Genomic DNA, 58967 nt, shown 5'->3' on the forward strand with positions numbered 1-58967 from the left:
AGGGAGAAGAAGTGAGTCTTTAGTTTGTTTAAAAACCCCTAGAGTCTGGGCCGACCTCATATGGAGGGGCAGAGTGTTCCAGAGCCTTGGACCAGCTGCTGCGAAGGCTCGGTGCCCTCGGGTTTTGAGCCTGGTCTGGGGCACTACCAGCAGTCGCTGGTCAGCAGACCTTAAGGCTCTGGCTGGGGTGTAGCGCTGGCGGAGTTCAGCTATATAGGCCGCCGGAGCCAGCCCATTTAGTGCTTTAAAAACAGATAAAATGAGTTTAAAATCATTTCGGAACCGAATTGGAAGCCAGTGCAGTGAGGCCAGAATTGGGGTAGTGTGGTCACGCTTTTTGTGGCCAGTAAGAAGACGTGCAGCGGCGTTCTGCACTAGCTGCAGGCGTCTAATTGAGGCCTGGTCCATACCCACATACAGACCGTTGCAGTAATCCAACCTTGTGGTTACAAAGGCGTTGATAACCCTTTCCAAGTCTTTAAAAGATAAAAACGACTTGGTCTTAGCCAATAGTCGTATTTAAAAAAAAAAAAGCAGGTTTTAACTACGCTGCTGACCTGTTTATCAAATTTAAAAGTGCTATCGAAGGTCACTCCAAGGTTCTTGGGAGGATGTTTTTTTTGAGGGGAGCCGAGAGTATCAACTGGGGAGGCTGGAGGTTGGGGTCCAAAAAAGATGACCTCAGTCTTACTCTCGTTTAGGTTGAGGACATTTTGGCTCAGCCAGGATTTGACCTCTGTCAAGCAGTCCATCAATATCTGTAAAGAGTTTGCATTGGAATTGAGAGGCAGATAGATTTGTACATCATCTGCATAACAATGGAAGGGGACATTGTGTTTTGTAAGGATTGAACCCAGGGGCAGTATGTAAAGTAGAAAAAGGATGAAGAACACAGTCCAGCACAGTTCCACCCATAAACTCTTCAATAAAATGTACACATTTCCCACAATGTCCACAAAAACTGTGCACTTTGAGCATGGATAAAGATAGCTGTTGTGTTAGGGCTGATGTATTGCATTACCTTTTACAATTGCATTGTCAGTGTACCTTATACACTTGACATACTGTATAGATTAGAAAGCCACATATGTCGATGCTACTGTATATTTCACATTATTCCCTTATCCCGGTAGCGTGGTACTTCTCTTGAAACCTTCGGTGTTTGTTTAAATCAATGTGCTCTATCATTACTTAGTGATTATGATTATATGACATTGTGCTGATCATGTCTAGTAAACCATGTCATTATGCTGTTAGACGGCTGAGCATTTCCTACTTCCTTTTCTTTCTGTTTCAAAGCTGAAGAGGATAGTTAACCCTGCAGAAAAACAAAAGGTCAAAGCACAGTGAACAGGTTTATCATGCAGAATGTTTTGTTCCAGACATGAAAAACGAAATCATATTATTAAACTACTTCAACTAAAGCGCCTAGCCTGCATTTTATCTCGCAACGGAGAGATGTGTGTGTACAAATTGCCCTGACACTGAAACCCAGTGTCAACGAGAGGTCAACAACACATATCTTAAAGTGTGTAGCTCATTGAATGAGCCTTTTTCCATTTGTGTTCAGTTAACTGTTCATAAACCAGTCCTAAATTACACTTTGGGACAAGTTTTTATGAACATATATATAATTTGAACTCGTAATAAAGCAACCAATGTGTCTCTAAACAACCACAGATGCATTTCTGCACCGCCGTGTGAATATGATTATGTGTCTGTAGCCTGCAGTTGTGGTGGAGGAGGGGGGGTGGTGGTGGTTGGAATCAGTGACATTCTTCAAGGCCAGTGTAAGATTAAAGAGCGGGGCTGCCGTGCCTCTGATCATATATTCACAAAAGATACCCTGTGAAGAACACATCTTTAAAGAGAGGCTCGGTGAGAATAAGAGCACTACTTGTGAATATTTGTGGCAGCCCATTATACATTTCACATATGCTCTATTACTGAGTAAGGAGATTACACCCCAGAGAGTTTTTTTTTTAGTTACCCTTCTCATTTTCAGTTTTTTGGTTTGTTGGCACAGTCCTGTAAGCAGCTGCCCCCGGTGGCACGTGTTTGTCCTCTGTGATGTTTTATGTGTGGAAACGTCATGGATCGAGGTTTGGATTTAGCCGGAAGAGCTGTGTTTTCTCCCTTTTTTGTTTTGATCATACAGAATCACTGCAACATTATAGCATTATGGCATTGAACTCAAAGAGCACTGATAAAGAGAAAAACAGCCTTGGGCATAATGTGCAACCGGGAGCATTTATGCAGAAATGAAAAATGTCAATAGTGCTTCCTTCCATAATATCGCCTATTTTACTGGCACACAACACTGGCCTGTGACTCGTGGACATAAATTCAGCGTGCACAGTACAGTAAAGCGAATAATGATTAATATAACTTTCATCTCGGGTTTGCTTCACTTGGTATAGCCTTGGGCCCTTTAATAGTCATGGCACAGGGGGAAGTAATAGCTTGCTTTTCTGCATGTCCTTCAAATGAAATGTTTCTCATTGGTAGATATATTTTACATATATATTCATAAAAACAGCTCCTGGAGAGGCGCAGAAACTGGCTGAGCTGCTGAGGCTATTAATCTAATAATCAAGTGTTTCAGGTTGCTCTTAATTCAATTGTCCCTCTTAACATTTCCCTGCTATGTCAATCAATGCGCCTGCCTTTAAAGCAACAGAGGAGTTATCCATTCCTGCGCCATTAAAACATCAATGTCTCATTTCTGCTAAATGGCAGAGGAAATAATTGGCATATGTGCATGCATATTAATTAACTGATAATGAGACGATAAGGCCCCCCTATCTGCAGATGTGGAAACACGAATCAATTGGCAGTGAAATGGGCTAAAAATGTGCTTCTTTTATCCCACGACTGAAATTAAAAACCTATTTAGTACCACGTTTTTCCAACAAAGTGCTTTTCATTTATCTTCTCCAGCACATTATTCAATCACACTTTCCATTTGTATAATGGTAATATTTTCATGTAATTTCCCTCTGCCTCTGAGATGATTATTTTTGATATGGCTTTGTGAAATGGCTATTCCATTCCAGCTCCATTCACTGACTGGTAATACATTTACAACCTATATTTCAGATTAAATGTCTTCAGCAAATGGAGCCGCCTCAGATGTCTCACAGCGGCGTGTAAAGACCACTTCTGCTCCCTGGTGGCGGCACAGGGAACTGCAGCAGTGCTCGCCCATGCACTCTGGCGGCACAAACCATAAAATACTTGTACCATTTTTTTTAAACCCAACTCTTGGCAGCATCTCCTATTTTTCTGTGTAAAGCACTCACTATCTGTGACTCTGTGTCTGAGCTGCAAGGTACCCACAGCTGAAGCATAAGCTGACTATCTTAAAGGGATGCTGTTTTAGCCTGCAGCACAATTGGAAGCGTTTGAAAGAGTGTGTTGTAACTATCAGCTCTGACCAGAGGTGTGTGAGCGCATCAGAGGATGAACATATATAACGGCTGTGGAAACAAACAAAGGAAAGAAAACACCCTAGAGGGCCGTAAAAAGATCTAAACAGAGGCTTGAAAAGAATATAAAGGCAACACAGGTACAGAACACAGTATTGGAATGGGTGTATTCAACACAAAAACATTTTCTCGAGTATGAACATAGCTATAATTCTTCCGGTGTGTGTTTTAGTTTGTGTTGCTGGCCCAGTTGACACACAGGTTGATGGACAGTAGTGCAGCGTCGCCTCCTCCTCCTGCTGACAGGCCCTCCTTCACCCCGGACAGGACAATCTGTACACACAGCGACACACACACACACAGACCATCTCAGTCACCACACAGCCCATTTGTCATGTCAGATAGCCTCAGAGAGACATGGCGGTCAAGTTACAGAGGTGATTGTATCAAAGTGACCCCAATGCGATGGTCATAAATTGCTCTCTTTATGGCACGGTACCGTAATCTCATTCCTTTGAAAGAATTGCAAACAATGAAAGGTCAAAGTCGGCTGATAAGTAAAATGAGGAGACATTTTAATGTGAATTCTATATAAAGGAAGGAGACAACCTTTTTTATTTCTTACTTTGAGTAGAGTTAAGGATGAGTTGTAAAGATAGCAATCAGCTTGCATCGTCCATTTCTTCACCCTTGTCCTCGTCTGTATTCCCATTTGTTTCCGTTGTGGCTTCTTCTTTGGTGGAAGTGGAAGTCTTTGGCCTCTCCTCTGGCTTTTCAGAAGGGTCCACCACTGTAGTGCCCCCCCGGCTCATGTTGCAACCCATGGTTTGGCAAGAAAAAACGACTACAGTGTGCTGAGTAGTCGTGTAGTGTTGAAGAAACAGTCGAAACCTTAAGACCTGTGTGAGTGTTGTGGGCTAAGGTGCCTTTGTTCTCTATGGCAACCTCAAGACTTCCTGTTGAGTTTGACTGTTATTCAGAGAGCCTTTGTCCACACCGCCCTTTTTGTTATTACCTCCCAGGCAACATTGGTTGAGAATTAACTCAGTAGCGTGCCGAAGCATGGTTACAGATAAACACTGGAAGGGTTTGTGTGTCGATCACGGCCACGGTTACCAACAATGGATCTGCTGGGAGTTTCTGCTTTAAATCAGTCAGAGGAATTTATTAATTCTGCAGATTCTTATTTTCAGGTCTAATGGGTCTCTGGATACACACACTGTACATCATTAGTTTGGTAAACACACAGCTTTGTATCAAGGTGGAATGGGAGAAATAAAGCTGAAAATGATATTTAATTAGCAGATTATACTATATAAATGATCTGCTTCTCATTAGCTTTCCTAGCAGAGTGAGGCCATGACACTGAGTATATAAACCAGAGAATAGAGATTAAAGTGGGCATTTAACAGAATCCAGTCTATGCTTGATATGCCTGTGACAATTTAAGAATACATGTTAGTATTAATTCAACAAAACTGATAAAGAAACATACAAAACATATTGTAAAATGTATTGTTTATTGGTAAATGCATTTTGGTTAGACCGACTTCTTTTGAAAATGCTTGAAAAGACAACAGATTAAGCAGAAAAGAATGTCTGATAGTTATGGTTAGACAGCTGTAAATATATATATATATATATGCGACAAATCATCATTGTTGAATAAAACTGAAAAAACCCATGAAAGAAATGTAAAGTGACATACAAGAGTATAATTCTTCATCTAATATAAAATCTAGCCCGTTACAATCAAGTCCTCAGTAAGGACATAGGGCTGCACAATAATTCACATTTTATCAAAATTGGACTAAGTAGAAAGTGCAATATTTGGAAAAGACAAAACATGTGAAAATATCTATCCCGTCCTACAAACGACATACTTCTATTGACATGATAACAAATCCCTTTGGTATGAATCCTCTTTAAAAAATGACACCATGATCAATGTATTTCTTAATGATAAGGCTTCCATGATAATTTCCTCTAATTATTGCATGTCACATTGCAATGTTATGAGTCTGCGCTAACGTATAGCTCACTTGGTAGAGCGGGTAGCCTTTATTCTGGAGTTAGGGTTAGACAGACACACACCTATGTGAAGGACCTGAGTTTGAATACAGCCTGAAACCCTCTGTCTCCCCCTTTCAACAATGTCACTTTTATAAAAACACTGTTGGCACAACATTTTGTTTTCAAATCCTGTAGCCCTACCATAGACACGAGTAGTGCTTTACATTATGCCCGTCCCCATTTGATGGGAAAGAAAAGTTAGTCCCACAGTTTTAACTACAGTTCTCATACAGACTCCAAGGAAAGTAACCTGAGCACTTTGGAGACTACTCTTCAGCAAATTCAAAAACCTCCACCAGGGGGCAGCGCAGGACGACAGCAGTCTTTTACTTTAGGCATTAAACGGAGGGATTACGTGCATTCTTAAAGGACAGAAAGTGTACGAAATAGTGCAATAAGAGCAAAAGGACATAATTTTCATCATCACACAGACACGACAAACAAAAAAATCCAGCACCAGTCACTTTTACACTGCTATGGATAATTTTGCACATCTTTTTCATACTTGAAGTAAACGGTTATTTTGTTTTTTGTGTTTTTTTTGTAAATGATTGAGTTTTCTTGAATTTTAATGTGTGAGTTTTTTTATACCTCGGGACTGTGGGAAACAGTATTTCGATCTTTCTGTGTGTACAAACATATTTTAAGATTGACAATAAAGTTGACTTTGACTTAATTTTAGCACGGACAAGACTTTAAATTGACAGATTTTTGCCTAAAGGAATTTTTTTGTTTATATCTGTGAAGTTGCTCTAGCTGCCACAGTTATACCAGCTCAGAGTGAGACTTAGTGCAGGTCAAGCTGTGAAACTGATGGTTGGTCCCGGTCTCTTTGAGCCTCGCGATCATTCACCATACTCCTGAGTCGCCTCTGCATGAATGACTCGGCAACACGAAGCCTCTGAGCTGGAGGACCATCTTCATCCTCCCCTTCTTCTCGGTCTCCAGGGGTCTCTGAGTTGAAGATGAGGAGGCTGCTGGAGACCTGCTGGCTTTGACGAGATGCTCTCCCTACTCTCCCCTGCATGGGGTAAGGAGACAGAGGGGGGGTGTCTCTCTGTGAGAGTGACACAGAGTGTGTTAAATAGAGCAATAATTATTGATCTGTGCAATATGGACTATTATTATTATATTATATGCAACCGGCAATTAATCAACTGTGTAATACTCAATACAATAATACTATACTTTTTTATTATATACATTTTAACATATTTTATTATATATGTATTCTTCCAAAAGGTGCAGATTTGTTATGAACTTCTCTATGATTTATTATTTATTTTTGATTTAATTGTATTAAATTTATTTTATAAAGTGGAGCAACAAAATCCAATACCCCCTGGGGATAAATTATAAATATTCTGATCAGCTCGTTTTCAGACAGGTTTTTATATAAATGGATCAGGACAAAAAGAGAGAGAAACTTTCAGAGTCTCTATACACAGAGGGGACACATGTTGATGTAGAAGAGACATGAAGAAGTGGATTTTGCATAATAGGTGACCTTTAACAAAATGTTGTCAAATTCAGAGACATGAAATGGTCACTTACTCCAGAGGCTGGGTCAAACTGGTCGGCACAGTCGTACATCTTCCCGGTGTAGATTTTTTCGTAAAAGCGGATCAGATTGACCCTCTCCTCCTGAGCGGGGGGGTAATGTGACGATGGGGAGTCAGGGGTCGGGAAACCGTGAGCAGGGTCTCCATTATCTGTAGTAAATCAGATAAATGCTCACTTTTCAATTGGGAATTACAGTACATTGTCTTAAAACATTGATATGATGGAGAGTTCATACTGTGAGTTTCTGTGGTGAGATGATGAATGTTATACAATAGTGCTATAATGAAGCTCTGAAGCTGCATCATTCTTGATTTAATAGTAGAGTGTTTCATTCAGATTTAAAAGGATGTGTCCATGATTGCAAATTGAAAGCATGATGTAATCTAATCGTAGTGTATATTGTTTTACAACACAATGTATCATCATTTCCTTTTTCAACATTACCATTTAATCTCCGTAAAATAGCTAAATTGTATTACTTCTGCATGCATATGTATGTTTCCTACAAAAGGTGTCTTACTGTTGTTTCCGTTGAGAAGTGTTTCCGTGTCTTGTCCGGAAATCAGCACACTTTTGCAGACCTGACAGCAGAAAATGTCTTCATGAGTTCCCAACTATTGAACATTAGTCACACATCTTATGTTTGAATAATCATTTGTTAAGCAGCTGCCTGAGATGACAGTGGTTTCAATTCTATGCATATGCACTTTTCTTATTTTTGGGTAAAGATGAATAATAAACAATAAACAAACTTACACTTCTGCTTGTAAGTGGTTGAGACTTGTAGCAATGAATTATGTGTTTGAAGGATATCTCCATATTGGTGATCTGTAAAAAGCGATACATTAAGATAGTCATTGGTTCAACCCGATATCACGGCAAGACGTGAACATGTGACGATTTACCATGCTGGGAGACGTGAAGATGTCACGATTTCGTCCCTTCAAACGTGACAGTTACACGGTATTGTTAACCCATGTTAACCAGTGGAGAAATAACCGCGAATTCCAAGCAAATGCTACCCCGACGTAATGATTTATTTTTGAATAGTCACACTCGATTACGCCGATTTTCTTGTTGCCCCAGCTGGTCGACACCTCTTTTAGCAGAAACAAAGGCTACATTAATGTATTAAATCGATGTTAATCGTTATCGATGCATGTGGATGTGGAATTAACGGACGTGACGTTGTGCGATTGAGTTGCCAGGCAACAGCTTCGGTTCATGTTAATTTACAAACTCTTCAACTACAACCTTAGTTATATTTAAAAACATGTTAGAAGGCCTCACGAAATACTTTAATGCAAATTAAAATGTAAATGTAAAGGAATGTGTGTATAACAAAATACATCGGTCATAAACGAAACCGGAAACAGACGTAGGCAAGATCCTCAGCTCGATGATTGGATGGTTTAGCCATAATGCATGCTGGGATTTGGTGTTTATGTGATGTGAAATCTGAAAACGTTTTTTAAAAATAAAATAATACTTTATTCCGAGTGTGCTTGCTTTTCTCTTTGAAAGTCATCACATAACGGCATTGTAATACACGGTTCGGCTGCATTAAATATTACATATCTGCCGTAGTTCTCTATTTATAGAGCCCTGCTGAGAAGACTTCTAGACAAACAGGAAAAACTGCCGCCAAAACTGAAAACGTGACGTGGATCATAAATATATAAGCAATTAAACAACATCTTACATTTCTTTTCACACAATACATCTCCTTGCAGTATCAACACTAATTCGGCTGACTTTTATATTTGATCCAATTGTTAGATAGGCTATATTTACACCATAACGATGGAGAGCTGATAGGAAGGGACACCTGGTGGTTAAGGCACGTTGTTGAATTGTATTATTTTATTGTTACGTCTCACAACGTCACGTCCGTTAATTGGTAATTTTATTAGTTTTAGTCTTTACGTCTTATGAAATAATCAGGGCTGTGCTCCCCTCCCGGCACTCTATCCAGCCGTCTTAGTCCTTACGGTCGCCCTCGCCAATGACGTCAGCCCAAAAAAAATAACACAACAAAAAACAACACATAAAAAAGCAAAAAAAAAAACAAAAATTGGCCGTGCAACACTGCTCCTTCCCTCCGACTCGGTCTTCCGTTGTCGAGAGACGAGATGGTCGCGGTAAAAGCAAGGAATGGACGTGGATACCAGTAGCTTCCTACCCAGTACTGGCTCTTCTTGCTCTAACGCCCAGTTTCGCCGGCTCTACCCAAAAGAGGCGTCCCACCGACCACAGAGGGAAATCCCTATTCCCTCGTTTTCAAGTCAGTAGGCCCTCCCTCGAGCCTCAACTTGGCGAGAGGGAAGCCGCAGCTTTTCCTCAACCCACCAAGCCCGTGGATCTAATCGCCTACGGTGTACCGCGAAGGGATGCCCTCCACAAAGGTCCGTGTCAGGTCGACCCTTCTCTGGTTCCCCATCTGGATCCTTGGTCTTACCTCCCTAATATAGAGAAGCCCGACCGTTACCCTCGCGGCACCCTATGGGGGCTCAGTCTCGACCAACTACACCGCGTCCCTTTTATTCAAACCCCGAGCCTTGACGGATGGAGGCCGCGGCTGGTGCCTATTCGCCCTCTTCTACCTACCTACCTGTCTGCCCCTTTTTACACGTCGCAATGTGTCCTTTTCCTCGGTTGTCTCGCGTACTCACGTATCACCGTATCACAACATCGCTATCAGCAACCGTATAGAATGTACGCAATTTTTCATGATTCAATATTATATTACTTTGTTATACCGATTTTTTCAACAGTAGTAAAAGTCATTTTGTCTAGCTTTTTGATGTTTAGTTTAGATGTTTAGTTTTAGCGACATCGTCAGACATCTAATCCCGTCGGGCGCCATAATATAATGTCAATAATTTTCCTACCGTATAACATTATATTTCATACGCTATTATACGTGTATTCCGTGGTATAACCCGTGTATCAACTACAATGAAATTGTTCGTCGCTTTCAAATATGTGTTAGATGTTTTTATGTTCTTATGTATGAACCTTCGCATTGTTCCCAAATCGTTGGGTCCATATTTACTGTGTCAATACTTGCTGTATATATATATAAACTACATCACCGGTCAATATTTTAATGTGTCAATAATTTACCCTATATATAATAACCGGTCGGATATCCGTGTATAACGTGTTTCAAACCAAACATAAATCCGTCGTCCCACAATATCATAACACAACACCACACACATCCTCCTAGATGATCCCCGTCAACGACCAACATTTCAGACTGGCCGACGTCTTCCTTCCTGCGACCGGCCAAAGTTTCTCCCAAAGTAGGGAGGTATCAAGAGAATTTCGAAAAAAGAATAAGTTTTCTTCTGAGGTTGGGATTTCATGACGGAAATTTACAAATTTAATTCGGGTGTAATCAAACGANTGCTCAGCGTGGAACAAAGCTTCTCAAGACGCTTCCCCATCAACATGTATACCTGAGCCAGAAAAACACAGTTCATCATCACTACAGGCACTAAAGCAGCTCAGATCAGGGCTGCATGATATATCGTATGTAAAAACAACAGCACTTCTTTTATTTGGAAGTACGTTTGTTCAAAAAAGATGACGTAAACAGGTTTTAAAGTCATGCCGAACACATGTGGCAACCGCCGAAGCACGAGTTCCTGCATCCTCTGATATTTAGTTGGAATGGAAATAATGCATTTACATATTTTTGTTTAGATTCTACTGTACATAGGCTACTTATTTTAATACAATTTTTTTTTTTTTTTCAGCAGGTCACCATTGAAAAAGAGGTCAATGATCTCAATGGGTTTTCACCTGAATAAATAAAGGTTTTGAATTGAATTGACAACAATGTGTTTATTTATTGCTTAAGTGCAGCCCTAGTACAGATGTAGTCTGTCGCTATTTGCTTGCTTCACTATAAAAGTTTCCATTCTTCCTTTCTATAAATGATTGCTGCTTGTTGGAGATATTTATCGTTTGTATATAGAACATTTACCATTATTCATTGTCATTATTTTAGATAATTTAAGTAGATTTTATGCTTTGGTTTTGAAAGCAGCTTCAGTGACCAGGTGCTTTATTTATATGTATTGGTAGAGAAGTGGTTGGGCTCTGGAGAGGCATGTTTTTTCCAGGGAAAGAGAAGACATAAAGCCATTGTTGACTCCGGGACAATGTCGTGTTGTGGGATGTTTGCTTACCTTGCGAGCGAACAGGTGGAGGGATTTACTTCTCGGCGGCCTATTTTCAGCTGATAGGTCATTGCTGGAAGAAGCTTCAGCTCCGAAACTGAACTCCACTGACATGTCTCCAGGTGGGTTTCTGTCAGGTTGAAAGTCTGTCTGGTTTTGACCTTCAATTCTTGCAGGAGGCATCACCTGTTGAGTGGATAGAAACATAATTCATAATCATATCACCAGCATCACCTTGGAAGAACCCCGAGTATTAAATCTTGACAAACTCCTGGTGCCAGGTAGAGAGTTTGTGTGTGTTGTTGCCAACCTGTTGGCAGGTGGGCAGATGGCCCTCATTGGCTCGGATGGCTTTCCACAGCGGGGAGTCTGTGGTCCAGGCCAAACTCTCCAGAACTCTCTCTTCTGATTGGGCGAGGTGTGTGACCACATCGCGGGGAAGACACCTCTCAGCCCGCAGAACCAGCTCGATCACCTGTCAGAACACAGGGAAACCAAAATGTGTTTTAAAGGCGATTTTCTCGTATTACAATGTTCTCTTTTCCAGTTGGAGTTAGACAAAAAAAGTCCTAGAAAGACAAGTTAAACTTAACTACAGTATGTGCATTTAAAAAAAGAGGAATAGTTTCGGCGAAAACTAAAAGGTACCATGGGGTCCGATTAGAATGTTCCAAAGGGGAGTTCGTATAGCATGAAACACATTTCAGATGTATCTCACACTGCACTGTAACTTTAATTCATTTATCTTTTGTTATTCATGTTTTATTATCTTTGCTTTTAAATGAGTTTTTAAATGCCATTTTATAATATGTTTCATAATGCTCTTAATGTATTTCATTTTTGTAAAGCACTTTGAATTGCCTTGTGTTGAAAGGTGCTATATAAATAAACTTGCCTTGCCTTAGAACACAGGTAGGTGGTAGCGATCTCACGCAGACACAATATATAACATTTTCTCGTCGTTATATGCAATTTTTAGTTTGTGGTTTATTTAAGTATTTGTACCATTCAATACCAACTCTCCATTTTCTTTCTTCTATGCCCCCATATAGAATTCTCTGAGCGTCTAATGACTGCCACCCAGTGTTCAATATAATACTGCACGATATATCTAAAAACAATAAACATGAAGGGCTCATACATGGGGGATGAAGGTATTCTCAAAGTTAAGAGGTGGTGTTCAAACTTAAACCAGATGAGAAACTAGAAAATAATATAAAAATCTTGGTGACTGAAACTCAGAGAACTCAGAGTTCCCATGAGGCAGAAATGTAAACATATTTTCTGCTGTAGAGCTTGTCTATGAAATACAATTGACCTCCATACAAGCCAATACAAATCATAACACATTTACTTAGTCCTTCACTTCTTATTTATTATGAAGTTATTTAATTGCATGCAAACATGTACGCATAGTCAGGAAAACTCCCACTGTGAGCAGCACGAAGCTTGGAAACACACCTTGATGAAGTGGTAAGGAGCCAGTGTGAGGACCTGAAGGAGCAGAGGGAACTCGTATGGTAGACTGTTTGAGAATAAGGTAATCTCCAGACAACAGGCCACCAGGCAGCGCTGAAACAGATCCAGCTCCAGGAAGACCTGAGACACCTTGGTTGCTGATTGGCTACTGATTGGCTAATGGTTACACAAGACAAAACATCGTTATGACATCATAAAGTTGCCAAAATCTGATCAGCTCATTTTCAGACAGGTTTTTATATAAATGGATCAGGACAAAAAGAGAGAGAATCTTTTTTCCTGAAACTTTCAGAATCTCTCACATGTTGATGTAGAAGAGACATGAAGAAGAGGATTTTGCATAATAGGTGACCTTTAAATGCCATAAACATGTAGTATAACTCTTTGCATGCAGTTCCTCTTGTGGCCACATGAAGGCGCTGCACTCACCGGGCCGTTCTCGATGCGCAGCCTCTTCTCCTGACTGAGGATGTTCTCCAGGATCCTGTAATACCATATCGCTGCCGCACAGCAGGACTTTGCTGCTACATCTGTGAACAACACCACCAGATCATATCCGACAATTGGCAACAATAGTGACTTCATTAACTTGTATTATTAATATATAAAGTAAGAAATACAGCTTACAAATATGTAGTGTAAAAATTACAAGGATGGCTTCTAAAATGTAGTGGAGTAGAAATCCATAGTAGCATAAGGTGAATACACTTAGGTAATATATATATATACTTTATATGTACCTTTCACAACTGTTTAAAATACTAGATGAGCAGACAGTGCTGTGCCAAAACAGAAATGGTTGCTTCTGATAGAAACCGTCAATATTAAATGTGGTCGGCTTTGTCTCAACTATGCATCGTTGCCATTTCCCAACATACAATTCTGGCCTAAGAAACCAGTAGTATTGTCAAAGCCATAATAATTTTTCCTTCAGAAATATTGACTATAGGTGAAACACGTTCCTTTACATCAGGATGAGAGCTTACATTATACATGTATTCCTAACATTCAGCATACTATCTTATTATTTTAGGATCCTTTAATATGTGGGATTACGGTTGTTCTCGCCTCCTGCCGTGTCCCTGTGGTGTTGCAGAAATGTTTGCAGCATGAATCTCAGTCTGGTTTCAATCGCGTCGGTTGGATCTCTGCAGCAGGCCCTGAACCAGAAAACCAGAGCAGTTAGAGAGGCACGGTCCATTACACTTACATTTCATTATCTGAGCGTGGTTAAATAAAGAGAGTTGTTTGTTGGAAAACATCTAAAAAATAAATAAAAGGCCACAGAAAGTATTTAAAAGCCCCATACCTTACTGCAATTGCAAATAATGTAAAGAGTGTAATTAACTAAACATACAGTTTGAACATGATTAAACAGTCCTTTGTCTCAATGCAAACCTGCAGGCTTATAAACCATTACATGAACGTCCCACAATACCTGCACCTCCCCCTTAAGATAGATGATATCCACGTGTTGTCTTAATGCCAAAGACTATTCACATTTCTATCATTTCGTGCACATGTTAATAAATGTTCCAACTCTCCTGTGGTCTTCGGGTCAAATCTGACCGATTTACTACTTTCATCAATCATAACTTTTTTGTTTTACATTCGATTGCATTAAGGCTTTATGATATCCTTCACAGTAGACATTTGAACATATACAATTGCTGATCAACACTTTCATTGAATTTTGGATTATTTAGTCAACTTTGTAACACCCATGGTGTTCCCGGTCAAAAATGACCGCCACAAACAAAAGGAATTAGTAACCATCCGGATCAGATAGAACACACACACACACACACACTCTAGTGCTAGACTCCTGGTACTAGGATGGGTTAAATGCAGAGGCCACATTTCACTGTGTGTGCTGTGTGCTCTGCATGTGTGACCATCAAAGAGGGTTTCATCCCTCCCAATTACTGCAGTTTTTCATGTATACCAGTAGTCTGATACAATATCAGTTTGAAAGGGTGTTAAATGAAATTTGGTGATGATTAATGGTTTTAATAAGTCTCTCCTGATTGAAAAAGAGTGGATATTGCAGTAATTCTACAGAGGCAGCATCCTCACTATTTATTTATCACTACAATAAACTGTATTTTATTTCACTGTACATTTGTTTATCTTATTATATTTACGTGAGTATAGACTCCTGTATTTACTTGGTCACTTACAACCTTCTTTGCAACGATTAGCTGATTGTAAACAAATGTTGACATGTACAGTATACAGTTTGCTTCATCTGCATTACTTGAAAATTGGTCTTGCAACATAATCTTGCACTATATTACATGTTGTCCTTAGGTATGTTTGTGTTTGAATTTTATTTGATTAATTAAAAATAATGTTTTCTTGGCAATTTCCTAATTATTCTCTAACTCTATAAATAAGACTAATATGTGTGTGTGGTGTATATATATATATATATACACAGTGATGTCAGCATTGTTGTGGTTACTACAGTATGTCACATGCAACGGGATGTTAAAAGGACTTTGTGTCGTTGTTGTCCTCAGAATATATGCCAGAGAACTGGGACGTAACATTCTCATTACCATAACTACACTGTAGCTGCTGCCTGCTGTATAACAATAAAGCCTTTGAGTCTTGAATCTTTTGAATTCTCTGGTTTATTGTAAATATCAGTCATAGTTTTGTTAAAATGTCTCTCTGTATACTAACGGCAGGTTACGTTGTTATTCAGGGGTTTTATAAAAAACTAAAAGTCTAACCTGAACTCAGCGGTCAGTTGTTCACTCGGGCCAAACATCGATCGCCCCTGGTTACCATGGGGACCGTTGTCCATGGTGACCTTTACTCACACAGGATGAGTCAGAGCAGGAATCTAAACAAGGACATTAAAAACACCAGATTAGGAAACATACAAACTATCAACGAAGTACAATCTGGTTGAGCTCCTCAGGTTTGTCAACCACTAAATAAATAGAATTTGTAATAATATTAAACGGTAAATAATTAGGGCCATGTAGGCATTAGAGAAGCCAAGTTTATTATATAGCACAGGTTAACAACAAGGCAATTTAAAGTGCTTTATAAAAAAACATTAGAGGCATTTTAAACTAAGAGCTTTGATAATGTAAATAAAATCAAGCTTTAATAGAATAAGGGAAAATAATGAGAAGAGGAAGACTTCAATGTTGAGAAAAAAAGACAACATGAGGAGAATTACCAAAACACTTTTGAGAATAAATCAAACCTAAATTCTCAATATGCAAAATAAAAAAACTAATGGAATTCCCTTGACTTGTCCTATAAGGCTCTTTCTTCCATGTCTCATATTTTCTTAGTTTCCTAGCTTTTTCAGTCTGATTCTACTTTTAAAAGAAGCTACACAAAAAGAAAACAAGTTTACCATAACGCACCAAAAACACAAAGAAACATAGACATGGTGTCGGTGAAGTAGCTCTTTCTAAAGCTCCGCCTACAAGTGACTCTTAATTTCACACATGGGACACAAACAAACAAACCTTGAAATGTTTGTTCCCTCCTTTACTAAGTCAGTGGCCCAGCAAATAGTTATATCACGGGACTCCCTGTGAACAACTTTTACAATGTTAACACGTGTACAAATAATATTTAAAAGATGTCAGAAGTGTGTCGGTGGGTGTTTTTTTTAAAACTTTGACCAGAGCTGTTGCTTCCTGCTTCCAGTGTGCATGCTTAGCTTATCCACTGCCCTGCGTTATATTTATCATACAGCAATGAGAGTGTTATTATTACTCTTATCATCAACAGATGTGATGAGTCACATGTTGCTGCATCTCAGATGGGAAAGCTTCCCAAACATGGGAGTACTGCTCCGTCCTTGCAAGGTACCTTAATGTGAAATTAAAATGTATTATAAATTGTGATTATGGCGTGTTGAAAATGTAACAGGAACATTTCAGACAGCTTAAGATCATTGTACTCTGAACTGATTGTTATGTTCTCAGTCAGCTTTTGTCATAGGCTCAGTTATGTGAAAACTGATCTCCATCACCCCCCCCCCCTGGACTGTTGGTACTTTTACTTTGAGTTTAATAAGAAAAGGCCTTCTCCTACTGTACCTCCCACATTCCACATTGAGTGTGTTCCCTCCTCTGTCTGTCTCAATGGAGGCTCTGTTTCACTCCCACGTGTGCCGTTTATCATTCAGGATCACAGACCTCCCACAGACACATGTGTGCAGCGGCGTTTTTATATGTACAGAACTATTGGGGAACGAACAACATTTGCCCTGTACATTCATACAGGGCAAAAGGGCCTCATGTTGCGCCACATTTTCAAGAGACTCACATCAGAGTTTTCGATGGGGTTTTGTTTATTTTGTTGGCAGCTCATCCCTTAAAACAGAAGTCAAATTGCTTATACTGTAATAAGGGGAAATAAAAAGGGTATATTTCAAGCGTGTTATGTCAATAAGTTAATGGTTATTAATTGACAGAATATATTTGAAAAGTGGGATTTGTACATATATATTTAAAAACAATATAAGAGCACACGTTTCAGGTGGCCGCCATATTCCATTATACTTTAAGAATTTGCTTCGGGCCAATTCAAAATCAACCACGGGCCACATTTGGCCCCTGGGCCGTAGTTTGGACACCCCTGCTGTAGACACTCATCAGAAGAACCCAGTCTGAAGCAGCAATGTAGAGACGATTAAACATGATCTTAAAGTAAACTATCATTTTACACCGGGTGTGTTTGTGTGTGAGAGAGAGAGAATGTGGAAGCAGGGATCGAGAGATTGCACAATACTGAGCTATGATCAGGGTCAGGAAAGTTACTCTTGTATACTAATACTAATCTGAGTTTCAAAATATATAAAGTAATGTAATCTGATCATTTCTCGTCATTTTTGGATTGCCTCAATATGAAATGCAACGCAAATAAAAAAAAAAGAGAAAATGAATAACAATAAGATGTTTTTTTACTTAAGTTTATTATGTAAGAACGATGTAGCCTGTGTTATATAGGTATGTAGACATGGCCAAAACATTAGAAACGTTATCAGCAAAATGTGTGATATCATCCTCATTTGAGAAAGAGAAAAACCCCAACATCTGAACATTCAAATGATTTTTGTGTTTTATCATTTAGGGTCAAGTAAGGTGACATTGTTTTACTGTTGCACTCAAGTCAGGCTTTGTGAGACACCACAATAATCCTCATTGTAGACTTGTTTAAAAAATCTGCTTCTTCACCAAAGTTTCACGTGTTTCCAACAGATTCGTCTTGAGGCCTCACGCACTTTCTCTGAATGAGCATTAACATCTTCACAGAGCTGCAGGTTAATGGACTAAAAAAGCTTTCACCCAATTCACTTTAAAATCAGAAGCAACAATAACTGCAATTTCTCAAATCAGCAGAGTAAACTACATGTAATTCTGTCACGTTATCCCTTTAACCGGTCAAATAACACGTGTTTTTACATGTTTCTAGTGTCAGCTCTACTTGTTTGAATCACAGACTGTAGCATTCTTGAGAGCCTCCAAATGAAAATGCCTCGGTTCTTAAACACATTATTTGTTTCCCTCCTTTATCAATAGATGAGTTAATTTTCCATTACAAATAGACTGCCAGTGCCAAGAGTCAAAGGAAACATGTTTCCTACAGAAAACTGGACTGATGCAACCTCTCCTTGTCATACATACATCATCTTCCTCAAACTTTCTTTTGTGTGATATGAAGCTTGTCTATGCATTACATGGAAATAAAGTGTCCATAAAATACAGCTGACACTAGGATTTGTGTTCTCTGTTTTAGAAATACACTTACAGCGAGAAAGCACAAGCAAGTGGTTTACACCTATTTCCTGTTTTGTTCACTGACAGAAGTTTCATCATAAACAGGCCTGAGTTTCACTTTCCATCACGTGATAGGCATTTAAATGTTGCCGTAGTTGAACTGAACACATTTTGTATTATTATAACAACAGGCTACATTAGAGCCTTTCAAAAGAGTCAATCATTAACCTCCAGTCAGTCGGTGCTGCAGCAGTTAGTTATTATCACTTATGCAGAAGTAGAGGGTGAATGTTAACAGCTGACTTTTCATGCAACACGTCATTCAATTTGAACTTTTGACTGAAGTACAATACAACGAGGATCAAAGTCACTTACCAGTCTCGGTCACTCTGGGTTTTATGGTTTAAAATCCAGTTTGGGTCCTGTGCTCTGAGCTCTGTGTGTGTTTTAAGTGTGTGTCCGGCTGCAGCAGTGCTCACGTGCTACTCACAGTGAGGAAGTTCACATTATTTAGACAAGCCCCGACATGTCTCTGGTGTTGCTCTGAAGTGTGAACAGCTGTAGGAACAACAGGAGCGCCACCAAGAGGAAGAAGAACACAGGAAAATCCAAGAGGAAAACATGTCAACTCTTTGCTGTAATAAAGATGGGATCTGTTCATGCACTCATGTCCGGGCAAAACACATTTTAGGCTTGTTTTGTTTGTGAAAAGAATCTTGGAAACGTTCCGATGGATCTTTCTTATCACACCAGTAGATGATGGATGATTCAACTTTATAAAATGTGCAACCAATTACATATTTATAGATAGATTTTGGATTAGGTGTTTTGTGATTGTTGCATTACTTCTCTACTGAATGCTGTATTACAACAGATACAGTTAGAACTAGGATAACACATAACCTTGTTTGCTACTCGCACTCTGAAAATTGATGTGTCAGCAACTTTTTCCTGAGTTATAAATCATTTTGTGCAAAAAGCTATCTTTTACTCAAAAAAGAACAACGGAACATACAAAGTAAGGTTTTAGTTACCTTCAATTTAAGCAAGAACAGATTATTTTTCATCACTAGTGAATTTTATGCATTTAAAAGCTTTAAGAAGTGCTTTTATTATAAGTTAAGTAGAACATACTTTTCCGTCCTCTCCCACCGAGTCTGCTGAGTGCAGTGTGGAAAAGGAACAAATCAGAAGTGAATAAATGAACACACGTGAGGAGAGTTCCTGATGTCTTGAAAAAGGCCCCCAGACAAAGCAACAGGCACACTTAATTGATAGTCAGAAGAATATGTTTAATAAAAATAATTAAACCTCAATTTCCTCTATAGAACTTCATAGAAAGTAATCCAATAAATTACAAATGAATTTAAGACGTGTTTTCCTGCACTACATAAAGAATTATTTTGAATACACAGACCAAAACTTGCAAATATTACAACTGTCCAATGAAAGAAAAAAAAAAGACAAAAACTGACCAGAGTGACATTTAGGATATTATCAAGCTTGAAAGCAAAATACAAAACCAACGATGCTAGTTTTGCCATCTCAGTGATTACATGGAACAGAAATACCCCCCCCCTGTACAGCAGTAGTGTGTTCTGTCATTCCTCTTGCATATTGGTCATTTTGTTACTCGTGTTTAACGCAGATTCTACACCCCCTCTTGAGCACTAGCAGTGCTTCGGGAGTCCTTGTACAGTACGACCTAAAAATAAAATAAAACAAGCGAAAAATAAGCAGTCCAATCTTATGTCTACCACTTTTACCCCCCCCCCNCCCCCCCACCCCCAATATGTGTCCTAACAATCCGCTAACCCATCGCTGTGGGGCAACAAAAAGAAAATGTATCACCTACAGCAGAATAGCAATGGCTGGGTGTTTGCATAAGGGCACTACGAGTTAAAGAAAGCAGAGGTGCAGATTTACAAACTGACAGTGGCGTGTTTAAGATCTTTGCTCAGACATAGAAAAATACTGTACTGTTAGTAATAATATTAAAAAAAAGCAAATTGCATTGCAAGCAAAAACCCATGACTAGGTCTATATATATATTTATATATAACAGGCATACAAGGAAATCACTTGAAAGCAACATTAGAAATTAATACAAGTCTTGAGTCGAGGGGCAGCTCGTGGTTTCACCCACTACAGAACGATGCTACAGCAATACTGAAGAGCTAAACAGACTGAGTTAGTCAGAGGGGCTCTGTTGTACCCAGGCAGAACAAAAGCCTCACTTCAGAAATGTTTTTGAAACGTGTGTCTAACAGTCCGCTGTGTAACAGCAGTCCTAGAGCAAGCGGAGAATTTACAAAAAGGTACTTCGGCTTTGAGTGAACTCCAGTGTTTATGTGTATCCTGGTTGAACGTGTGCAGGGACGACGATAGACGAAACAAGCGTGGAGCACAGAGGTGTTTGTCAGACGGGAGGTGAATGCGAGCGTGAGGTACAGGATAAGGGCACTTCTACATCTAGCTGAAGCTCCATTCATCAGCAGAACACAATCCGAGACAAAGTGACAAATACATGAAGAAGCTGCAAACTCCCAGCAACACAAGCTGCTTTTACCGAGCCCTTCCTGAAGCGGACCCGTCTGGCACTAAAGGATAATACTCAATCTTAGCGGGGGACTTTAACTGTTTTGTGCTTGTGCCTTGTATGTTTCCAAAGTACACAGAATCAAAAGGTCTGTCCTCCAAATTTCTAAGGTTAGAAGGTCAACGTGTTTTACTGGTCATAGCTTTGCAGTTTCCCGCTTAATACACAGCGTTCAGACTGGAAGTGACGGAAGCAGGAGATACCGGGTGAGGGGTGAAACCACGGGAAAACACAGTGGAAGCTCTGAGTAAAAAAACACAGCCTCTGACAAACACGTTCCAGCAGAAACAAGGACATCATGTTCTGTACATGGACAGCAATAACACACACCCATGCACAGTTGCACAGTGAAGCCAGACCATTTTAACAGTTGAGGTAAGATGCAGCCAAATGCCGGGGTGGTAGTAATAACATCCTGAATTCTTTCAAAAGAAACTAAAGGAGGACCTCAGAGGGTCAGAGGGCAGTTTTTGGCACACAGTAAAAAGGTTGTTTTCTGTCCCACAGCTTTATTAGACTGACACTAAGTCATTATTAACATGTGTGAGCGTGTTCACCTGCTGTCAGAAGCTAAAGTGCGCCTTGGGACATGTTTCTCAAATTAAATGTGAAAACTGAAATCTCAATTACGATCCATTTTGACAGATTTAAGCGGATTGAAAACATAATACTTCCATAGATTTCAAGTGAAGCGCAAAGAGTGAGCTCCAGGTAACTGTTTCCAAAAAGGATGTGGACTAATACAGAAATGAAGTCGACGTGATATGACAGGTGAGTTGTGCACTGGGTGGAACATGGCAGACAGAATCTACAGCTTCAGTGACATTCATTAGCTGCCCAAGTTATTGCTGACATATCCAACGTATGATCTGCAAAGCATAAGTGTCAACGAACCTGTAAAAGTACCGACTATTTACAAGAAAAGTGTTTGTCAAGTCTCGTTCCCCCGGCCCCAAACAATCCAAATATATTAATAGTACAGCTCAACGAGCATGTTGATGTAGTTTCACTTTTTTAATAAAATTAAATCCTGACATAATTACAATAATGCCGTTTTTTTGTTGCAATTGTACATACGGGTGGTACAGGTTCACAGAGTTCAGAAATCTACTAAAGTCTGACATGCAAAATGTCTCAAAACAAGACTGTACCTTGTGAACAAACACTGACATTTTATTTCAGTTCTTTTTAAGTCAGTTTTACGTTTTTTTTTTTTAAAGGTTTTTGTGGTCTTTTTTTACACAACGTTTTTGTTAGTTCTTGTATTTACATGTAAAGAAATCGCAACATAAGTGCTGGAAAATCCATATATATGTGAATATATGTGTACATTTCTAGGCGATACATAAATAAATTTATAATTATATTCATAGGATCAGTCCTAATCACTGGAGTCTGAATCATCCGATGAAGAGGAGCTCCCAGACTCCGAGGAAGATGACTCAGCTTTCCTCGAACCGTCAGGACCACTGTTCTCCTTCTGTTCTGCTGAGTCATCTTCTTCTTCGTCATCCTCGTCTAATGCCTCGTCATCCTCCTCTGCGTCCCTCTGTGCCGCTAGCCGAGCGATCTCCTGCGAAGAGCCTGCAGGAGGAAGGGGGGGGCCAGAGTTAGAGCTCTGCGGCTGTGTGGGGGGGTTAAGGCCTGGAGTGAGAAGCATCCCTGGGTAAAGCATACTGGAGAGTAACAAGGGGTTGAGAGACAGTGAAGAGGCAGCTGAAGCACTTAGTGGGGCGGAGGAAGAGGAGCTGGAAGTGGAGGAAGGAGTGGAGTTTGAGCCCTCTGTCCTTTCTCCTCTGGGCTCTGAGGCTTTGGAGGCAGACGGTTCTCCTGCTGCACCGCTTCCCTTTGTCTTCTCCTCCAAGCCTCCTGCGCCCTCCTGAGCCGGCTTCCCCAGCAGGCTGCTCATGCCAATCAGGTTAGGCAATCCGGCCATACCAGAGAGCATCATGGGAAACATGGCGGCTAGGTTACTGGCGGCCAGGTTGCTGGCGTCGGTCGGCAGCCCCATGAGGCCGGCGGTGAGCTGCAGGCTCTGGAGGCTCTGCAGGTTCTGCTGGAAGGCCTGCAGGCTGCTGAGGTCCAGCCCAGAGAGCAGCCCGTTGGCCAGCAGGGGGTTCAGGCCCATGGCAGCGGGGTTTGGGGCTGAAGCTGAAGCTGCTGCTGCTGCTGCTGCTGCCTTAGCCAGAGGGTTCTTGGGTCGACGTCCACGCCGGCTCACCTCCTCAGGAACGATGGGTCCCGTCAGGATCCTGTCAAACATGCTCTCTGGGAGGTAACCCTGGAGACAATGTGGAGGGAATACATGCAGGGTGAGCAGAGATACACAGCACAGCTAGAGGTGATACTTCATTGCAAATCACAGTACATGAAAAGATGCATACACTGTACATTGCTAATCTTCTAGATGCATCTAGCTCAAACTAAAGCAGTCCGATACGACAGCCCTGCAACCCATCCTACATTCATCACAGCTGTTGTAGAGTACAGGATAACAGGGTTAAAACACTTTGCTGACACATCGTAGTCCAGTGAGAGTTTGGATGAATTTGTTAGCGAGTGACTCACCGACTGTTTGACGACATCAGCCCATTCAGGAGGGACTCCGTACTCAGGGTTCTCCTGAAGGAACCGGCACAGATCCTTCAGAGGAGGAGCAAACGCTCCACCGACCTACAGAATGAAAGATTACAGAAACATGAACAAATGTACAACAGGCAAGACACACACACACACACACACACACACACACACACACACACACACACACACACACACACACACACACACACACACACACACACCTTGCGTGCGTTCCTCCTGTTGATGATCTGGACCCTCTCCTCTCCGGTCAGGCTGTTCACATCGATCTTGTTTGGGTTCCTGCAGCGGTGCCTCTTCTGTTTGGGCCGACCGTCCTGGAAGTGGAACTGCATTTGCATCTTATTCACCCCCTGCACATGAGACATGGAGACATGAGACATGGAGACATGGAGATATTGAGACATGGAGACATGGAGACATGGAGACATTGAGACATGGAGACATGAGACATTGAGACATGGAGACATGGAGACATTGAGACAAATGTCTGACTGAATTCACCTTTCTGCACAAGCCAACTATGAGTGTACTTGTTTTTAAACGGTTGGAAACCACATATATGTGAAAGCCATGTTCTGAACAGCATATTTGTTCCTCTAAATCCATAAAAAAGTGTTTTCCTTGTGTTTTTGTTACATTGTGTATTGAATAGATACTCTATAGATATACATATTTCTACTGTTGATATGTATACATTTACAGTTTATCTCCTATTATGTGCTATGCCTTGGTAACAGGCCGCTGTAAAAACTATTTCAATAAAGTGAATCTAATCTAAAAGGTCTACAGAGCCAGCTCACAGGGACACGTTATGTAACATGAGTAATGAACTCACAGGGATGTAGGCTCCTGTGTCGGCCACAAAGCCAGGGTGCTCCATCAGCCACTGTTCCAGGTCTTTCCTCCGGGGGGCGTCCTCCCCTGCCAGGCGGGTGCCATCTTTGAGGTTGATGACGGGCACCCGGCTGTCAGTGTCTGCGGGCGCCTGACTGGAGCTCTGGCTGTAGCCCGGCACCGGGGCCACAGCCATGGCCACCTGACCAATACCCCCCCACCCTGGAGGCACCTGGAGAAACAAGAGCACAACACAGTGTTTGTAAAGCACACACAAACAATACCAGTGTTAAACCATAAGCAACCAGTGAACCAAAGCAAGCATAAACTGATGTTTGGATTTTAGTAGTAACGGTTAGACTCGTTGAATTTTATGGATATTTAGTTAGCGATATGTGTTTTGTAGCTTGTAAATGTTTACGTATAATACATTCACTCTTTCCAATTCTAGCTGTATTAATATTATATATTTTTAATTGTTTCTTTACAGTCTCTGTGCCCCACTTCTCAAGCTTAGATCAAACACATCTCCTTTCTTTTGATTGTTCTTGTATTTTTTTTAACAGTTTGAGAAGTAAATTGAAAACGCTCCAGACCATTATTTTGTTGAGCGTTGTGGTGCCGTACAAGCTGCTAAGACGGGCGGCTTACCTGATCAGGAACAGCAGGGGCTCTGTTCCTGTTCATGAAGAGCAGGTCCATCCCCTCCACGTTCTTCCTCCTCCCCCTCCGCCTCTTCACCACCGGCTGGCCGTCCGGTGCTCCGTTCAGCCTCATCTGAGCAGGGAGACCTGGAGGAACTGCAGGAGAAGAAGCGTGTTAGCTGTGGGCCACTTTGAAGTCATGAAGCTTCGAGGTGTAATTGGAAATCGTAGACACACATTCAGAATTCAATCAACAGCTTTTTAAGACAATAACCTCAACTGTACGGTATTTTTGCATGAAACAGTCAGATGGTTCATTTCAGACTAAAAAATTACCTTTGTAAATATTTGTGTAAACAAATCCAGTAGGCCTACAGAAGATGGCTTATGTCCTTGCAGTCTTCACTCACTAAAAACATACTCTGCTGCCATCTAGTGGTGTTACAAGGAAGGTGAAGGAAGACATGCCTCGACACAGTCTTATTGTATTTTGAATAAACCCACCGCTCTGGAAGCTGCACTGAGGCTTGGTGATGTCGGCCAGGCCGGTGTCCGAGGCGCTCTGCAGCTCCTGAAGCCGGGCCAGGTACTGCTGCTGCTGGGCCTGGGGCCCCTCCTCCGACTCCAGGGGCCGCTTCAGAGGTAGACCTTGTTTCTGGAAGGTCAACTTTAGACCTCCCTCCTGCTGAACACACAGACAAGAAAATGTGTTGGATACGTCTAGGAAGATTTATAGTGACTGGGAAAACAAGGTGAGCGAGATACAAGGAGGGATTCTAGCTTATTATTAATATCTTTCTTAAACTTGGACTGTTGACGGAGTTCTCTGCCTGTATGTCCAGTCATTTAAGGGTCCTTGTATCAAACTCAATAGTTATGTTACATTTCCATGTATGTGATTAATCATGTGATTGATAAGAATTTCTTACAAAAAAGCAAATGTTTGTCAGGTATTTTCTTGTTAGTAGTGTTGACACACGCAGGGCAGTGGGTAAAGTCTATTCGTAGTTTGTACTGTAGTGGGAAGCCATGCCAGACTGATAGCTGCTGTCAGCATTTACAGGTTTTCAAGGTAACAAGCAGCAGGGTCTGAGGGTCTGTGTAAAATGTGGGATAAAAAGACCCTGATCAAAAAGCAGCACACAAGCAAGGAGTAAGTGGAAGCATGTCAGGCCTGCAGAGTTAACAGCCACGTTGCCTGGAAGCATATTAGAGCACACCCACAGCCACGGCCTCCGTTTCAATGAGATTATAAGCAAGACTCCTCCAGTCTAAAGAGGCTTCAAGCTCAACCCTTGTTATATTCTCATGACTGACTGATTTGTGCTCATGTAATCACAGCCCCAGAGCCCAATTCAAATTGAGTGTGTGGGAAAAGAAAGGAAAGCTGCCATTAAATTAATCTCTCATCCTGCCAGGCAGTAAAAACCACTAATCATACCCAAAGGAAAGAAGGAAGAAAAACCCAGAGAAACATGCTGAACGCGGCAGCTAGCGCCGGTCATGGCAGCGCTGGGGTCCTACGGTTAGGCGAAGCGGAGGGAGGTGGAGAGGAAGGGCGAAATCAACATACATCGTTGAGTTTTACTGAGAACTCCTTGTTTTCTGCAACATGCTTGGTCACCTTTGACCCCTGTGGAGACGCGGAGGGGTCCTCGCACAGACTGTTGGCATTGTCCAGCAGCTTGGTGGTGTAGAAGGAGGCCACGGCACCGGGCTCGTACACCCGACGCGTTCCCGGCCACTTGCCCTTCAGCACCGCCTGGCAGATGCTGTCCAGGCGGTTGATGATCACACGATCCTAAATAAACAACATTAGCACGTTAACAGTCAGTTCTGATTTCCCTCCTCACCACGGTAAACACTTCCATTGTTTCTCATTGAACTTAATACGTTTAAAAGCTTCTCTTGAGAACTGGACTCAAACTCCCACTGTACATTTTACATTTATATTCAATTTAATATTGAATAATCCATTTCTTGCACAATAATATCCTGCATTATATTTGTTACTGGAAATATGTCCACATGAATATATATCTTTTTTTTTACTTTTCAATGCTATTTTATTTCTATTTCAGAAATATTTCGGAACTGTTTATTTCTAGTGTCTTGATTTCTCTTATGTACATAGTTTTTTTTTTGTGCTGCTGCAACGCAAACAATTCCCATCCATCTATCTATCCATCTATCTATCCATCTATCTATCCATCTATCCATCCATCTATCCTACATCCATCTATCTATCTATCTATCCATCCATCTACCCATCTATCTATCTATCTATCTATCTATCTATCTATCTATCTATCTATCTATCCATCTATCTATCTATCCATCCATCTATCTATCTATCTATCCATCTATATATCTATCCATCCATCTATCTATCTATCCATCTATCCATCTATATATCTATCTATCTATCTATCTATCTATCTATCTATCTATCTATCTATCCATCCATCTATCCATCCATCTATCTATCCATCTATCCATCCATCTATCTATCCATCTATCCATCCATCTATCTATCTATCTATCTATCTATCCATCCATCTATCTATCTATCTATCTATCTATCTATCTATCTATCTATCCATCTATCCATCCATCTAACCTATCTACCCATCTATCTATCCATCTATCCATCCATCTATCTATCCATCTATCCATCCATCTAACCTATCTACCCATCTATCTACCCATCTATCTATCTATCTATCCATCTATCTACCCATCCATCTGTCTATCTATCTATCTATCTATCTACCTATCCATCCATCCATCTATCTATCCATCTATCTATCTATCTATCTATCTATCTATATATCTATCCATCCATCTATCTACCTACCTATCTACGTATCTACCTACCTATCTACGTATCTACCTACGTATCTACCTACCTATCTACGTATCTATCTAGCTATCTATCTATCTATCTATCTATCTATCTATCTATCTATCTATCTATCTATCTATCTATCCATCCATCCATCTATCTATCTACCCATCTATCCATCTCTCTATCTAATACTTGATCTGATGCTTTGTTGGCCATGCAGTGTTGTTATTTATAGTAACTGGATTGCAGGTGTTCACCTTTGGCCAGTAGGATGCAGCGAGCATGTACCCTCCTCCCTGGAAGGGATGTGAGGAGTTGTTGGTGATGCCGTTCTCAGCCGTGTGAGGTTCCTGAGTTTCATCCTGCGCCATGCTCAGAGACGCCACGCTGTCCTCGTCAAAGCCCTTCACCATTGCTGCTGCAGGCACTGAGCACACAGGACACAGAGACAGATGTTAGGAACACACCGGAAGCTTTTAAGCACGCATGATGTGCAGTTAGTATTATTTCAAACTGCCCTCAATGAAAGCAGGACGGCAGAAACAAACCATGAGTAAGATAGTCTGTTTCATTTGAAAGGTCTAGCGGATTCATTTAGTCATTTAGTGAAATATCGATTTTCTCCAAACCAAATAGAAATAGTTGAGTTTTTTTAGTTTACTAACCTTTCTTCTTCCCTTCCTCTCCCTCACTGTCGCTGCCATTGGAAGAAGACGAGGAGGAGGACGATGATGACGAGGAGCCAGAGGAGCAAGACGACGAAGAGGACGAGGAGCTGGACCCGGAATGTGACGAGGAAGAAGAGGAGGATGAAGAGGTGGAAGAGGAGCGCGACGAAGAGCTGGAGGAGGAGCCGCCTGAGTCGGACTCGGAGCCCCTCTTGGCCTCCCTGCGGCGCCTCTTGGCCTTCTTGGGTTTCCTCTCGGAGGAGTTGGGGGTGAGGGGCTTGGTGCGCGCTGCAACCATCTGCATCTCGCCACCGATCATCTCAAACAGCGGCTTCTCCTCCAGACCCGTGGGAGTCGCTGGTGCTCGAGTTGGGCTCCATCTCTCCGCCTGCTTCTCCCTGCCCTCCTCCCTGCCCTCCTCCCTGCCCTCCTCCCCCTCTGAGGCCGGCTCCACTTTGGGTACGACCCCACCGAGCTCTGCGTCTGTGTGGGTCGGAGGAGGCAGCGGAGAGCCCGTCAACATGGAGCTGCTGGGCGGGCACTGAGGCAGCAGGAGAGGGGTGGGCGTGTGTGAATGCTGCTGAGCGGGCTTTGTTTGGCTGTAGTTGCGCTGTGCCGCCATGAAGCTGAGCTCGGGGTCCCTCAGGATGTGGTAATCTGTGCGGCTGACTCCGTGCTTGGCGGCCCCGATGAGCAGGTCTCGGTCGTGGGTTCCTGCCTCCCACCAGACGGGCAGGTCGGAGCTCATCTGGCACAACAGCAGGCGCTCGTAGAACAGCTCGTGGCGAAGGACTTGTTCCCTGACCTGGCGAAGCAGCTCCACCCTGTAAAGCGTTCGAGACGCTCGCTCCTCTGTGATGGGCTGGATGTTCAGGGACGGCTCCACCGCAGCGTCTGGAACAAGAGGCGGAGAAGCAGGTGTGAGTGTGTGAGAGGAAATGAAGGCTGCTCTACAGGTACAACCCACCGACCTGTTTGAGTTTAAACATCACACTGTTTGTCTTCCAGCAAATGATTAACCTTATCAGCCCCTCTGCTTGAGTGCTGCTGAGCCAGCTTGTTAATAAGATGCTGCCGACCCCTCTCCAGAATTAAATCATTTACAGCCGGCGTGTGGGTCAGTATAAGTCACTCAGGGCATGTAGGTAGAAATACATAATATACCCTAATATGGCATTTCCACAGCCACCATATGTTCAATACAGACACATAAGGCAATGTCATTACTTATCCAATGTTCAAAATAGGTAAATCATTTGTTTTTAAAGCATTATTTCATAGATACAGTGGGGCTGCAAAAAATAACAATAAGGGCTGCAACAACATTAATAATTCACTTTTAAATACATTATTTTTTATGATCCATTAAGCCATTCGTCACTTCAGTTTCCTACAGGTGATGTCTTTAAATGTCTTGCTTTGTATTAGTCTAAAACCCACAGATATTCAGTTTGGTATGATATAAGAGGGAAACTTAATTAATCTTTTAGCAAAATAGTTGACAATTATTTGTTGTCAATCGACAAATTGACAGGTCAACTAATTGTTGCACCTCTAGCTCACGGTAACTGACCTTCTGTAGGGAGTGTAAAAACTAAATGTGGATGTGATGGTCCACATGTCCAGACTTCTTATCTTAAGCTGTGCAAAAAGACTAACAGTTTGTCTGTGTGTGAATAATCAAAAGGACCCCTCACCTCCCTCTTTGGGTGGCAGGCGACACACCCTCCGGCACATGGCGGCAAAAGCACACAGGTATTTCTGCAGGCTCTCGTCGGTCTTCTTGTGCAGCCGAGCCATGGCTCTGAACTTGTTCCAGTCAAACCGGCCGAGGCTCGGGTCGAAAACGACTCCAAAAGTAGAGACCACACGGTAGAAGTCAGCCTCTTCTCGCCTCGTCCATCTGGGGAGAAAAACACGTACCCGGTGATGACACCTTTCCTACAAAATGAAGTCATATCTCAATGACACATCGTCCCACAGAGGGTGAGCTTGTGCTGTTTCTGTTGACTTAATTGCGGCGGCTATATTCCCATTGAATACGGCCGCTCTGAGGCTAAACTTCGCTCATCGATGTGACGCGTGTAAATAATAAAGTCTGGACTGAACTCAACGTTTTAAGGATATTTAATATTGCAAACCAAAACAATAAACAAACAGAATCATACGGTCAACAAAAGTGATCAGAGCTAAGCTCACCCCCATTGTGATGCTGCTCAACCTCTACATACACCAGGTGCCCTTAACCATTAACCACACCCATGTGACCATCACCGGAAACAACCCATTACAAGTGCGTGTGGTGTTGAAGGTAATAGAACTATAAACACAGGCTACCACAGCATTTTGGCTCCTACACTGACCTTTGTTGCCGTTCAATCTTAGCGACCATCTTGGGGTTGAGGGTGTCGTTGAGTGTGGGGGGCAGCGGGCAGAGGGGAGCGGACAGCATCATGGAGGAGGGAGACGGAGTCTGCGTCTGGTGGATCTGGAGGATCTGCCGGCTCTTGGTGAAGCGCTGAGAGGCCGTGATCAGCCGCCTCAGCCTGGCAGTCAGCACTGAGGGGGAAGGCCAGTAGGAAGTCTGACTTCCAGTCAATGGAACTGCATCTGATCAGAGAAATAGAAAGTATAATTCACTTTTAAATCCCCCAAATTCAAATCATTTTATTTTACAATTGTCATTCAAGTCTTTCCAGGACATTAGTAGGACTTACATGTAACATCTTCATCGGTAATATTACGTTTGATATCACATAAACACGAGACTACCACGACCTAAGAATGTAACAACACTGAAATAACACTGCATTATATACTTTCACAATTTAATAATGTTAATACTGGCTGCTAGTTCACTTTTTTTACATTTTCACTAACTCTAACTCGGCAACTAATTTCTATACCTTGCATCTGTACTTATTTTATTAAAATGTTATTCTACTGAGTTTATTTGCCTTGTATCTGCACCGCCCCTATGGTGGAACAATGTAAATGTACCTGCTATTGTACAAATAAAGGATTTCAGATTCTGACCTTAAAATAAGACTTTTAAATTTGCCGCTGCCTTTATTAAAATAATCAATTTATATCTTACACTGCAGTGTCATTTTTGTTCTAGTATGTTATACAAGTCTTATTATACTTTAGCTTTTTTTTATTTATTTATTTTTTTTATTTTTTATTTTTTTAAATTGAATTGTAATTTAGAAATGATTTTTTTGCACTATGTCCGAATACTTTAAATATTTGTATTGTAAAGCACGTGGAGCACTTAGCACTTGAATTGCTTCGTTGTAGAAACGTGCTATATAAATAAACTTACCTAACTTTACATTTCACAACTTTCCCCCGCTTGTGGAAAGCCTGTTTTTATTTTCATCACAGCAAAAATAATCCACTGTGGATTACAAGCATCTAATACTCACCTCCGGCATTGTCAACGACAACGAGATCTCCAGGAGAAGAGGCGTCATCCTGCGTCAGAGGACAGAGTGTGATTATTACAGAGCACACACGCAAGCAAGGAACATAAGGTTAACAAACTGATGGCTTTTACAATTAATCAAATCCAAGCTCAAATACACAGCGGTCAAAGTTCTCTTTATCAGAGGACCAGCATGCAGCTGTGGGTCACGTGGCCTTACCTCCATGTCGTCCTTCAGCAGGGCGGGGGCAGGCTTGTACTCTGGGTCATCCACATCCCTACACACACACACACACACACACACACACACACAGTCATTTTTACAGCTGACACACTCTTTTAATAAATATCTAAAGTTATGCACATTAAAGACAAGTCCACATAATGTTTGTACGAACCCGTCCATGAAGTCGTTGCCTCTCTGTTCGGCAGCGATGGCCTTCTCATCTGGACGTCCCACACGCTCTAGGTAACACAGAGTGGGGTCCGCACGCAGAGTGTTGTACTTCTCATAACCTGGGAGAGCACAGGAGGAAAAGCAAATAACAGGGTTAGCTAAGGATAATTCATGGAAACCCTCAGATAGGGAGCACACACAAGCTGCATGACATCCTGCTATCAATGGAAAATAGACCTAAACACTGTAAAAACTAAATGACCAGTTCAAATGTTTTACTCACAACACAAATACTACGTGTTGTAAACATTGTGACTGTTTTAAAGCAACTTTCTTATATTTTTTAGGGTTAGGGTTTCCTGTTTAATGCACATGTTTCTTATTTGGATAATCCTAAATATTTAAATAAAACAACTAATGCTGTCAAAATGATCGCGTTAACGGTGGTGATTAATTTTTTGAATTAATTGCGTTAAAATATTTAACGCATTTAACACATGTGTAGAATGGCCCGCCCCATACATCCCACCAGTGGCAGCGCTGGGGTAGGCTACAGCCATACCAAGAAATGGTTTAGCCCCACCTTAGCCCCACCATGAAAAATGATGTTAAAGTAAGCAAAATAAAGTCCGCCAACTCGCGCCCAGTAAATTGCACAGACAGCAGTTAGTAAGATTGATTTCAGTAGCCACTTGTCTGGAAATACCGAAGACTAGAAACGGTTTTGAAAACTTTTGTCACGTAGTGATCGTCTTCTCAATAGAACATCTTTGATAATGTCTTCTGGCCACGGAGAATACTTTTGCTGTAGTACATCTCTCTATACATCGATACAACATTACGTGCTGATAGAAATCAACACGTAATGAAATAAGACCCCATGGTTTGATGATTGATAGGTGTGTGGGCTGTCTTTCATTTTGACACACAGAACAATGTTATAATAAACATACATACTAATACTGTATGTTAAATGGATATATCCACCTTCTTTCATTTATCTTTCCATTCCCACAACAATATACATAAAGAAATGGCATATTTTGGACATAGTCGAATGGTGATTAATCATGATTAATTCATTTTTAAGCTGTGATTAATCTGATTAAAAATGTTACTCGTTTGACAGCCCTAAAAACAACACATAGTAAGAGCTGAGGTTTCTCACCATGCTTATAGACACCCAGCAGCAGACACTTGTCAGCGATGGCGTCCCACCACAAGGCCGGCAGCTCTGAGTGGTCAGGGTCTGGCACCCAGATCTTTATATCACTACAGAGGAGGAGGAGGAGGAGGAGGAGGAGGAGGAGGAGGAGGAGGAGGAGATTTAAAGAGTCATCATTTGGTGGAATCCAATGATCGTCTTTTTGTTATGTTTCCATTTGCTTTAATAATTTGGTATTAATACACACATGTTTAAGTGTTCGTGAGGCCAAACACAATACTCTCCATGAAGGGGTTTTCTTGTGAAACACCAAAAGGCAGCTTCCTTTAACTTTCTATGGGGGTTTCTTATTTAAAAGCAGCTTGATCAACCATTTTAAACAGTGCTGTAGAATAGAAGAACTTCCTGCCTTTCACCAGCAGGTGGAGCTCTACAACCTTCTTATTCATGTGGTTTCATCAGATGATTCTTCCTTCAACAGGTTGATACCATATGCTAATGGCCACACTCCACTCAAGGAGAGAAATCTATGAGGCAGTTAATTCACCTCGGTTCGGAAACCCTGCCGGGTGCGTAGTGTTGGATTACATCTGCTAAATCAATCTGACCTAAAGCATGTAATCAGCTGTTATATCATTTGAGCTGATCTGGGACCAGGCAAAGTGTTAGTTACCATCTATTGCATTATGTTTTTCAAGAGTGTTAAGCAGTTTGAAGAAAAAAAGCTAACGATGAGAACAGTGAGTGTGTGTAGAGTGATGTCCGCTCACCTGGAGTCCACGCCGTCTAAAACCCTCTGGGCCTGGCTTCCTATCACCTCCTGTTTCAGGTAGTAGAGCATTCTGACCCTGAGCAGCACCCTGCACACAGAAAACCCAGTGGTCACAACAAAGCAGGCACAAACGCTGAGCGAGCAGAACACACACACACACACACACACACACACACACACACACACACACACACACACACACACACACACACACACACACACACACACACACACACACACACACACACACACACACACACACACACACACACACACACACATTCATGTCGTTTCACATAAACTACAGCATTCTTGCAAATAAGGATGTCTGAGTTTAGGATTTTCTTTGTGTGTACAGCTTTGAATCCTTAGAGCTGGCAGATAAACTCATATGTAATTAATGTGGTGTATTGTATTTTAACTGAGGATGATGTATAGACCACACAGAGAGTGGGCGGCTCCACAGAAAGGCTCCGAGGACCCCGATTGAACAGACAGCCGTCTCTCTCCAGTCGTCATGTGGTCGTGCTCTGGCAGCAGATGAAGGTTGGGAAGTGGAGGCTGACAAGGTAGTGAGAGGCTGACTCACCGGGGAGACATTAGCTCTGTGATGCATGATCACACATCGCAGACGGCAGGCTTTGAAAGGAAGACACAGTGAAGTGGTGGGAGCTGTGGTGTGCCAGGCCGTAACGTCTTTTGCTTAATGTACAAAGCCTGCCGTGTAATCATTTTGTCTAAGCGCAGAATGATTTTTCAATTCCGTCCTGTAATGCTGGCTGTTGGCAAAATGTGGAGGTTTTCAGGATTCCTGGCATTTGAGCGAGACTCTCTGTTGGGCATTGATACAACTGTGGAGTTATTATCTGTCCTACAATTACTCTTAACAGAATGGTTACATCTCAGAGGAGATACAGTATTCTCCGATCGTGCCAAATGAGTCGGGAAATTCAGGAAAATTGGCACATCTAGCTTTCCTGAATCAAAGCCCCTACCACACCGCAATTACAAATTGTTAATCAAGCCAGAGTAGATAAGGACAATTATAAATGTTCCCCATTAGTAACACACCAGTGGAGCAGCACAACTGTCTAGCACCTGTTGCCAAAACTCTGATATCTCAAAAGGTGAATATATAATTAAGAATAATATGATCTAGAAGACTGAAAAACAACTCTCTTTCCAGACAGTTTTGTGTTGTGGTTTATTCTCTACATACGATCCACAAAATGCATCAGACAGGTGACCAACTTATGTATGCAGTCTATGAGGTCAGAACTAAGAAAATCCTCTCTCAAGACAAACAAACGTTCCCTTCAAACACACATGTACTCAAACCTGCTGTCGTTTTGTGGAAAAAACAAAGAAATCATAATATTTTTTGCAGCACTTTGACTGTCATTCACACCAGGTCATAGATTCCCATCTACCTCACACCTTCTGTAATATTGACCCTGCTCAGACACAGACTGTGTGTGTGTGTGTGTGTGTGTGTGTGTGTGTGTGTGTGTGTGTGTGTGTGTGTGTGTGTGTGTGTGTGTGTGTGTGTGCCAGAGTGATGGATGTCTGTGGTGACCAGTCTGGACTTGTAGCTCTGGTAAATCAAAGTGTTGAACTTCCTCCTTTCTCCTCCTCCACCCTTCAGTGTGGAGCCGCCCAGGAGCAGCTGCTGCTTCCTCTGCCTGTCAGCGCAGCCCTTCATCACTCTGATCCCAGTCTGTGTTCCTGACTGTGTGTGTGTGTGTGTGTGTGTGTGTGTGTGTGTGTGTGTGTGTGTGTGTGTGTGTGTGTGTGTGTGTCTGTCTGTCTTAATGCATGACATGATGTGTGGCATGAAAATAATCCCTCATAGTCTGTTCACAGGAAACCAGCGTAACAGCGAGTCGCTGAGTCACAGACTTGAATCCAAATCAAAGCACATGAGATCTTAATGAGCCTCATCCAAACTGTCCTGCAATCCAAAACCAGCAGACTTAGGGACAGTTTTATCCAACAGGCTGTAAGACTGTTAAACTCCTGAGCTCTGTGAAGTGTCATCGTTCACACAATGTATGTTCATAGTTACTGCTCCTCTGACATCGGTTAATAGTCCTTATTTGTATATATTATTACAGTATAACATAATTAATTGACTAGACTTAGTTTTACATTTTGTACTTTTTTACATGTTGATATATTCCTTTATCCAGCAACTTATTTAAATTATTTCACTATTTTATTGCAGGTTTTATTGTTTTAAATATTTTTTTTATTGAGTCAGGCAAAATGAGTTTACATTTATACAGTCAATATATATATTTTTTTTCCTTTCTCCCCCCCTCCCGGTCCTAGCTAGTAAATTAAATAAATAACTAAATAAAGAGATACATGTATAGGTAAAAGTAAAGTAATGTAGAAGACCATATTAAAAGAAAATTAGGTTTTATTGTTTGAGGAGCACGAGGCCCAAAATGTCCAATGCCAAAAAGCACTGAAGCTATTTTGTGTGTCACGAATAAAGCTTTTCAGTCTTTGAATGTCAAAAGCACATTTTCACATCTTAAATACACTAACACGTGCAGGATGTGTGATATTTACACAGTACCAAACTACACACACTGATTGAAGAACAAGACAATTATAATACGATGATTAGATTTTCTGACACGCTTGTCTTTGAAAACTTCTGGAAACGATCTGCTTCATTGCATTCCCACTAGTTCCTAAAGGGTCCCTTCCTGTGTAGGAGTCTTTACATTTACGGTTCTGTTAAGGAGGCTAGTGACCCCCCCCCCCCCCGTCACCAGCCACATTCCAGCTCCTCAAAGTAAAAAAAACACACAAGTCAGCAAACCCTGCTGACTGTGTCCCAGTTTGCCTGGCGTGTCACATATCAGACAATCCCTGGATTCAGCACAACTAGGCAGGGGAACAATGGAGAACTTTCTATGGACGCCGCAGCGTTCTGCGGACACAAGCCCCCCTTTTAAAAAAGGACTAGGCTTTATATCTCAGCGGCCTATGTTTTGATAGCAGCCATCTTTTTTCCCCTGTAAATAAGAGAGATCTATGACGGCCATTAGCGCAGCTGAAGTGTCATTAAGCATCGCATCAGTCAGCTGGTCGCGATGGGATGCACGTCCGTTAATGAATCAGCCGACTGTCGGCTCCGATAGACCTTTTAGGGCCTCATAATTACTGTGGCTTGGAGGTGCCACAGTTAACATTTGAGCCATGTACAAAAAATGTTTCAAAAAATAAAAGCCTGAAGTGTTTGAAGATACAAATTGTATCTTCAAACACTTCAGGCTTTTATTCTAGCAAAATGAAACGGACACAATATGTGGTGGAAGAGAATAATGACCCGTTGCCAGTTGCTATAATAGCATAAAGGTTTAAAAACAGACACAGAGACACACACTCCCACAAGAGATAAATCAAACCAACCATAGACTATTAGTCACCATGTGCACTGTGAGCAGGTTAAATGCAGTTAGATATCATATTTAAAGTGTGTCTCTGACATAAGAACACTATTTTATAAAGTCAAGAGTATTTATATTTCGTAAAGAATAGAATATTGTATATTTTGGTTGTTGTCATATACAGTTGGCACAATCTAATTTGGTGTCATACTTATTAAACAAGGAACACGTCATCTGAGTTTTCTAATTGTAACTGTATTGTAATGTTATATTTGAACTGTACTATGTTTATTTGATTGACCTGTATTTAAATATGTTTTATAATTGTTTGTGTGATAGAGGTGATGCAATGTGTTTAGTGTTTGCTGATTGTTATGTACCTGCCTGAGGACTGCAGATTAGCTATTAGCTCAAATAGCTTGTAGCTAATCTCTTTTCGGAGATGAATGTATTTGTATGCATGGTCCTCTTTGAAATAAATACATAATATAATATGATATGAAAATACATTAACTTCAAAAAGAGACTGAATTATTTATGTCAGATTAGCTATTACAGTTTTTGATCTGAAGTCCCTGAAGAGGTACACACATACTTCATACCTTGTTCAAGGAATAAACCAGCAATTCTTTCAGTCCAACTGTAATATTAGAAGTCATTTCAACCAAAACAAAATGTGGTGAAGTATTTGTCTTGTACAATGTAAGGTGAGGAAAGCCGTACTTGTTGCAGTGGTGTTTGAGGTGTTTCTTGTAGCCGTCGTCCTGCAGCATGTGCTCTGGGTTGTGTTTCCTGAGCCACTCGGCTTTGTGGATGTCAAAAGCACTGGACTGGATCTTCATCTTCTTCCCCTTCCTGCCCCGCGGGACTGGAGCAGACAGACCTAGTGGAACAAGAAGGAGGCATTTCCTTAATCCCACTTAGTATAATCTCTCTATGTTCCACTATCTTTTGTGATGGTTGGGAAGGCTTCACTCCGTTCTCCTTTCACTCTATCACTCACAACCTCAGAGCACATTAAAACAACAGTGAACATTCATGAACACACCTCCGCCCTTTAAGCCCCTGTCACACTGTCCCGAAATTGACACCCGATGGACACACGAATATGGAATTGTGAATTTCGCACGAAGGTGGCCCCGAACCACACGTAGGCAACATTTACATTACATTTAAGACATACAACTGCAACGAAAGTATTATGATACTGTACTGATATTTTCCAACTTTGTTCTTTACTTTCTCCGTCTTTATATGTAGAAGATATTAAGTTTTCTCCGTCATGTTGTTTCCATAGCAACAACAACTTCCTCGCCTTCAAAATAATATATTATATCCTTTTCAGTTTCACAGAACACAAATTGGGTTATTTACATAATATGTTTACATGATTTTGTTGTGCAATAAAACAACCAGATGGACACACGATAAAGGAAATGTTCAAATTCAGCTCTGATCGTAACAACATCGGGCCATTCGTCAGGGCATCTTAATGCCATCTTTGATACCAAAGATGTTGCCACCGCTCCCGAAGTTGCTGCCGGAGCCTGAGAAACTCCACCGGCGGTCATACGATGGCTTAAGATGCCCTCACGAATGGCCCGATGTTGTTACGATCAGAGCCGAATTTTTACATTTCCTTAATCGTGTGTCCATCAGGTGCCAATTTCGGGACAGTGTGACAGGGGCTTTAATATTAGACCTTGTGTGTTATCATTGACAGCAGCAGAATAATTAAGCAATATTTTCTTATTTAAGGTTATGCCATAAACTTTAATTAGCTTTTTTTAAACTCCACCAATTATTTTACTTACTTACTTTACTTACTAAAATGTAAAAGTTAAACATTGTACAGCTCTTTGGGAGTACTACTACTACTACTACTACTACTACTACTACTACTAATACTACATTTCTGACTGTGCTTGTGGGTGGTGTAGGTGTCAGATATCAGATATTATTTTTCTGTTTTAAGTCCAACAAATTTAGTCCAATGCTAAATCAGGACAGCAATTCCAGTCTCAAGTTAATTTTAAATGCAACTTTAGTGAGCCATTAGCATAAGCCGGTAGCTCAAGTAACCATCTTTGAGGTTAAAAGCAAGAAGAACTTTCAGTAGTGAACTTAAATAAATTATATCTTTGAAGACACTTTACTAAAAAAACAAAATGACATAATATTTTTCACTGACATCTGTTTGAAGTTGAATTCAAAATCCCTGTTCTCATAATATCTAAAAGTTTAAAAAAAAACGTACATTGTAAACATTCTCCTCTTGTCATCATCATTTTAATGTCTGCCCTCCCACACATTCATTGTCAGTTCTCTGCTAAGTCAAGTAACTTTCCAACTTGAACATAGAGCAGCAAAAGCAGTCTCCACCCACCCACTGCAAAAACGGAAGTAAGTGCTTGAGCCTCTTCACATTCAGGCTAGTGGGGAGAATAAATTGTCTGTGCTTCTGATGTTGAGCGTTATCAAGGAGCATCCGTGGTGGAGTCAAACACTTGACAAGTGCATTAGCAATTAAAGTGGTTTGCTTTTTGAATGTTTAGAATAAAAGTCCTATTATTCAAGATAGATTATTTGAGGATTACAATGGCTGACTCCTTTGTCTCGCAAAACTACGATATTAAAATCTCAAAAGCAATGGTACGTTTGTTCTTCAGGTGAGAAAGAGAATATAGGCCTTAAGAGTTTGAGCAAAACAATCTTAAGCACACACACAAACACACACCCTCACACATATACGCACAATAAATAATGTGCTCCTCACAAACAACTTTGTACTTTTGCAGATGGTAATTTGATTTGTAACTGCTGACTGTCTGATCATTGTAGCTATATTACAAGTTTAAAATTATATCTGTTTTAAAATTCACTGCTTGACTCGTCACAGCTGCTAATGGCTTTTTAATGTCCAGTGTTAGGCAAGTTACTTTCAAAATATAATATATTACAAGCTTTTTATTTTAAAGTGATACATTTCTTTACAATGTGTGGTAGTGCTTCACTGAGTCCAAAAATACCATGGAACTGTTGACATTCTCAAACGAAGGAGGGTAATGTTACTTAATGGCGGGTTATCAAAGAGCAGAAACAAAAAAAACAGTGGTGGGCAACATGAATCCATATCACATTGTTTCTGTTAAAAAATCACTGGAATTAAGTTGAGGCCAAAGATATTATTTATATGAAAACAATATTAGACAACACCATGTTATCATTCTAACCACCAATGTATGAAAGATTTGCATAACCCCTATTTTATTAGCTTTTTCCAATATTTATTTGACAATATTTTTTCACTATTGGGAGCAACATGAAAATGATTGCCCTATATAGTGTTTGGATGAATGTAAGAATTTCCGTTGCGGCTCAGAATCAGGCCACGAGTGTGCTCTTACTGATTTTATTTCCTGGTGTGATGACAGTTTTCTGGATTGAAATGTCTCTAAAACCCAGGAATTGATCATTGATTTTAGAAGTCACAAGGATGTTCCTAAGGAGTGCATCATACACAATGACAATGTAGAAATGGTCACATCATACAAATACTTGGGACCATTTTCGATGACCACCTCAAATTTGATGTGAATACTGAGTGTATTGTGAAGCGGGGTCAACAGAGAATGCACCTTCTTCGCAAACTGAACTCTTTCTCTGTCAGGCCTTTCATTATTTGTCGTTTTTACCAAGCATTCATTGAGAGCCTTATTTGTTTTTCTTTTATCTGCTGGTTCCATAGCCTTACACTGAAAGACAGGAACAGCCTGAACAGCATTGTTAAAACCTGCTCCAAGATCATCGGCGTGAAGCAGAGAGACTTAAATTCCTTCTGTAACCAACAGATTCTGCGGAAAGCAGAGAGCATTCTGAACTCTCCAGGTCATGTACTTTCACATGAATTTCGTCTGTTGCCATCAGGGCGTAGNCGACTCCACTGACTATTTGCTGAGCAATGGCTAAACTTTCTTGTCTTCTCTTGGAGTCTTGCAGAGACTGAGTGTTCTTCTCATTTATCCACTTCTTAAGGGTTTTTGTTTTGCATAACTCCATCTGAATATAGAGGTACTTTGCTGATGGATCCTCTATAGACCTAAGAAAAGAGAGAGAAACATGATAATATTGCTCTCTTTTGATAAAGTCACTTCTTCTCTTTATGTTTTGCTTATGTTTATGCTTTATGAGCCATGTGCAGGTAGTCGTGGCCCAGCCTTGAATCAAAGATATGCTTTGCATGCTGTCTATAGCCTGATCCAGGTTAGTGTATTGGACTTACTGGGAAGAGCTGCCAGCTGAGTTTCCAGCTGTAATGTGACCTTGGTATCTTGAATCCTCCATCCAAAATGTGTAGTATCTGACGATGTTACAGTGGAGAAGCTTTGACAATGTCCCCACCTCTCGAAGAGCTTTCCTGATCCAAAAGAGAACAACAATGGAATCAGTAATCAAAGTATTTGCATAAATACTACATAATGCGCAGTTGATCTGTACTACTGCATACTTACTCGTTACTGCGGACAATCTTTACAGCAAAACCCTGTTTCAGCAGTTTGTCTCTTGCTGCGTAAACACAACCGTAGGCCCCTTTTCCAAGACTCTCAGTGACATCAAATTCTGAAGTAAACCTGTCAAGATCAACAGTTTTGTTAAGGCAAAAGGGTTATTGATTGTACAACAATTGTTGGGAGAGATATTTAAGAGGGTTATTTTCATACCTTGAAAGGGTGGATGTCTGATTTTCAGTATTTCCTATGATCTTGTCTTTGACAGGATGCTTAGAGGACAAAAGAATAACATACATTTGGTACAGTCAACATTTGGTACCCTGCTCTCATTGTTGTATACTCTTTAATAATAACACTGTTATTATTTTTGCCCTCTACACATATAGAGTAAGCAGCTTTCACAGTTTTTCACCGATTCTGACAGAGGTGGGAGAAGTACTATGATCTTGTACCTAAGTAAAAGTAAGTACTCTGTTACAAGTAAAAGTCCTGCATTCAAAATGTTACTCAAGTAAAAGTACTAAAGTATTAGCATGAACATATACTTAAAGTACCTAAAGTAAAAGTACTCATTGTGCAGATTGGCCCATTTCAGAATAGTATATATTATATGTTTTAATTATAATCATTGCTGCATTCTGATTCTGATGATTCTGATGATTCTGATTAGTGTTATCAAAGCTGGTAAAAGCAAGTTTTAATGACTTTGTATACTGCAGGGTAGCTTGTGAATTTACTCCAGATGTAACTAAAGTCTTATTTAAGTGTGGTTTAAATTTCACATTATAAATTCAAATATGTAAAGTAACTAAAGGTAATAAATAAATGTAGTGCAGTAAAAGTACACTTTTACCTCTTGTCATGATTTTAGTTTTGTGTGTTTAGTTTCCGGTCTTATTTTGAATTTCTGTTCTCCCTTTGCCTTGTCTTCCTTCCTGTGTCTGATTCTCTCATTGTGTTCACCTGTTGCCCTTGTGTTTCTGCCTCCCCTGCCCAGCTTTGTCTTGTCCTGTGATTACCCTTCTGTGTATTTAGTCTTGTTTTCCCCTTTGCTCCATGTTCGGTCGTTGTCTTCCTTGCACCTCCATGTTTGTCCCTGTCGGTTTTTGTCTGGATGCTTCCTCGTGCTACTGGTTTATGGATTTTACGTTTTTTCTTGTTTGTTCATTGTCAGCAGCTTTTGTTAAATAAAGCTAGCTTTTTGTTATACTTTGCACCTCTTCTCCTCATTCTGCGTTTGGGTCCTGATAACCCTCAACCCTGACACCTCTCGATGTAGTGGGGTAGAAGTACAAAGAAACAAGCGGGAAAACCTTTGGAACTCAGTATCACTTTCCAAATGTGTTATAAAATACTGCAGAGTATACATCACCCATTTTACACAAGGATGAATCAAACCCTCTCAGGCTTATGCTGCCATAGTTTTGAGGGGAGGTGTGCACCCTTGTAAATTCGGTATGGTCCTCTATTCTCAGCTGTTAAGGCCGTCTGGGATGTACTTGGAAATACACTCTGATATATTGAACATAGATGTAGCTCTAACTCCAGCTAAACAGTGTTAAAAAATTCAACAAAATAAATAATAACAACAAAATATATATGTTTTGGATGAAAACCATGTACTGATGCAAGGCCATGTGCATGCATGTGTTCCAGCATTAGTTTTGTAATGTATGGCTGTTTAACTTGTTATATCTGTCTTGTAAGATAATAAAAATCTAATCAAAAAAGATTGTGGTATAAAGAACATACCTGATCCTTGGAAGAGTTTGATGAATCAGTGAATATTCCAGAGCCACTTGTACCCGTGGACATGCTTTGTGACGATGCAATAGACTCTCTAAGGAACATAATGCGAGGCATTGTTACAGATTTCCAGCGTTAAGCTATACAATCTGTTTCAATAATAGGATAAATAAGTGCCTTACAGTGAATTTGACAAACTGTTTGGTGTATCACTTTCAGGCTCTAAGGGCATCTATACAAAAAAAAAAGATAATTGTTAGAATGTAGCATGTTCCAAATCAAATAATGTACCTCTTGGAGCCCTTTTCAATATCATGTTTATTATTTAATGTCACCACGCGTCAGATGCCGGGAAAACAGACCTGAGCTCGGGAAGGGTTTGTTGAATCTTCGAATGTTATTGAGGGACTTATACTTGTTGACGTTCTTTGTGATGATGCCTCATACGAACCCCTAGGGGAATACAAGGACAGACATGAGTAAAGCCTTCTTGGTATTTCACTCCATTTTCTGCTTTCATACCAATGGCAATAATGCAAAATTCATACAGGGGAGCAGCGAAGTGCCTCTTGCAGCAATAACTAAATGTTTCTGCGGGTGTGAGGCTATTTATTTCTGTCACTATGTGTCACTAATAGATATAGAAAAGGAGGATGAAACCATATTTAATAGTCACACGTACTGTACATGCACACAGCACACAAAGTGAAATGTCACCTCTGCATTTAACCCATCTAAGAACTAGGATTGTGGAGCGCCCAGGGAGCAATAGGGAGTGGGGGGGAAGTCCGGTGTCTTGCTCAAGGGGACCACAGCATGGCCCAGGAGGGGAACTGGGACCCTCTCTATAGTCCAAGCCCCTACTGACTGAGCCACTGCCGCACAAATAATTCCGATGTGAACTGAAAATGAATCCCCCATTTTGATTTAGATCAACACATTAGGGTTTGCTGCCTGAACATTCCAGCCACACTAGCCCGCAAAAAGTTAAACTATCCCCAACTTTTGTGTGGCCGCACATTGCCGCACATTGCCGCACATTGCCGCAAATAAAAAAAAGCTGAGGTTGTAGCGGCACGCGCAGCTTTACGCATGAACGCTTGCCGCAGTCAGCACTTTGCCACTCCCAGGTGTGAATTCAGAGTAAGTGCTTTACAGGGGAGTTGATGGCGTTGACAACACAGGCGGTTCACCACCTTCAGACACTGTTGATCTGACGGACAGCTAAAATGAAAGAGAGGGTGTTTGACATAACATTAGACATTATCAGAAGAAAAGAGGCTATACAATATATTAAATCCATCAAACAGAAACAATGAAATGCCTTGCTTGTGTGTTTAATGTAAAGGGCTGACTTGTATATGGTCTCTGAGAGCATTAGGCTGCTTTCACAGCACCAGCGGTAAAAAGTCTCTTCACTGATGTTGCCGTTGCGTTTCTATGGAAAGGGCAGTGCCGCCCACACCAGGAGGAAGAGCTCCCCTCGGCATCGGGCACCACCCGTAAATTGTTTTGAGCGATGCGCTCAAAGTTAAAATGATTTCAACTATAACCTCATTTACTGCTAACCTTTTGACACACAACCAACCTGATGACAGCCGTATAAAATAAACTTAACTAACAGTTTTCACTGCAAAGATCTGTGCCCAACTTCGCAGTGAGCAAAGACAAAATGGTGTACCATGTAAATGCAGCTTTAGGGAAATAAAACCACTACTTTTCTGCTTAACTACCCTTAGCTGCCAATTAAGTACACCTTGCTATCACCGTTGTATTAAACTATTTTATTGTGGAGTGGACCTATTAAACTTCAATTGAGGATTTTTGAGGATTTAAAGAAGGGCACAATATAAAATACCTTGCTGTCCCAGTCTGACTGCTCTTGAAGGGCAAACCAGGCAAGTTTAGCTGCATTTTGTTTGGCTTCCTTGGCAATCCTTCCCTCAGCCACAGGATACTCCTTGTGTTCGATTATTAATCTGTAGGAAAATCTGTGTTTTTTTTTAAAAGGAGGAGTTTAGTTCATAATTTTAACATTTGAATGTTGTTTAGAACAGGAAATCAATGAAGAGTTAGCATAGAGTGACTTTAGTGTCTATTCAGGTTACAGAGGTTCAGGTTCATACTCACTGACGCTCATGGGCTGGTCCCCATCTTCTGTCTTCGATGAATGTATGGCAGCGGTTTTTTTTCCGGCAGTAGTTGTCAATTAATCCAATGAAATTTTGTTGAGTTGGTGTAGGGTTGTAATTGACATCTGCAGTCTTGAGAACACAAATGCTATGTCACAACCTAAAGCACATTTCAAGCCATATGTATTTTACCTTTAATAATAGGGGCTTGTTAAGAAAACAGGACAATAAAATCTTACTGTTGCAACTCATACCTGATGTACGCCCCCTGACAAGTCTCTCAGGGCATTTTTAGCAGCATTATACTTGGCTTCCTTTTTCGTCTTCCCCACACCCTCAGGATAGACTTTACCATTCAGGACTACCCTCTGGGTGAATCTGGAGAGCAATTGTCATAATTCTGTTATTCAGGCAGATTTGAAATAATGTTGGTGGGGTTGGGGTGCATTAAATCAGTTGATTTTGCACACTATAATAGTAAGCCTCTAGTAACCATCCATATTGTAAATTGTTATGAACTTACTCTACTCCTTTAAGCCCCATACAAAATATGTGCTACTGCTTTAAAATGATCTCAATTGAATTGGCTACTATCAGGAGGAAAATTACTTCAGGGACATACAGTAAGTTACAAATATATGTTTAAAAAACACATTATGTATACTGTATACATCCTTATGATTTGTTTATTGTTCTTGTAGAGCAGTGGTTCTCAAAGTGGGGGGCGCAGAGGCATGACAGGGGGGGCGCGAGATACCAGGAGGAAAAATGGTTATAAAAAAAAAAAAACATAAAAAAAAAAAGAAGAGATTTTTTTAAAAATTATTGATTCGAAAATAATATTATACAGTACTATTACGTCTGGGTCTCTGTGTTTCATTAATGAAACACAGAGACCCAGACGTAATAGTACTGTATAATATTATTTTCGAATCAATAATTTTTAAAAAAATCTCTTCTTTTTTTTTTTATGTTTTTTTTTTNTCTCCGCCCATCACTCTCCTCCTCTGCTGCTGAAAGCCTGATTCATGCATTCATCACATCAACACTCGACTACTGCAATGGCATCCTCTACGGCAGTGGTTCTCTGGACCCGATTCGAGTGGGTCGCAGATGTGTGAGTGAAAAAAAAAAGAAATAGGAAAAAAAAAGTTTCCTTTTTTTTTTTTTTTGGGACAAAAAGTCAAACTTTTATTTTGAAGGCCCGATTTTCTAACGCTGTGCATGCAGTAGGCGTTGGACTGAAAGTACTGCACCACACCCCTTCCCCCCACTTCACAGACCTGGCTGGCACCGGCACCAACCACACCCTTCCCGCCCCAACCCTCAGCAGACCCTGCTGCACCACCAGCACCCCTTCGCCACCTCACAGACCTGCTGCACCACACACCTTCCCCCCTCACTCACGACCTGCTGCAGCACCACACCCCTTCCCCCTACCTCACAGACCTGCTGCACCACCACACACCCTTCCCCCTACCTCACAGACCTGCTGCACCACCCACACCCCTTCCCCACCTGCACAGACCTGCGCGACCCACCACACCCCTTCCCGCTGCCTCACGAGCCTGCTGCACCACCACAACCCTTCCCCAACCTCACGAGACTGCTGCACCACCACACGCGCTTCCCCCCACCTCACAGAACTGCTGCAGCCACCACACACCCTTCCCCCTACCTCACAGACCTGGCTGCACCCACCACACCTTCCTTAGCTGCTCCCGTCGAGCTCATAGAAGCAAACCCCTCCTATCCATCCCCACCCGCACCAATCACCGGACCTGGGGGGACAGAGCCTTCTCCGTCGCTGCCCCCTCCCTCTGGAACTCACTCCCACAACCCATCAGAGACTGCACCGACCTCACCACCTTCAAAAAACTCACAAAAACTCACCTCTTCAATCTGGCTTTTCATGTGTGATTGTTTTTGTATTATTTGACTTTAACTTTAAATATATTATTTGTTGTTCCTTTCTTCTCTTTTCTTTTCTCTTCACTATTATCTGTAAAGCGTCTTTGAGCACCTGTAAAAGCGCTAACAAATTAAATCTATTATTATTATTATTATTATTATTATATGTAAAAAAGCAGGAAATAAAAAAAGGAACTCACCTTGTACTAAACCCGCAAGAAAAAAAGCATTTGAGCTCCATACTGTTTCAGAAATAATCCTTGAAGTGGTTTGGAACATGATATGGCATTTAATCACGGCAGCATTTAGTTGAGTATCTCCAGGCAGAGAGGAGACCTCACTTCTTGCCTTGCCGTGCTCAAAAGGGGGCGGGGCCAGCAGCTACTGACCATGAATCAGCAATTCTCTAACAGGGCTGAAACAGAGGGATATGAGGGATATCTAAAATGCATGATCTGTTTGGTATTTTGAGCAAAACACATCATAGACGTGTTTTTTATATATTCGTATATATCCGAGACCCATAATATATGCTTAAAAATAGTATGATAAGAGATAGTTAAACAAAATTAACATTTGAACATTCTGATCTAAACTATTTCCATCTTTTAAAAAAACACAGATTCTTCTACAGATTAATAATAGACAACAAGGAGTACCCTGTGGCTGAGGGTAGGAGTGCCAAAGAAGCCCGACAAAATGCAGCTCGACTTACCTGGTCTGCTCTTAAAGAACAGACAGATTGGGACAGCAAGGTATTTTATATTTATGTACTTCAATCACCATGAAATATACACTCAATTGCCAGTTTATTAGGTTCACACAGATACAATGAATGAATCCTAACACAGTTATAGTAAGGTACACCTACTAAACTGGCACTCAAGGGTAGTTTATTCCTGGTGCTTTAGTCAGCCGCTGTACAACTTTTATTTTGAAAAAACCTTTGCATAAAACAATCAAGAAAGAATTTTTTTTTTCTGCTAGAGGAAATACATTTTATTTATTTTTTTTCAAGGCAATGGCCTTTTTCCCCCAAGATGATGTTTAACACACCTTTTCCATGCATTTCAGGTGTCTGTCAGGTCAACACTGTCGGAGGATGGTGCACCGCCATCATCATCATCATCAACTCCACAGTAAGGCACTTTGACTTCTCAGCAGGGAGAGACAAAGTGGGGCCTTTGTCCTGCAATGTCTGAAAAATATTTAAGTTGGAATAGTTGAACTTTTTGCGGCGAAACACAGCTAGAAAGTACCCTCAGCGCATCCTCTGATGTATCGTTCTAAATTACTAAGAATGTATTCTCACCTGAATCACGTGAAATGGAAATAAACAAAGAAAAAATTGAATATATTGTGATTAGAGTGGAACATGATGACAGAGAAAAAGCTGTACTCATGTCTATCCTTGTATTCCCCTAGGGAGTCCCATGAGGCATCATCACAAAGAACGTCAGTGAGTACAAGTTGCTCAATACAATTCACAGATACATCCAACCCTTCCAGAGCTCAGGTATGTTTTCTCAGAATTGTAAAAGCAAATCAGACAGTTGTGAAAATCACATTAAATAATTTGATGTGATCTTTCAACAGGGCTTCAAATATATCATCTTATAGTATGCTACATTCTAACAATTAACTGCTTTTTTTGTGTAGATGCCCTTAGGGTCTGAAAATGGTGCACCATCCAGGTTGTCGACTTCACTGTAAGGCACTTATTTAGCCTATTATTGAATCACTATTGAGTGTATAGCTTATTGCTTAAAAAAGCTGTACCAATGCCTCTCATTATGTTCCTCTAGGAAGTCTCTTGAATCATCACAAAGCATGTCCTCGGGTACAAGTGGCTCTGAAATATTCACAGATTCATCAAACTCTTCCAATGATCAGGTATTATTAGCTATATTCTAAATACTCTATATGTGGAGAGGGCAACAGAATATTTGTATGATTATTAAAGAGAATACTTACGTCATAATCAGAGCACAGTTCAAAATGTTGAATCTGTCTTTATCTTATCCTTTAAGCATGCTGTCAAAAAGAAGACATCCGCCCCGTCAAGGTATATATACTGTAAAAATAAATCTCTCTGCCAATTATTGATCTACCATCAAGAACCCTTTTTTCCTAAATAATAGTGGTGATCTCGACAGGTTTACTTCAGACTTTGATCACATTGAGTATCTTGGCTTTGGAGGCTACGGTTCGGTTTACAAAGCAAGGCGTAAACTAGAGGAGAAGTATTATGCTGTAAAGATTGTAAGCAGTGACGAGTAAGTATGCAGTAAGTTTCAACTGTGCATTATGCAGTATGTATGTAAATATTTTGTTTACTGATTCCATGGTTGTTCTCCTTTGGATCAGGAAAGCTTTTCGAGAGGTGGGGACATTATCAGACCTCCTCCACCATAATGTCATCAGATATTTCAATTGTTGGATCGAGGATACAAGCTACGAAGACGGCATCTCAGCTGGAAGCTCAGCTGGAAGCTCAGCTGGTGGTTACAGCGATGCCCAGTAATGTCCACGTCCTAACCTTAAACAGGCTATATATATATATAATATTCAATACATATCTTTCATTCAGAGTTAGGGTCAGGGATACCTGAACACAGCTCTCGACATGGGAATGGTTGGACGGCTAGCTGCTAATGGTGCTAACAGCATTAACTAACAGCATTAACTAACAGCATTAGCAGTGCAAACTATAGCAAAGGAGCTGACAGAGCTAACAGTATTACTCTCAGAGGGAAAGTGGAGGGTGGGTGTAACGCTTCCATGTTGGGACTGTGTACAGTCTATGGTTGGGAGTGGGGCGCCTTTATCAGAGGATACATAAGTCCATAGATAACAGTTAACAGGCACTCGTAGCTATCCAAGCAATAAACCAAAGAACAGGTAAGCTTGGATTACAACACACAGAGAAGAGACCTTATTGTTCATTACTATATATTGTCATTTGAAATAGTTTTTCACTGCTATATTCTGAATTTTGTATAGGCCTATATAACATTCAAGTCTACATTTTAAGTCAGAGGAGAGTATTTTTATAAACATTTTTCGTCTGTCTTTCTAGGTCTACAGATGATCCATCTGTAAAGTTCCTTTATATTCAGATGGAGTTGTGCAAAATGAAAACACTTAAGGAATGGATTGATGAGAAGAACACTCAGTCTCCGCAAGACACAAAGAGACGACAAGAAAGTCTAAGCATTGCTCAGCAAATAGTCAGTGGAGTTGAATATATTCACTCAAGGGGGCACATCCACAGAGACCTAAAGGTGAGACCAGACTGCAGTGTAACAGAATAATTGGTAGAATAACAAGCCATTATTAGGTGACCAAAATGTTAGAATAAGCCAGGCCCTAAAGCATATGCTGCTGTAAATGGGGTCATCATTTACTAAATGAACATAATTCTGTGTTGAACTAGCAATCTAATCCATAAAGTCATCAGGAATATATTTACTGAGGAAGTACATCAATGCGACGCAGGCACATTTTTCTATGAACTTCTATACAATCAGATCTCTCTCGGAAACCAGTGATCCTTGTGCAGTCCAGTCATAAAGATACTAGGGTACTAGGTTTGCCTCCCAACAACAATAACACCATGATTATTTTAAAACTGTTAGGCAAGATCCTGCCCCGAAATGCTCGAAGCACAAGACATTATTTTTACTAGAAGCTTCAGTTCACCTAATATTACATGTGAATAGTCATTTAAATTAGAATGAGAATACAAGTAATACAATCTTTTACTCTCTGCTTTGATCGTCTAAAGGGAAAAATCTATCAGACAGCAAAATGCAACAAGAATTATAAAGAATGTTGAGAGGATCATTCATGATTAGCAGAAGCCTAAAGATATCTTATCAAATTGAACACTCTTCCGAAAGGGACCCACATGTGGTTAAAGATATAATGCTGGTTTATCCCTTAAGTACTGTTTTTCAAGCTTCTAATTTTCTTCCACATGTGTTCATTTGTTTCAATTGTTTTTCTTTCTGTGAAGCCTGACAACATCCTGTTTGGACTGGATGATAAAGAAGTGAAGATTGGTGACTTTGGTCTGGTCACCACAGATGATGACGCTTTGATTGACAGAACAGAGAACAGAGGAACCGAATCTTACATGGCCCCTGAACAAGTGAGATGATCTATTCTGTATACTCTTAATTCTTCTGTATTCATTTCAACAAATATGTCCTTCGACTGGTTTTAATCAGGTGGACTAATTATTTTCAACTATACCTTTAGTAACTATTACTATATATGCCGAGCACAATAGAGCGGTGCAGGAAAGACTCCTAAAACTTAGTTTGCTTTTTACCATTTCCGATTCCCTCGCCATTTGAACATGTCAAAGATTCCTGAAATCAGGTCTGTGGTTAACACAAACTGAAAATATGTTTACGTTTTGTTCTACGACAGAAAATACATCAGTAATTTCCCCACTGGTGAAGGTTGAAAGCTTGTATGTGTCATACAGATGGTGGTTGCTAAAAAGTGACTACATAAACTACTAGACTTTATCACACGGACATGAGTCCTCCTTCAGCTAAGCGGAGTTGACACTAAGCAAAAATCACATTGCTTTTGTTGAGGAAGCCCTTGCGATGCTCACATTTGGATGGGCCTACGAAAATACAACATCACTGCACCACTCCATGCTCTATTGTTTATTTAGCCCAGCCAAACCTTTTCTTACTGTTGGCAGTGAGAGCTGTACAATCAGAATCAGAATCAGAATACCTTTATTCATCCCACAGAGGGGAAATGTACATTTGTTACATCAGGTAAAGAGCCAAAGGTAGCTGAATATGAATTAAGAAGTCATTCATAAAAATATGAAAGATAAAGTAGAAATTACACATCTTACTAAATACGAATCCAGTACCAGTGACAGTTTTGAGATAGCAGCCAGTTGATAGCATTAAAGGTGAAAGTAAAATATGTAAGAACTTTATTGCCAATACAACAAACTGTGAATTAAGTGTATCTACAAACATAAGCCATGAAACATAACTTGAAGCCAAAACTTCATTTACTTCACTAGCATGACATGCTAAACTTTCCTTATGAGTTATATTAGCATAACATCAGGCAATTCTGTGTTTTTATTATTTCTCAAAAGGTGGGGAAGACATATAATCGAAAAGTGGACATATTTGCTCTGGGGTTGATATACTTGGAACTCCTGTGGAAAGTCTCTTCTGGCCATGAAAGAGGAGAGGTGAAGTATACAGACAAAGACTTGCCGCAAGAATTTTACCATCATTTGTCAGCTTTTCTCTTCTTGTATTTATATGCAACATTCAACTCAATTGTTGAATTATTTGTTTGATTCAGGCTAACTAACATGTTCTTTCATCCTTTTATCACTGCATGAATACCAGGTTTTAACAAATGCAAGAAGACAGATTCTCCCGACAGACTTTTCACGGGCCTTCCAAGTAGAGGTATTACAATGTTCTTATTATCAATTATTATCCGCAGTAAATTAGTTCCCACATGAGGCAGTACCTTTTTAGACAGGTTTGCCCCGTTAAAACAGCTGTCCATCTCTATAGCTGGGGGAGTTAAACAGAACTGCTGCTGTTTATACTAATAACAAGCAGAACAAATAAAAGTATTTTACAAGATATCAATCTCAGTTTTTTTGTTTGAAATGTTGTAGCATGGCAACACAATAGTGTTTGTACACAGATCTCAGTTAAAGGTGTTGTTTTTGCAGAACCTAATCATCAAGAAAATGCTACATGAGAAGCCAGAGGTGCGACCTGAAGCAAGTGATCTGAAGGAACAGCTGGACAAGTTGGCTCAGGCAGAAAATGAGTCCCAGAAAAGGGCAACTGTGTGATTATCACAATGAATTGTGACAAGTCTTATGAGGGTAATGAGATCTGTCTGTCATCTGATGAACATATTTGATATACTGTTTAGGTGATGTTATTAATATTTATTGACGAATGGTTAATGTACTGCACTTAAACAGTGATTTATCTGAACTTCAACTTAGCACCGTCTTGTATGCACTTACAGGAGTTCATTTATCATGCAAATTGAGAATTAGTAGTTTAATAGTCAAAGATTGGAATGTAAAATCCAATTTGATCATGATTTCAAAAAGTAACTCACATATTTATCTGTCCAGCTGTTTTAGATAATCATGTGCTGGTAATTTATGTGTCCACAATTGACATTTTATTCAATGCTGGGGATGGTCAAATGTATGCATTACATCTTTTGTTTTCTACTAAATATGTTAAGTTTTAAAATAAAATAATGGCAAAAGAAATATGACTTACAAATGTCATGCATCTGTATATTGCATGTACAAGCACACTCACACGCAATTCTTGTAGACTGTATGGTAGGTGTCTGTTTATTTAATCGTGGACAGCCGTATAATTAACAAAGCTCACTTTTGAAGTTGAAAAGCGGCAATTAAACAGTGCAACAAAACAAAATGGACATGGTAAGTGTTTTTTTTATTTGTTTTTTTAAAGGGAGGAATACATTTGGTCCATGTTGATTCATGATGAGGCAATAACATAAAACACTGGTGGCAATGTAACAAACAGGTAGACCCACATTTTATTAGGATAGCTTACAGTAAAATATCCTTCAAAAATATGTCATCGAATAACATCAACACCTAACTGAGTGAGCCAAAACAAACAGCAGCTTTTTTTTTGTATTATATCTTATAATCTTTCACAAAAGATTGCCCAACTTTTATAAAATGACATTTGACACTGATTGCCCTGTTGAACTGTATTTACTTTTAACAAATAATCATCTCCTGCTTAATTACTTTGATGTACAAATACCACCATCTATAATATCTTTGTCATTCGGCTGACATGACTACATTCATGTAACAACAAGAAACTTTCCAAACCTGCCTAACCTACTGTGCCCAACCCAACCCCGCAGCCAGACACTGGGCATTGCCGTTGTGGCTGTGGCAAAAGTCATATACTGAGACATTGGGTGCATAAACCAAAAATAAACCCTTTATGCAAGGGATGCCCCTTTTTTAAAGTATTGGCCTTACCCTGTGATATTGTATGCACACCACTGTTCCTGAACGAAATATTTTGGGAAATTTTGTCAGCCTTCTTCCACAGGTGTAAGTTGGTTAAAAATATGTGTATGGGTGGTGGCCAGTTGGAAATATGTAGAGAAGCAGATGTCAGGTTAAAACAAATGCAAGTAGATAATGAAAAAAATATCTAAACATAAATACCAAACGTCTAAAACGTCAATGGTCTAAAACAGGTGCAACACACATTTCTTTAACTATAACAATGTAAGATTTGTTTTTTGTCTGGATTCATTTATCAGTATTGTCAAGCCACGTAACGTTATGACGTTTACTGTAGACGAGGAAATCGAAACGCAGTTGTATCCAAAGTCAGCTGAATCGAAGCTGCAAGGATATAAGCAGCATACATACTGCAGCAAAAATAGAACAAACATGGGGAATCAAAGAGCTGCTGTGAGCGGTGTACTTCGATTTGATCCTTTTATGTAATTTAGTATCGAATTTTGACTTAATTTAAGATGGAAAGTGGAAGTGATGTTGACAAACTGAACAAGTACGCGAAGAAAAAAAAGTTGTTACTTCAATATGAGGACCTTGGCTCTGTTGGCCCACACCACAATAAGACGTAAGTTTATAACATTCCTGTTACCCGTGAGTTTTGCTTAAGCCTTCCTGTGTACAATATTATTCGGAAGACTCGGAACGGAGTGGGAGTGGTTAAATATCAATGTTGTTGGACTTCTCACAGAAAAACAGCTTAATGGTTAATACATAAACTCCTTAAAGAATCATTAAACTACTTTTTGGTTGGTCTACATTGGTAAGATAACATCAACTCAATACAGGATACAGTAAATGTAGGCCTATCAAAGCCCTGCATGTTCATAATACAGTAGCTCACACTTTTCACTCACACAGGGATCGGTCATTTCTGGGTGATTACTTCCTCATATGTAACTTTTGTTTATAACGAATGGCCTAAATTAACTTATTCCTTATTAAATAATCGCCAATGAAATAGACATTATTTGACTTTACTGAGCTTCTCAATGGGGTTGTTGATTTTACAATGTCCTAAGTGCAAGTAATCAACCTCTACAACAGTGGTTCTCAAACTTTTTCTGTCAGGCCCCCCCTTTGGAGAAAAAAAAAAGTCGGGCCCCCCCAACACAAATAGTCAGGCTTATTATAAATAGTCATTGAAAAGGCAGAAACCCCAGAGAAACAAATAATTTCAACCGAGACGACACACAGCACACTTGCTCGGTAAAACACACGTCACGCGCTCACTCTCGCGTGCCCATGGCCTCTAGCAACACAAGTCGAAGCCACGATCGCTCGATGCGATTGCTAATTCCTTCAAAAAAGTGTGTTGTTTCACCTCCTCTCAGGAGAGGAAGCTTACTCTCTGAGTCACTCATCTCGTGAGAGTCACCAATAGAGTCACCCAGAGTTGCAACCAGTGGTAATTACATTGGTAATAAGAGGCTCCGGGTGCAAATATACTAGGTAATATCCAATATTTTTTTATTCTCTTATTTAATTTTTGTCCATACTTGCTATGATATACTGTAATTTTTTTCTTATTGCAATTTTTCCCTCACTAAACATTTATTAAGGTATTTTCTTTCAGTTAGAGCAAATGTCAAGACAAAGTTTACCCACAACTCTCTACCATAGGTATCTAGAGAAGGTACAACGAGAGTTTCACGTGGTTACTACGAAAATTGAAGTTATAAATTTTTTAGAAGGGTCCCCTCGAACGGGGACTGGCGGGGGATACACTCCAGGTTGTGGTGGATATTTTTATTGGTCGAAATGGGGACGACATGGATAGTACGGGCACTCGACTAATAGCTCAGAAGTAACATTGTCAGCCGCCCATGTGACACACACACACACACCCCTAACAAACGTTCATCTTGTAAGTGACATCGCTGGTCATGTAATTGACCCTTGGGATTTACAAACCCGTGGGAGATACCTTTGCAGTTCGATGGGGTGTCCGTGGGGGTTTTATTTTAGAGCCGCGNATAATAGTGAAGAGAAAAGAAAAGAGAAGAAAGGAACAACAAATAAATATATAGTTAAAGTTAAAGTCAAATAATACAAAAACAATCACACATGAAAAGCCAGATTGAAGAGGTGAGTTTTTGTGAGTTTTTTGAAGGTGGTGAGGTCGGTGCAGTCTCTGATGGGTTGTGGGAGTGAGTTCCAGAGGGAGGGGGCAGCGACGGAGAAGGCTCTGTCCCCCCAGGTCCGGTGATTGGTGCGGGTGGGGATGGATAGGAGGTTGGCTTCTGATGAGCGGAGGCAACGGGAAGGGGTGTGGTGGTGCAGCAGGTCTGTGAGGTAGGGGGGGGCTTGGTTGTTGAGGACTTTGAAGTGGATTCTTTGACGGACGGGGAGCCAGTGGAGGTTCTGGAGGATGGGAGTGATGTGGTCTCGGGAGCGGGTGTGGCTGAGGAGGCGGGGCAGCTTAGAGGAGGTTGGATGGTATGCCATAGAGGATGCTATTGCAGTAGTCGAGTCGTGAAGTGATGAATGCATGAATCAGGGTTTCAGCAGCAGAGGAGGAGAGTGATGGGCGGAGACGGGCGATGTTTTTGAGGTGGAAAAAGGCGGTCCTGGTGATGTGATTTATGTGGTGGTTGAATTTGAGCTGACTGTCGAAAATGACTCAGAGGTTGCGGATGTGAGTGGGGGGAGATAGAGTGTGGCTGTCAATGGTGAAGTTGAAATTCTGGATGTCTTTGATACGGGATGGGGGGCCGATGATGATGATGTCTTATTTGGCACTGTTCAGTTGGAGATAGTTTGTTTGCATCCATGCTTTTATTTCTGAGAGACAGTTGGTGAGAGTGGAGTGTGTTGTGGGGGTGATGGTTTTTGTAGGCTCATATGTAGGCCTCATATGTAGGCTCTCTCCAGTACAGGTTAGCTCTGAGTGTTAGCAATACTTGCTAATGTAAACAAAGACCATATTACTTCCAAAACACGTAGCGCACTCACTTTGTGAGTTCCCTGACACACATTTATGTATAAAAGACATACAAAAATGCATTTTGCATGATAGGAGACCTTTAAGACTAAACGTCAATCAAAGGTCTCCTATTATACTGTTTTTCATCAATATATTATAGGTCTCAGATAGATACAAAACATGTCTCTGAAGTGTTAGGCTGAAATACCAAACAATCCACCCATTTCTATGCATCCATAAACCCTCTGTTTTCCCTTTTAAAATGGTGATTCTCGTCTTTTTACTTAGATGAAAATATGCCATCCCCACACCCTCTATTATTTTTTAAAAAAACACAATTCTCTAGGACGGAGAATCTTGGTGATTAAGGTCGTTTACCTTGTTGGTTATTGTAATTGTTAACAAGCCCAAAAACATCGTTTATGACATCTAAAGTCCAAAATCGGATCAGTCATGTTCAGACATTTTATTATAAACCCATGAAAAGTAGATTTTGATAAAGGTGACCCTTTAAATTACCATAGATTTGGTTCTGTAGTGTCTATTCAGGTGAACAGTGGTTTTCTGGTTCAGTACTCCACTGAGGAATATGAGCATGGACTCTTCTTCACTTCAACGAATGAATTGGGCAGCGGTTTTTTGTCTGACAGGTAGTGGTTAATTTAACCCAATGAAAATTCTGTTCAGGCAAGTGTTGTCCTGAAGTTGACATGAGGCTTCTGTTCTTATTACTGTACATAAACAAGAGATATTCTAACAGATGAAACATGAAAATA

General features: G+C 40.6%; 4 protein-coding genes and 1 long non-coding RNA gene across 8 annotated transcripts; 1 reads left to right on the forward strand and 4 right to left on the reverse strand.

The window, feature by feature from the left end:
- Positions 1-3578: 3578 nt before the first annotated feature.
- On the reverse strand, positions 3579-4374 carry LOC104950867 (uncharacterized). The gene is made up of 2 exons (XR_798969.1): positions 4054-4374; positions 3579-3761 (listed from the first exon to the last, which is right to left on the reverse strand). It is a non-coding gene; the product is annotated as an uncharacterized lncRNA (long non-coding RNA).
- A 940-nt stretch (positions 4375-5314) lies between these two features.
- LOC104950921 (retinoblastoma-like protein 1) lies at positions 5315-7960 on the reverse strand. The gene is made up of 4 exons (XM_010777559.1): positions 7821-7960; positions 7585-7645; positions 7056-7213; positions 5315-6558 (listed from the first exon to the last, which is right to left on the reverse strand). Exons 1-4 carry the CDS (start codon positions 7920-7922, stop codon positions 6289-6291), a joined length of 591 nt encoding a protein of 196 aa, XP_010775861.1. The 5' UTR covers positions 7923-7960; the 3' UTR covers positions 5315-6288.
- Positions 7961-20113: 12153 nt separating this feature from the next.
- Positions 20114-38735, reverse strand: chd9 (chromodomain helicase DNA binding protein 9). Of its 4 annotated transcripts, none has more exons than XM_010777873.1 (17): positions 38575-38735; positions 34446-34535; positions 33679-33782; positions 32512-32629; positions 32334-32391; positions 32115-32163; positions 31050-31296; positions 30384-30589; positions 28684-29580; positions 28276-28445; positions 26795-26971; positions 25675-25852; positions 25178-25326; positions 24528-24758; positions 23893-24042; positions 23657-23761; positions 20114-23369 (listed from the first exon to the last, which is right to left on the reverse strand). In XM_010777873.1, the coding sequence occupies exons 1-17, from the start codon at positions 38691-38693 to the stop codon at positions 22470-22472; spliced, it is 3948 nt and encodes a 1315-aa protein (XP_010776175.1). In that variant the 5' UTR covers positions 38694-38735; the 3' UTR covers positions 20114-22469. The 4 variants fall into 4 exon arrangements, with proteins under 4 accessions (XP_010776175.1, XP_010776104.1, XP_010776037.1 ...); XM_010777802.1 differs by having other exon boundaries at positions 25675-25855; XM_010777735.1 differs by having other exon boundaries at positions 26744-26971.
- A 2920-nt stretch (positions 38736-41655) lies between these two features.
- LOC104952960 (interferon-induced, double-stranded RNA-activated protein kinase-like) lies at positions 41656-46614 on the reverse strand. Its single transcript, XM_010779903.1, has 11 exons — positions 46495-46614; positions 46239-46372; positions 45967-46099; positions 45265-45332; positions 44471-44561; positions 44291-44340; positions 44115-44202; positions 42573-42631; positions 42363-42482; positions 42134-42268; positions 41656-41950 (listed from the first exon to the last, which is right to left on the reverse strand). The coding sequence occupies exons 6-11, from the start codon at positions 44338-44340 to the stop codon at positions 41656-41658; spliced, it is 747 nt and encodes a 248-aa protein (XP_010778205.1). The 5' UTR covers positions 44471-44561; positions 45265-45332; positions 45967-46099; positions 46239-46372; positions 46495-46614.
- Positions 46615-48726: 2112 nt separating this feature from the next.
- Positions 48727-54240, forward strand: LOC104953052 (eukaryotic translation initiation factor 2-alpha kinase 3-like; the record flags this gene model as incomplete). The annotated part of the gene is made up of 13 exons (XM_010780007.1): positions 48727-48906; positions 49226-49290; positions 49577-49667; positions 49811-49860; positions 49957-50044; positions 50182-50216; positions 50308-50427; positions 50519-50671; positions 51231-51435; positions 52170-52304; positions 53292-53390; positions 53554-53616; positions 53892-54240. Coding segments are annotated over 13 exons (1410 nt in total), but the record flags the coding sequence as incomplete, so codon positions are not given.
- Positions 54241-58967: the final 4727 nt, after the last annotated feature.

This window comes from Notothenia coriiceps, unplaced genomic scaffold (genome assembly GCF_000735185.1).
Source record: "Notothenia coriiceps isolate Sejong01 unplaced genomic scaffold, NC01 NC01_scaffold00000281, whole genome shotgun sequence".
NCBI lineage: Eukaryota > Metazoa > Chordata > Actinopteri > Perciformes > Nototheniidae > Notothenia > Notothenia coriiceps.

What these genes read in the sequence shown, in the direction of transcription:
- chd9 (XM_010777671.1), bottom strand. Translation starts at nt 38,693, where the DNA reads ATGAAGATCCAGTCCAGTGCTTTTGACATCCACAAAGCCGAGTGGCTC. An exon ending in CCCCTGCTGTTCCTGATCAG is followed by an intron (nt 24,759 to 25,177) that starts GTAAGCCGCCCG and finishes TTGTTTCTCCAG; the next exon opens with GTGCCTCCAGGGTGGGGGGG. An exon ending in ACACAGGAGCCTACATCCCT is followed by an intron (nt 24,043 to 24,527) that starts GTGAGTTCATTA and finishes TCTCATGTGCAG; the next exon opens with GGGGTGAATAAGATGCAAAT.
- LOC104950921 (XM_010777559.1), bottom strand. Translation starts at nt 7,922, where the DNA reads ATGACTATCTTAATGTATCGCTTTTTACAGATCACCAATATGGAGATA. An exon ending in ACTTCTCAACGGAAACAACA is followed by an intron (nt 7,214 to 7,584) that starts GTAAGACACCTT and finishes GATTTACTACAG; the next exon opens with ATAATGGAGACCCTGCTCAC. An exon ending in AGTTTGACCCAGCCTCTGGA is followed by an intron (nt 6,559 to 7,055) that starts GTAAGTGACCAT and finishes TCACTCTCACAG; the next exon opens with AGAGACACCCCCCCTCTGTC.